Below are 72,089 nucleotides of genomic sequence, written 5' to 3'. Positions count from 1 at the left end.
TATGAAAGCAGGCAGGAATCCCAATTATGGATACACCAGCTACGACAACTTCGGCTGGGCCTTCCTCGCCCTCTTCCGCCTCATGACACAAGACTTCTGGGAAAACTTGTTCCAGCTGGTTTGTGCATTTACATATTTTATTTTTACACTGATATGTGCAACAATTCCTCTAACGTTTCTCTATTATTGCTGTGTCATGCTGCACTAATGGAGTTGTGCAGTTATTCAGTAAGTACTGAACCATTTGTACATTATAAAGGCGATGTGTGAAAATGAATGGATGAAAAGAAGAAGGTCAAAATGGAAACAAATTGTGTATATAAGCAAAAAGAAAAATATATATTATAATTGTTTTTTTGTGAAATTTGTATTTTTTTATTGAAATAAATAAATAATATACAAATAATTATTACAAATATAATTCTTATTTGTTATTGTTAATATTATTTGTATATTTATAGTTTTTTATTTTCTAGACCGAAATATCTAGAGATCATTCGCTGATGTGATGTTTGAATGTTTCAGACTCTGCGGGCAGCAGGGAAGACCTACATGATCTTCTTCGTGGTCATCATCTTCTTAGGCTCTTTTTACCTGATCAACCTGATTTTGGCCGTGGTGGCGATGGCGTACGCCGAGCAGAACGAAGCCACCATAGCTGAAGCCAAAGAGAAAGAGGAGGAGTATGCCTTGATCATGGAGCAGATCAAAAAGCAATCCGAGGCAAGCATGCTTTCTCACTGTGTCCTACTTTTCACGTAATAAATTATTGCATTGTGGATGCTGTAATTATAATTATAGCAAATTTGGAACAAGATAACAGTTTGCATAAAGTAAAAAAGGTGAATATTGTCTGATTTTTAACACATATTTCTATACATTTTGTTTCTCTCTTATTGATATAAATAGAATAACCAAGATTGGCAAAAAAACATCCCAAGCTAAATCGTGTGTTTTTATTTGCAGATATAAAATGCAGCACTTTTATATCAGAAAGTAAAACTATTTTTTAATATCAGTCCCATCTAAGTGTTTGACTTGTCCAACCAGATAAAAAGAGCGAAGAGGAAAGAAAGCATGTCCTCGTTCGCGAGCAGTAAAAAGCTGATGGCAGCATTGGAGAGTGTGAGGAGAATCATGACGAGGTAAAGAATCCATCTGTGATTTTTTTTTACATTAGATCGTATTAAAATCTAAATAAAATTCAGGATTAAATTCAGACCTGTACTGAATTCTGATTGGTCAGAAGGAATTGATTTGTTTAAAATTCCATCCTCAAGAAAACGTGACATTTGTTCCAATTTGTTGTTTGACCACAATATCAAAGGGCAGTGGTGAAATAATGATTACAGTTCTAGGTCACTGATTAGACTTTTGGAGGGTTCAGGCTGCTTCTGAATGCTCCAAACCCCCTAAGATATACACTATATGGTCACCTACATTTCCAGTCACATGTGCTTCTTCTACAAACTGTTCATACAAAGTTGAAGGCACACAATTGTATAGGACATCAATGCATTAGGATGAAATTTTTCCTGCACTTTAACTAGGAGACACAAAATCTGTTCCGGCAGGACAATGCTCCTGTGCACAAAGTCATCTCCATTAAGATATGATTTTCATTAATTTTCTTGAACACCTTTTGGAAGAATGTGAATGCTGACTGCACCCCAGACCTCCTTGTGTTATATCAATAACACCACAAGCACATTTGTAGAACATCCTCCCAGAAGAGTGGAGGTTATTATAACAGAAAATGGGAACTAAATGTAGAATGAGATGTTCAAAAAGCACATAACAATCTGGTGATCAGGTATCCACAAATGTTTGGCTATATAGTGTATGAAGCAAAGAATTTGACTTGAAGTTTAAATGCTGCTCAAGCTTTACTCTGATTTGATTTATTTTCTGCTGTGTCTAAAGTCTGTTGAGATGTCCAAATCAAATGGATCCAAAGGAAGTATGGACTTAACAGAAGTTCCTGGCCAGCAGAACAGGAGAGACAGTGTAGTGAGTGCTGAAAGCCATACATTAGAAGGTGAAGTCTTTTGTTTATACGTGAGTATTGACAAGTGTCCCAACAGATTTGACAGAATTTTGAACAAAAAGATTATAATCTCTTTCTATTTTTTGCAGAATTGGAGGAGTTGGAGAGACCCTGTCCACCTTGCTGGTACAAGTTTGCTGACATTTTTCTAAAGTGGAACTGCTGTGTGCCGTGGATCAAATTAAAAAAAATTTTGTACTTAATTGTGATGGATCCTTTTGTGGACTTGGGCATCACTATCTGCATCGTACTAAACACTGTGTTCATGGCCATGGAACATTATCCAATGACTGAAGATTTTGAGCATGTTCTGTCTGTTGGGAATTTGGTAAGGCACTAGATTTAAACCTCTAATGTACATCTTTTAAATTGCTTTAAAATAAAACCATTAAGTGATGAAAAATGTCTTTCTAGGTATTCACAGGCATCTTCACAGCTGAGATGGTCCTCAAACTCATAGCACTGGACCCCTACTACTACTTCCAGGTTGGCTGGAATATATTTGACAGCATCATCGTGACCATGAGTCTCGTGGAACTCGGCTTAGCTAATGTAGAAGGGCTGTCTGTACTCCGGTCCTTCAGGCTTGTAAGTAATCGTTAATTTGCTTATAAGAAACCAGCTTCAGTATACCAGCTCTGCTAGTATACTGAATATTAAAGTTAAGATGATGGAAGACTTATTGCTTCTCGTGTCCAAACATCTGAGATTGTACACTCATTACACTAGTGCCTTTATTTCATGCAAAATAAAAGCATGGAAACAGGAATGAAGAATTTGACCTACAATCGGCGAACGTTTTAGTTGGACATGGGACATTGGAGCACAGCAAACCAATTGGAGGACTTCACACCTTTGTTTTGGTAAATAGCTGATATCACACTAACTGATTCTTCTCAGAGTTCATAGAATGCAGACTCTGACTCATATGTTTATCTTTCATCTATCGCCAATTGCAGTCCATCAAAGAACGAGCAAACCATTCAAGAACAAAGAAACTGGGAAGAATCATATAGTGTGTTGTTGGCATTTGCTCTTTTATCATGTTTATGCGTGAAGCAATAGGCCCAAGCTACTTTTTGATGGGTAGCTGAGATGACAACAGCTTGCCATACTCAGCCTGTCAGTGTGCTGGAATGTGAACTTGGTGCTTGTGTGTGTGTGTTTGAACCAATGAAGGTATTACAATATAGCTGTGAGGGCCTGAGAGATATTGTAAATAAGAAAAAAGAGACTGGATCAATAAGAGAGACTAACACTCAGGCAGGTTTGGTGATGCAAGAACAGGATCTAAAGTATGTTAGAGAACATGGGTGATAAAGAGGAAGGATCTATAAGAGAGATGATTTGGGTAATAATAAGTAATGCAGGTAGAAGATGGAAGAGGTGATGCAGAGACAGGATCTGCAATATCAGGATCAGGAGGTGCAACATGATCTATACAGTAACTGTATCTATAGGAAAAACAGGTAATGTAGAAGAATGGGTGATGCACAGACAAGAAAGAGAAGAAACACTGTGAGGGGCCTATAATTGGTGAGATGTTAGGACAGAGGCATGACCCATGCATTTGAGAGTTCTACCCTGGGACAGAACGAGTGATGCAGCAGGATCTTTGTGAGAAACCAACACTTACATGGTGAATGATATTTGACCAGGATTTGCACGAGACAGAGAAAAGACAGTTAAGCAGCATATACGCTGAAGGTGAAGTACCCATGCCTTTTCAGACAGACATTGGCATGGTTTTAGAGGTGGAAGCCATACGTAGACTTATAGATACTTTATTTATTCGAGCAGCATACTGGTAGGAGAGAGCAGGATTTCTGGTGGTGAAATATAAGTGACAGGCTGAGCGGCTATTCTGCATTTCCTGCCATGTCCCTATACTTTAACTTGGGGTCTACAGCCTCACATTAATCCTGTACAAGGTTGACTGGATGACCTACTGATTTTTATCTCCTGTTGATAGTTTTAACTAGGTAGGATGAAACCATCTCTCTTAGTGTAAAATCCTTGCAGAAAGTCACTGTTTGGTGTTATAGGCAAAAAAAACCCTTGGAAGTAGAATAATAGAAATAAATAATAAAAAATATTGTCATTAGATGGACAAAGTTTATCAGCTTGATCTATTTGAATGGAGTGAGACAAGACATCTAACTGCTTATTCTCCTCAATCTCAGCAGCTCTGTTACTATGAACACACCACATCCACATGTGTACAGTCTTCTGTAACACACCAAAGCAAGACAATGGCAGATGTAATCAATTTTTACAAACTTACTTTTAAAACACACCAGCCACTGTTAAAAAGTGTATGAATTCAGAAGGATCATTTTTCACCATGGCTTCTGGCATGATTTAAAACCTATGCTAAATGTTTTTGTGCAAGAATGGCACTATGGATCTTAGTATGTAATTGTTACATAAATTCCTGTGTTGCTTTGCCACAGGAATTGTGCACAAATATTCTCTGTTTTTTTATTGCTGCCTACATGGCTCATGGCTTTAGTTAACCCTCGCCCAGATATTTGTTGCTAACCTGTTGTGTGATTGTAGCATTCTATGTTGTGTTATACTGTGTGCAGTTGTGTATATGGTGGTATTTATACACACATGCTGAATCTAAATATATATATAGAATATAAAGATGTGTTGCTGCAGTATTTTTATACTTTTATACAATTACCAGGTATTGCATCCAATAAATTTGTGTTGTCTGGATGAAGGCTTTGGCTGCAGGGAACGTGGGGATGGAGTGTTTGATCATAATAGACATAGTGAACACAGTGAAAATCCTTGAGTGGTTCACTTTAAAATTTCTATTGTATTTTTGTAATGTAGGCTATTACATAATCTCCTCCCTCATTATTTATTAGTGGCTGTTTTACTTTTCATCTATTGTCCAAACATTGCAGTGTTGCGAGCATCTCCAGAGGTTCGTTATCAGTGCTTGACGGCTCATTTAATGGTGTGCCATCTGACCACAAACTGGTATTTCTTGGTGGTTCTTCTTAAATCTAACTATTATATAATCATTTTGTGACTAATATTTAATAGATGCGTGTCTTCAAGTTGGCAAAGTCATGGCCTACCCTGAACATGCTGATTAAGATCATTGGAAACTCTGTGGGTGCCCTGGGGAACCTGACCCTCGTCCTGGGTATCATCGTCTTTATCTTTGCTGTGGTGGGCATGCAGCTCTTTGGGAGCAGCTACAAGGACTGCGTTTGTAAAATCGCTGAAGACTGCACACTGCCACGCTGGCACATGAACGACTTCTTCCACGCTTTCCTAATCGTGTTCCGGATCCTGTGTGGTGAGTGGATTGAAACCATGTGGGACTGCATGGAGGTGGCAGGCCAAGGAATGTGCATTCTCGTCTTCATGATGGTCATGGTGATTGGAAACCTGGTGGTAAGTATTGCCTTTGTTAAAAAAAAGTGTGTTGTCTAAATCTATGTTGTCATTGTGGGGCCCCTGAGCCCAATGAGTTTGTGATGATATCCCCAATTTTCTCATTTAAATGCCAAATTACGTTAGTCATACTTCACTATAAACACACTGAATGTGTTGCAAGGTTTCTTCAAGGGTTCTTACAAAGCAAAATACCAACGAAACCTTTATACACACTCTTTAACTAAGAGCTGTACACTAATTCATTATACTGAAAGGTCCAAAACACTGGGCAGGTCTCTCGGAGATAATTGACTTGTAACGTGCCTCTCATACTTGAAACTCTACTGCAAGTCTCCCTAAGTATGCTGGAGTGGATGTTGCTTGACGTGTTTGAGGAGACTAATTTGTCATAGACTTTATATCCTGTAGAGTAGATCATGTGATCCTTTCACTAGAAGTTAATTATACAGAGGGCTTGCTTACTTTGAGTATCAACCAGCCATTTACTATAAATGTAACCAGGCAGATTTCCGTTTCATCTATTCATAGAGCCAAGAGGAAATAGCTCATCTAGTGTGCTAGTAAAAGCGTCTCTTTGAGATCCTTTGTTGGTGGATGTGAGGATGTCCATCTCAGTTAATAAGTACTATTTTCAACAGCAAGAATAGGACAAATTGCAGTGTATTTTTGAAATGCCCCATTTCTGCAACTGTAGGTTAAGCAAATCTAAACTCAAAACTGGGAAGCATCATGGTCATGAGTTAATCCCTTTACAACTAATAACAAATCACTTGCAGTTTTTCTTTCTCTAAAATAATTACGCATTCTTTTCTAAAGACAAAAATGTGCCCCTGAACTGTATTCTACTGAGAATGTTAGCTTTTGGGAAAAAAAGGAACACACAAAATACATTCAGCTTTTGGTTGTTGTAGGTCCTGAATCTTTTCTGGCGTTGCTGCTCAGCTCCTTCAGCGGAGACAATCTGTCATCGTCAGACGAAGATGGTGAAATGAACAACCTGCAGATTGCCATTTCAAGAATCACCAGGGGCATTGACTGGGTCAAAGCCTTCGTTATTACACACGTTCAGCATTTGTTGGGCCTGAAACCGAAGGAAGAGGAGGTAAAAGGTAACGATTTAGTCTTGAACCACGTGGACACGGGTGAGTCGGGGGATGAGACCAAGGACGAGCTGAAACAGTTTGATGGAGCTCTGCGAATGGCTGTTGTTCCTATTGCAAAGGGAGAGTCAGATGTTGAAAGCCCTTATGATGATGACAGCGCTTCTGAGAATGAAGAGGAGATTGATGAAAAAAAGAAAGTAAGTTTGTCCTCCTAGTTCACAATTTAACACATAATACAGTGTATATACTGCATATGTATGCGCATACAGGGAGGCAATAACTTTAAAACCACTGATAGGGGAACTAAATAATCGTTTTACATTATCGCTTGTTAAGGCGTGAGATATATCAGGCAGTAAGTAAACAGTTGGAGAAAAAATGGGTGAGTTTTAGGATGTGAGTGACAAATGCCAGATTGTGATGTCTAAATGACAAAAATGTAATGCTGGCACTGTTGGAGTCAGAATCTGTAGTTCCGTTGTTGGTTCCCATTCCACATTTTGTTGCCATTTGCTGTTACAATAACCTTCACTCTTCTGATAAGATGTTCCACTAGATTTTGGTGTTCTTATTGAGATTTTCGCTCATTCAGCCACAAGGGTGTTAGTAAAGTCAGGTACTGATGTGGTTGACGTGAGGAGGCCTGGGATGCAGTCAGCATTCACATTCATCCGGAAGGTGTTCAGTAGGTTTGAGGTCAGAGCTCAATAGCAGGCCATTGTGTCTCATTGTGATGTTGGACCAGGTTTGGGTCTCCTAGTTCAAGCGATAATTTTACACCACTGGATCTAAAGACGTCAAATACAATCGTGTGCCTTTGTGTTAACAGTTTGAAGAAGATATTTAGCTGCGTGTCCCAATACTTTGTATAGACAAAAAACAGGCACACCATCAGACCAATCATAATAAAGATCTTCAGCTTTGTGGTATAATGGTGAACAAGAAACATGGATTTGCATCCTTTTACATCTGGTAACCCCATTTAATTAACCTCATAGAATCTGTGGATATTATGGCCAGAACATGGCTCGGCCGAGAGAAACATAGACTCTCTGAGTGGTTTTATGGGTGTAGTGGAGGTCAAGTGTCACAGTGACGGAGCGTGGGAAACAGCACTAGCGCAGCATGATTAGTTAACCTCTTCGACAACCACCTGACCTCTAGGGTTCCTCTTTCACTCATTCCTCCTGCCTAGAATTCTCACTTTGCGTAACATAGCCGTGCATCCAGAAATCTGTTTGTTCATGCATTTTAGTAGTTTAGGAATAGTAAACCTGAGCAGTGCCACTTGAGGTCAGATATTTTGTTAAACATTTGTTTCAATGAGGCGCATAAGCACTGACTCATTAGACAACTGTTTGTTGGTATGACTGCAAACTGGGTTGAATTACGCGGCTCACATAACGTACTCTCGCGTGTCTAAATGCTTGGCATAACCCGGGCGACCATGTTTCTCCACAGGGAAGGGGATACATGGCTGAAGTGGAGGTTGTGGTGCTAAGCAATCGGCGCTACTTCATTAGAGTTTAACCAGGCCAAAGCCTAAACCAAAGAAGCGCAAGTGATATTTATTGATTTTATTATGCTTTAATTCTGCTTTAGAATAAACTCCAACGTAGAAAATTGTCACGTGGAATTCTACGAAAAAATAGACAGCTGGACATATGCTAATGGATAAACAGCATGGTGCAGTGCTTTATTAGACAGATCTGTTTACTCTTTAAGATTCAGTTACATGTGGCTACGTCAGTGAAAGAGGAATACCATCCAAATCAGAGGGATAGATTTATGCAGCACACTTATCATTCACAGTGTCTTCTTCATGCTGCTAAATATAACTCCTTTTGAACTGTGCCTTTAAAGCCAGATATATTCTCGTACAAGATGTCCTGAGCTCTAGAGGTAAGAAACCTAGACAGGAATAGTACAGGAAAAAAACAGTGACAGCTCAGATGTCTCCTTCGTTTGTTTAGCACATGGCATGTTATATCTTAATAATTGAGGTCGGAAGTACATAAGAGTTTTTAATAGAGTTTGCATCCAGACCCTTCGTCGTATTTTTGCACCACCGACAAAGCCCACTGAAGACATTCTGATGAGTTCTGATCTTTGAATTTCACGCCTCTTTTGGACAGCTGAAAGATGCAGACGACTCGTCCAGCTGCAGCACTGTGGACAAACCTCCAGATGTGAAAGAGGAGGAGTCAGAGGAGGAACTGGATTCTATCACTCCAGCGGACTGCTTTACAGAGAGTGAGACTTATTAAGCACAGTTATCTTTCAAATGGGAAGCAGAATACCCCAGATACTATTAAAAAGGCTGCTGAGTAGCATAGCTAGCCTGCTATCTATAAAAAAAAAATCCAGTTTGGTCTGATCACCAGCTAATTAGAGTATAGACAGAGATATTTAAACTGGTAGGCCATCATGAGTTTTGTCATGAGCTCAAGTGCTCAGGTTACGGTCTTTGCACAGTGCTGCACTTTGGGCTTCTCTGAATTAAATGAATTACCTATACCCAGTGGCGGGCCGTGCATTTGGTATGGACGTATCCGACTTAATCCCCCTCTTAATACCACCACTATCACGTCACAATTATAGAAACCATCAATACAATACAAAAACGCAACATAACAACACGTGGTATTACAGAGAGAGAGAGACATTACACATATGGAGGTGAAAACCATTTTACTAAAGCAAGAAACCCAGTTAAGACTCCAAACCTCTACACTACAACCACAACTGTGCACCTACAACATCTGGAGCAGTTCAGAATCAATATTTGTCTAATTACATGGCAAAAACATAAAAAATGTTAAGCTCCTCAGAGGCTGTAATCCAGTGGTACCGCTCGTATTCACTGGTCTGGAAGTGGAGACAAGCTAGCTAGCTTCGGGGTTGGCCGACCTCCTCACCATGTCTAGCTTTTCTTGAAAATGGATTTTTAAGTATGTCTGAGATCAAATAAATTTCTCTTCCTCCGTCAGCCATTGTGGGCGTAAAAAAGTTTAACTCAGATGTATTAATGTGTGCAGAGCTACACACGTGTTTTACCAGTCAAACTTGGCTGTAACAGTCTCCTCTGACCAACCAATCAGAGGACGGAAAAATGCTGACACTACTCTGTTCCAGCTAGCTGCCCTGTGAGGCGAATATGAAATCTGATTGGTTAAAGAAACTGACCCATTGATAGTATAGTCTAAGGTACATTGGCCAGCAGTACTGATTCTGAAGATTCTGAGCATTAGATTGACATGGCAGCACATAAAGTCTGAAATCTGATTGTAAAAAAAAATCTAATATCCACATACACGTACTGGAAGCAGTGCAGCCGAGAGAAACACTACAAGATGATGATAAACCCAACCTCTCTGTGATGCAGAATTATTAGTTATAATGGTGTTTTCTTTCTACCAGATGGTCAGAATACACTGGATCTTTTTTTAGCATAGTGATACAGCAGTGTTTTCTAAAATATAGCTGCATAATGAAATCTGAAATCCAAATTTTCTAGGTCTAACATTTTAACATCAACATATATTTAAATATAAAATGTATTTATTCATATGCTTTATCTTCTGCCTGCTGCACTAAAGATTGCATTAGACGCTGCCCATGCCTGGATGTGAACATCACCAAGGGCAAAGGAAAAGCATGGTGGAATATCCGTAAGACCTGTTACTCCATTGTGGAGCACAACTATTTTGAGACCTTCATCATCTTCATGATTCTTCTCAGCAGCGGTGCTTTGGTGAGCTGAAGGACTAAAACAATTTTTTTCTTTTTTAAACGTAGTACAGATTAAAAGTTCTCATGTTTTTATGTTTTCTTTTTCTCTGATCAGGCATTTGAGGACATTTACATAGAGCAGCGACGAGTTATTAAAATTATTCTGGAATATGCGGATCAGATATTCACCTACATTTTTGTCATTGAGATGCTCCTGAAATGGGTCGCGTATGGGTTCAAGGTCTATTTCACCAACGCTTGGTGCTGGCTGGACTTCCTTATTGTGGATGTACGTGTTTAGGTTTATCAATAAAATGGAAACCCTAATATAAAAATTATAATAATATAAAAATATACTAACAAAAGATAAATGATGGAACAACTGAATGTGAACTGGAATAAATCAGTGCACCTAGCTGTAGAAAGAACATATGTACGTGGTTCTGCACCTAGAATCTCTGCCACCTAAAATGCATTTCCAGGAGCTCCATCACCAGCTGGTGGTACATCAAATCTAATTTTGATGGAAAGCGTTTTGAGGAGGTTGTAACTTGGTGGTTACAGCTTAAATATATTATTTTTCTTTCTTTCTTTATTTAATCTAATATTTTAACCTAGGAAAACAAACAACAATTGTTACAATACAACAATACAATACAATTCCTTAATCTTTGTTTTAGCTTTAACTGCAAAATGCTCACACAGGTCTCCCTGATCAGCTTGACAGCTAACATTCTGGGTTACTCTGAGCTTGGACCTATCAAATCCCTGAGGACACTGAGGGCTCTGAGGCCGCTTCGTGCTCTATCCAGATTTGAGGGAATGAGGGCAAGTACATGATTTTCTCTTTGAATGATTGTAGACTGTATTTTACTCAGGACAGTTTTCGTGAGATTATTCACTAAAGTTAAAGTTTCAAACTGTTTTGGGATAGGTCCAGTTTAGTGAATACTAATGAAGTACTTGGTCTCAGGGCAGGGTTTGTATTTAAAGGCACTTTATTCTTAGGGGTTTAATGGACTTTTATCAGCTATTTGTATTTAGGTTTAAACGTGGTTTTGTATTCCTCAGGTGGTGGTTAACGCGCTGGTTGGAGCCATCCCCTCTATATTTAACGTCATGCTGGTGTGTCTGATCTTTTGGCTGATCTTCAGCATAATGGGTGTGAACTTGTTTGCTGGAAAATTCTTCTATTGCTATAACACAACCTCTGAGACGTATTTCACAGCCGATGAGGTGAACAACAAAAGCGACTGCATGGATCTTATATATAATAATCATACCGAGGTGCGATGGATGAACACAAAGATCAACTATGATAACGTGGGCATGGGCTACCTCGCCTTGCTGCAAGTGGTTAGTGTTCATACATAACTGAATGAAAAGATGGATGGATGGATGGATGGATGGATGGATGGGGTATGAGTGGTTAGTGAATAGGGGTATGGATGGATAGATAGATAAATGGGGGTATGGATGAAAGGATGGATGGATGGATGGATGGATGGATGAATGGATGGATAGATGGATGGATGGACTGAGTATGGAAGGATGGAGAAATAGTTGGGTGTATGGATGGATAGGCAGATAGATGGAGAATTGGCATGGGATGGATAAATAAATGGATGGATGAGGATATGGGTGGATGGTAATATGGATGGATGGATGGTAATATGGATGGATGGATGGATGGATGGATGGATGGATGGATGGATGGATGGATGGATGGATGGATGAGAGATACTTGTTTTGGTTGTCTATCTCAATATGTTGTTGGTTCACAGGCCACATTTAAAGGGTGGATGGACATTATGTATGCTGCTGTGGATTCTCGATTGGTAAGCTTCATTTATTGTTTTCTGAAAGTTCCAGAACCTGATGAATAATAATTAATTTCTACACATGACAAGATCTGGTAGTGATGTGAAACAACCTAACAGACAGCATATATCATTAATATACATTTTCAGATCTGTGACTGATTTTACCTCTAAGCATTAAAGTCTTCTTTTCACTTTTTCCTTTTTAACTAGGTGGAGGACCAGCCAATTTATGAGACAAACCTCTACATGTACCTGTACTTTGTTATTTTCATCATCTTCGGGTCCTTCTTTACTCTCAATTTATTTATCGGTGTCATCATCGATAACTTCAACCAACAAAAATCAAAGATAAGTATTATTAACACAAGACCACAATTGCTACCTGAATCAGGATCCAAAAATCTACTTATTTATTTAGATTTATTTTTGTTTATTTATTTTATTAGTTTTAGGAGTAAATGCTGAACTAAATAAATTGGCCTGTTAAGTTAAACATGTGGGCATGTATATGAGGAATAAAACACTTGGGGTGTTCTGGTATAGGAAAACAATCAACAGAAAGGTGGTGTGATGTAATTGTGTTACTCGTGTTGTCTCAGTTGATCGTTTCTCAAAAAACACATCTTATAGTGTATTATTGCTCAAGGACCCAAAAACTTGTAGATTTTGCAGGTATAATGAAAGCAGTGTAGATGTTTGCAGTGGCAGAAATAATTATAATAATTATTATTATTATATTGTTGTTGCTGTTGTTGTTATTATTATCTCCAAAATCCCTGAGTAGGCCATGAAAAGATATTACATATGTTTACCATAAAGAATAATTGTCTTGTCCTGTTTCCTTACTTAGGAGGACAAGACCTGTTTATGACTGAGGAGCAGAAGAAATATTATAACGCTATGAAGAAACTCGGTTCTAAAAAACCGCAGAAACCCATCCCACGCCCCCAAGTAGGTTTAGTACATTTATTTGCTAAATAAATAACAATAAACACAACCAATTGGTAAAATACACTACATGAACAAAAGCGTGTGGGCACATGACCATAAGATTGGTATGTGCTTCTGTTTGAACATCCAATTTCACATTTAGTCTCCATTTGCTGTTTCAATTAACATTCAATCATTTAGGTTAGATTTTGGAAAGTGCTAGTGGAGATTTCTGAAGATTCATTCAGTCACAAAGGTGTTAGTAAAGTCAGGTAGTGATTTCTTCATGGAGCTGGCTTTGTGCACATGGGCAGGTTTGGGTCTCCTAGTTTCTAGAGAAGGAAATTTTATGCTAGCACATCCAAAGACATCTTTTACAATTGTATGCCTTTCAATTTTGAAGTAACGTTTGGGGAAGAACCACACAATCAGATATCCCAATACATTTGTCCATATAGTGTATCTGTTGATGACATCACTGACTATATTAATTCGTGAAATCTTTTTTCCAACTTTCTGCAGAACTGTTTTCAAGGCTTTATCTTTGACATCGTCACACAGCAGTTTTTCGACATCCTGATCATGGGTTTGATCTGCCTGAACATGGTCACCATGATGGTGGAGACGGACGACCAGAGTGTTGAGGTTGAAGAAATCCTGTACATCATCAACTTCGTATTTATTGTCCTATTCACTGGCGAGTGCGTGCTCAAGCTCATCGCACTGCGACAGTACTTCTTTCACGTCGGATGGAATATTTTTGATTTCATCGTGGTCATCCTTTCAATCATGGGTAAGTAATGGAGTAATGGAGAACACTTTGCTAAACAGTGAATTGCAGATATCCTAAAAAAAATAGCTGAACATTTAGAAATAAATACACTGAATGTGCATCCATGTTTCAGAGGTCACAGAGACCAACACAAACTGAAAACCTACCTATCTGTTATTAATTACCTTTTTTTTAGGCTTGGTCCTAGCGGACATCATTGAAAAGTACTTTGTGTCGCCTACGCTTTTCCGTGTCATCCGACTTGCCAGAATTGGACGTGTCCTGCGTTTGATTCGAGGTGCTAAAGGCATCCGGACGCTGCTGTTTGCCCTGATGATGTCACTTCCTGCCCTCTTTAACATCGGCCTCCTCCTCTTTTTAATCATGTTCATTTTCTCCATATTTGGCATGTCCAACTTCGCCTATGTGAAAAAAGAGGGCGGCATCGATGACATGTTTAATTTCGAGACCTTTGGGAACAGTATTATATGTCTGTTCATGATCACAACGTCGGCCGGCTGGGACGGGCTTCTGTCCCCGATTCTCGACAACTCACCCCCCGACTGTGACCCAGAGATTGAGCATCCGGGCACGAATGTAAAGGGTAACTGCGGGAATGCCGGAGTGGGCATCGTCTTTTTCTGCACCTACATTGTGATGTCTTTCCTTGTCGTGGTGAACATGTACATTGCCATCATTTTGGAGAACTTCAACGTTGCGACTGAAGAAAGCAGCGAGCCTTTATGCGAGGAGGACTTTGATATGTTCTACGAGACCTGGGAGAAGTTCGATCCAGACGCTTCGCAGTTCATCGAGTACAAGGTGCTGGCTGATTTCTGCGACACCCTGAAAGATCCGCTGAGGATCCCCAAGCCCAACATGATCAAGCTTATCTCCATGGACTTGCCGATGGTACCTGGGGATAAGATTCACTGTCTCGACATCCTGCTGGCTCTAACAGCTGAGGTGCTGGGCGAGTCCGGAGAAATGGACATGCTCAAGTCGAGTATGGAGGAGAAATTCATGGCAAACAACCCGTCTAAGGCCTCATATGAGCCCATAACCAGCACACTTCGACGGAAGCAGGAGGATGTGGCTGCTCAGGTTATCCAGAGAGCCTTCCGCAAATACAAACTCAAGAATCCTCGCAGAAAGTGTGTCAGCTTCAGGCAGAGGATCGAGAAGCCTCCATGTGTGTCTCTGCAGAATGAGGTGCTTTTACATTCGGCCCCTTTCACTATCCCTGACTCGACCTATGTGGAAAACCTGAAGGAGTCCATGGTGTAGCTAGATCTTGCAGAATTTTCTGCTTACCTGTTCGCCAAAGTGACACAGTTTTCACTGAACTGCTTGTTCTCTATCAAAAATGTTCACCTCCCCGATATGAAGAGAATGTCAGTGTGAGCCGCTTTACAGTCCACTATAAAGAACTCAAATCAGTGAAGAAGCAGATGATGTGAATTAAAAAAAAAAAGTCTGTTATGTAGCGATTTTTGTTCTTTCAGCACAATTTCCTAGTCCCAGAAGAAATGAAGTACAAACCGAGTGGGGGACGTTTCGATCATCTGTGAATACTTTTGATACAAGACTGAAGAAATGGTTTGCTTACATGCTGCAAATATAGAAGGTTTTTCCCCTTTTCATCGTTAAGACTTGCGCTGTAGCAGATGGTCATATATCACCAATAACACAAACCTGAGATATGTATCTGATTTACATTATATACATCTTTTTATATGGCTTGCTATAAAATCAGATCAAGTCAAAGCTACTGATATTTTGCAGCTATGACAATATAAACCACTTATTATTACAGTTATCAATTTGTTTCTGCTAGCTCTGTCTCTTAATATTGTTTAACACCAGCCTGTCTCGGAAATATGTGTTTTCTCCCCTATGGGAGTGGGAGGGAACAGGAATAGGAGGGAATGGGAAATGGAGGGGAATGGGAAAAGGACTGAGAATAGGAAGGAATGGGAAAGGGAGGGAACAGGAATGGGAGGGAATGGGAGTGGGAGGGAATAGGAATTAAACTGAGAATGGGAGGGAATAGGAATGCACACAGGAGTGGGAATGCTTTACCTTGGAATTAAAACCCCAAAGTTGTTCAGCAAGTTATAAGAAATCCTTTTTAAAGTAGACTCTAATAAATATACTGTAGGTTAATAATATGTTCAAATATAATGTTATAATATTCAGTATAAATGTTGGATTTGGAGCCTCTTTAAAAAAATAAAAATAAGGGACATAGGTTTTCTTTACATTTATAAACAGTCTTATCCACCATTTTGTGCTGCTTTGAATTTTCATAACTTTACATTTCTGGTCATTCACACGTTTATCAGGCGCAAGTTACAATGATCTCACTTACACAACGGAGTAGGTGAGGGTAGGGGCCTTGCTCAAGGGCCCAGGAGTGGCAGATTGACAGCAGTGGTAGGATTTGATCTCATGAATTCTTAACTGAAAAAGTGAATAAATGTGAAGTTTTATAACTTACTGGATAGTTCATTGCTAGTTTGCATGTTCTTCTTTCCTGGCAAAAACGCCACTGCTTTAATGAAGGCGTTGTTTTTTTTTCTTTACTTTAAAGTAAAGTTGGAGGCAGACTGTGTTCATGTAGTGGATGACGATGCGTTGGGAACAGTATTTGAACGCAGGTTTAGGCATGGCAGCAATTTCATACGCCAACTATATTCATATTTCATAAACCTACAGCATAAAAAAAAACACATTTTGACTTTTTTGACTTGGCTGTGAAAGATAAAACCTTTGCAGCATTAGGCTTAATTAAAAAGGATTTTGGGATTTTGTATAGTTATAGCTTCATTGTTTGAGTTGAGATGGATATGTTTAAGGTCTTAAAAGCTTTTTTACTGTAAAACTTGTACATTTGTATGAATTTGCATGGGTCGGCTTGCATGACTTGTTAGCGACGGTACAGAATCATGCCTCTGATAAATATGGTGTAATTTGGTTTATCCATTGAAGGGTTATACTGCTATGATCTAAGAAGCTAGCTTTCCACTGGAATTATATACTGTTGTAAAATTCACTTTATAGACTTTAAGCTTATGTTTTTTTTTTTTTTTTACAGTTGTCACTGTTATTGCCACAGACCAAAACTACATGATCAGATTAGCATTCAGACCACACAAATCCAATCTCTGTGTATGCGCTCGCTATCACATCCTAATGGACGGAGCTTTAAGCACTTGGTGATTCAATGGCGTTATGCCAATAAATATAATATCGTACAGACAGGGATTAACTGTCTAAGATCATGTATAAATATGTGGATGTGTCCTGAGTGGATAAGGAAGGATTTTGGGCCCTTTTCCGTTTTCATTAGATTTGTTTAGACGTTAGTTGTGTTTACTGTCCCATTTTTCAGTTCATGTAAATATAAACATTTCTTCATTAAAACATTCAACAATATTCAATAATAAATTTTTCTTTTTTTATTAACTTGATAATACATTATTTGAAAAATTATTTATTAAATTATATTAACTAATAAAAATGTTTATTCAATAATAATAATAATAATATTCCAAATTATTTTGTTAATTTGATCATTTTCAATAATAAGCATCTTTATTCAATAATGTTCAGTAACACATTTCTTTATTCAATAAATAAACCTTTATTTAATAATATTCACAATAGAAATGCTTTAATAAACTAAAAACTTTAAATAATTTCATTATATTGAATAAAAACCTTTTGTAAACTAGTTATATTTAATAATAAATGATCCACTAAAACCTGTTTCCTGTTTAAACTATTTTTCTTCAATTTAAAGTTTTTAAATGAACATCAATACAAATTATTAGATTAAGATTCATTTGTAAAAAAGTTTTTTTTAGGCTTTTAAAAATGAGGTCAGATTTTTTTTTCCCCTTTTTCTAAATGATTATGATTAACATTTGACAAAAAAAAAAAAATATATATATTTTTTTTAATCATTTGATAATTGTGTTTACAATGAATGCACTTAAATGCTTCTTTACTTAATGTTCTTTCATTCTCGTAAAGGGATGGGAGTGTGTGCTGTCTACAGTTATCAGAAATATCATGTGTGAGATCAATGGGTTTTTCCAAATCTATATAAATGATAATACAGTAAACAGGAAGTTTGTAAATCCTTCAGCTTTATGTTCAGTCAGAATGATTCATTAGTGTAAATAAACAGATGTGTAGCGATAATAAGAAAGTAAAGTAACCTACTTAAAGGTACATAATGTTCATGTATCTGATATAAACACTAACAGACACTTAATAGCAATAACTCGAATCGAACATGAATCATGGTCTTGACATGTTTCTAGCGTGTGTGTATAAAGTTTTTTTTTTTTCTGGCAGCGTTTAAATGCCAGAGAATGGATTTGGACTGAATACAATATCATTGAAGGTCATTATTCTTCTAGAACAGTGCATCTTGGAACGTCTTAATCCCCTTGTACCACTGTAACAGTAACCACAGCACTTTCCAATTTATACCCCCAAATAAAAGTCTGTGAGATGATCTCTTACCAGCCTCTCCTTTTTCTCCTCATTATAAAAATTATAGAATTATTATATCAGTATTAGGTCAGTATCGACAAACAGCACCTCCTGGCCAATCAGTGTAGAGATATTAACACTGCTGCAGTATGAATATAAACTATATTTCTATATGTGGCATGAAAAATGATGTTTTCTACCACTGCTTTTCAGTCCAGTTCTTAATTCTCTGTGTGATCAGTGAAACATCCTGGTGACCATCCACAACCATGAGGCACTTTTGATTTACATGACAGAACTGTACCTCTGTACTCTGTAACATTCTGTATAATTCGTGTATAAAATGTTTTTTTGAGGATAGAAACTAATAAAGTAGAAAACCTTTTCTTTAAATGTGTGACTGTTATTTGATATATATATATATATATATATATATATATATATATATATATATATATATATATATATATATCCCAACACTCTGACAGCAAAAGATAGATAAGCAAAAGATAGATAGATGCCAAGTGCATGTTGAATTCAAAAAGAGCAGACCTTGAAAGATATGCAACATGATACCCAGAAACATAAGCCAAGCAAATCATTTGAACAGCATTACAGATACTAGGATGAGATTTTTGCACTAAGTGAAGTAAGTCTGCAATAATTGGAGTGTGTGTGGGAATGGAAACTGGTGAGTCTAGTTAGAAGTCTGGGGTGGATGGCTGCAATGAGTTCTGGGAAATGGAGTTTGCAGCTGAAGTCGAGTATGACCTCTTCAGATTTGTAATCATTTCTAATAGCCGTACCATCAATCTTTTCTTCCGAGGATCAGATATTATTGGGAGATTTCTGCTCGCTTGGAGGATTACATAATCAAGAAGGTAGGTCAATTTGAGTTCCCCAAATGTGGGAACCACGATTGAACCACGATCATGTGGCATTGTGTTTACGCACTCCTAGGGCCAATGATGGCTCAGAGGTTAAAAGCTTTGGGTAAGTTGTCAGAAGGTCCAGCACCTCCAAGTAGACACTTAAGTGAACAAGGCCACCTGAGGATAAGATTTGTGCTTTTTGAACATTTCATTCCACATTTAGTCCTAATTTGCTCTTATAATGACCTCCACTCTTCTCCTGGGAAGAGGTTCCATGTGATTTTTGGAGATTTGTCTAAGATTCATTCAGCTACAAGTGTAGGTGAGGTGAGAAGGCCTGGGGTGCAGTCAGCGTTCACAATCATCTCAAAGGTGTTCAAAAGGGTTGAGGTTAGAACTCTATAACAGGCCACTTAAGATCTTTCAATCCAACCCATGTAAAATCTTATGAGAGCTTGCTTTGTGCACAGGGGCATTGCCATGAGTGCCTTCAACTTTGTGGTTCTGTGGTACATTTTGGACCCTGAGGTGTGTAGCTGAGTTTGAGGAAAACGTGAAAGTTTAAGATAAGTTTTGTTCTGCAGTATTCTTAAAGGAACAATGACGTTATTGTCCAGAGCGAAAACAGGTTGCTAATTGGATGTCTCTGGGTTTTAGCTGAAGTTCATCCTCTCATCAAGGAGCGCCTCCGAACAAGCTAACAGTTGCCTGGAAGACGCAACATGAGAGGACGCAAGTGTTGTGACGGAAATGACGGCGGTTGGTGTGAAAGCACATTGCATTGCAGTGTCTGATAGTCACCACGGCTTGCTTTGAAATCAGAGTCAGGAGGAAGGCATGAGGAACTCAAGAAAAGGGAGATGAAAAGAGCAGTGCAAGCACTAAGATCCCCTTGAGGTCTGCTCTGAGACCTGCTTCACCTCAGCAGATGACCAGATATTACCATTAGAAGTGTCAACCTAAAACTGATCTTAGATCCAATAGAACCACTGTCTTCCTTTAGACTGGGTCAGGGGTTGTGTAGTTCTTTGAGAAATGGGGTTGAAGGTTACTGGTGAGATTTGAAACATCCCAAGGATGCAGGTTGTCCGGGAGCAGCTTAAAGGCTGTGATGCTGAACTTCCTGGAGCTTATACACGAGGACACTGGAGACGGGATATCAAATAAATAAAAGTCTCCTTGCAGAAAAAACATTTTCCCGATCCAGATTACTTCCTCAAATACATTTCAGAACTGCTGTTTCAGGAAAGGAATTGAGAGTATTGCTGTAGAAAGATCTAAAGATGGTTCATTAAAGTGAAGGAAAGAGATTCAGAAACCCTGATGCTTCTGCTATGATATTAGTGTTTATTGGCTTTTGAAAAAGTAATTAATACATGCAGGTCTTCAAGAGTCTACTCCATCTATAACTTGGCATCAACATGAAAGGGTTTAGTTATTTCGGGGGCATCAGCACCAGCGGAAGTAACGGACGAGGCTGTTAAAACCAGGGTTACATGATAGCGCTTTAAAATTAGCCGCAGCGGTCTCATCCAAGCAGGGTACCATACGTTAACGCAGAATCAGCGACGACAAAGAAGGTACAATTGATAAGCAGTAAAATAGTTCTGTGGATCTGTAAAGACCAGGGCATGTATAGGAAACCTCCTTTTCCCTGCTTTCCACAGCTTTCATTGCTTCTTAGTAAAGAGAGTACGAGTGGCAGGAGTTATGCTGATTACACCCGTGCTGATCAGATCAGTCTTCTATCAAGGGTATCACTTCCCAAGCGAATGCCACAGCCGGTCTTTCCTCCTTCAGACACGCCCTGCATGCCTCTCATGTACACTATATATCCACCATAATGCACACATACACACTGTTTATCAGGTTTTTTACAATGTTAGATGCATTTATAGCTTTAAACAAATCAGAGTCTCTATACCTCCAATCCACATGTGAATCCAGAGCGATAGAGATTTCAAAACGAGTTGAGAGAGAAAGCGAGAGAATAATAATGGCTGAGAGAGAGGTGTAGTAGAGGAAGTTAGAGAAGGTGGTAAGTAATATTAGACCAGCACACACTTCACCTCCTCCTGCACCCACCAGGAAATGAAAATAAATTCCTGAATGTTTATGTGATGATTCAGGAGTCAGATGGATTAAGAGACACTTCCGTGGAAGATCAGAGAACAGCAACATAACGTCACATGGTGGTTTATGAAATAAATGTTTAAATATCTGTTACTCATCATGTTATAAATCAATGTCATAGATGAACATTTTCATTACTTTCATTCCATTCACCAGAGAGAAGAAACAGGGTTGGATTTGAAACATGAGCATGTTCTTGACTGGGTAGAGTTTCTGTGCATGTTCTCACCCTATGAGTTTTCTCCACGTTCTCCAGTTTCCTTCATACTTCCAAAAAGATTGTACTCCTTGGTATGATATAATGTAAACAAAGAATTCATTATCAGATGAGAATAAAAACAGATTTCCAGAACATTAAACCCATATGCAGACTGTGTTACTCGTACTAAACTTTTTTTTTTTTCTTCTGGTAAAAAGTTTGCCTAAAAATCATTTCCTAAAATCAGTAAAATGATCTGCCATATGAGCAAGTTAGAACTACACTAGAATAGTGTTAGAAACTGGATAGAATTATGGGCAACACCTGAGCATCAGATTGGTATGTGCTTTTTAAACATCTCACTCCACATTTATTTACAGTTATAATAACCTCCACTCTTCTGGAAAGATGTTCTACTAGACTTTGTGGAGATTTCCGCTCAGTCAGCTACAGGGTTGTTTAAGTCAGGTACTGATGTAGGTGAAGTGAGGAGGTCTGGGATGCGTTCACATACATCCCAAAGTTGTTCAATAGGGTTGAGGTGAGAACTTTATAGCAGGCCACTCAAAGAACACTAAGTCATTTAAAGCATATCCTCTTGGAGATGGATCTGTGCACAGATGCATTGTCATGCTGAAACGGGTTTGAATCTACTGATCTGTGTAACGGATAAATGTAATTCTTCAACATCTAAAAGACATCCATTACAATTGTGGTAATGGTTTGAGGAAGAACAGAGTGAACAAAAATGTGTACAGTGCATTTAGTGCCCTCGTGTGGCTGAAGGATATAAAGACATTTTGGAATCTTGGTTGCCTGTTGTGCTTTTATGCATAGAGCAAGAATTTTCTTTTAGCTGCATAACATTATAATTTATAGTATGTAGATCTTATGGCTACAATCAGCCAAGGAGTTTATGTTTTCATGGTTCTAAAAGTTTTTGAAATTGTGCACAATGACGTGTATTTAATTGTGTAATAAATACATTTAGGGTGATATTTATACCTGAAATAGAAGCTCTCAGAAATGTCTCCACATGTGTGGACTTCTCAGAGAATATGTTTTACCGATCCAGTGACGGTAGAGAAGCAGAGACGAGTTGGTTCCCCCAGAACATCATTCAATCTAGAACCTGCCAGTTGGTGGTATCTACTTATCACCAACATAGAGTTTAGTGTGAGTTAAACAGCAAGCAGAACATTTATAGAGGAATAAATGATGGAGAAACTCTACAGTGTTCCTTACAGAATTCTCCACAGTGTTCTCCACTACAGTCTCCACAGCATTCCTTAAAATATGCGCCACATTGTTCTTTACAGCGTTCTCCACAGCGTTCCTTACAGTATTTTCTACACAGTATTGTCCACTTCATTCTCCTCAGCGTTCTTCACAGCATTCCTCACAGCGTTCTCCACCACATTCTCCACAGCGTTCTTCACAGCTTTCTCCACAGCTTTCTTCACAGTGTTCTCCACCACATTCTCCACAGCGTTCTTCACAGCTTTCTCCACAGCTTTCTTCACAGTGTTCTCCAAAACATTCTCCACAGCTTTCTCCACAGCTTTCTTCACAGCATTCTCCACAGTGTCCTTCACAGCATTCTTCACAGCATTCTTCACAGTGTTCTCCACCAAATTTTCCACACCGTTCTTCACAGCATTCTTCACAGTGTTCTCCACCAAATTCTCCACCACATTCTCCACAGCGTTCTTCACAGCTTTCTCCACAGCTTTCTTCACAGCGCTCTCCACCACATTCTTCACAGCGTTCTTCACAGCATTCTCCACAGCGTTCTTCACATTGTTCTTCACAGCATTCTTCATTGTTCTCCAACAAATTCTCCACAGCATTCTCCACAGTGTTCTTCACAATGTTCTTCACAGTGTTCTTCACAGTGTTCTCCACAGTATTCTTCACATTGTTCTCCACAGTATTTTACACAGTGTTCAAAGTGCTGCAGTAACACACAACATCATTGAAAAAATAGAATGCTGAACATTCTGTACATTTTATTCACGCTTAACAAAATTAGCCAAAGTTCATGCTGTGAAAAAGAAACCCTCGATGGTGTTCAGGCATTTCTGAGTTAAAGCACATTGTAAATCGGCTGATGTGGCATTTACCTCCTTCTTCTTTTTTCCTCTTCTGATCTTCATACTGTATTACAATTTATTTATCATAATTCCTTCACTTTATTTTCTATAAAATAAAATCTTAAACATCTTTAATTTAACCTTCACCAAACAGGCTACTCGGTGTATCCACAATGATTCTACTCAGTTCTTCTTGCAAAGCCCGAATACAGGGAAAGTGCAGGGATAATCAGCCCAGGTGAGAACTTCAGCTTTAGCAAATTTGCTCCCAGTGACAGCACAGTCCTCCTCCTGCTTGTAATCATTTGGTTCCCCGTCCCACCAGTATCTGAGAACATACAGAGTCAGAATTTACTCCTAATCTGACACACATCAGTGCAGATCGACAATAAAAAGTACATAATAAGCATTTACTTGGTGCTCAGCGGTGTGCGGTCCACCCACATCCACTTTCCTTCTTCTTCAGTGTCGGTCAGACCGATCCAAGCCTCAACACCACGGAAACGTCTACTGAGGTACTCCTGAAATGACCACACTATATTTACAAATGTTTTGGGAGACCTGACTTTTCCATCCATATGTGTTTCTTCTCCAAACTGTTAGCAGTAAGAGGCAAACAAATGTATACAATTTCTTTAGATGCAGTAAAATAAAATGTTCTCTTCACTCACAAAGCACAAAGGCTTTACATGGGTTGGAATGGAAGATCTTGAGTGTTACAAAGCTCTGGTATAGCCATTTTCCCCACGGTCCTTTTTTTCCCCTCCAGATCTTTACAACACATCTAATTTTTTAATTCGATTTCCTTCACATTATTTGCTGCAAAATATTCAACAAATTCAACCCAGGTTCCCCTCACCTAATTTCCACACGCTCACTTTACAACCTAGTAGAACATCCCAGAAGAGTTGAGGTTGTTATAGCTGTGGAATGTAGAATGAGATGCACATACATATGTACTTATTTGTTTAAATAAAGAGTGATGACCTGCTCTTCTTTGCTGCTGATGATCACAAGGTCGGCTCCTTTCGCCTTGCAGTCTTGTCTTGAGTCACTCCAGCTTTTCTTCTGGGATGTGATGAAATACCTCAGACACTGCTGGATGGAATTATCTGCAAAGGGGTGTTTTTTGCAGAGTCAGTGCTTTTAGAGCTGAAATAAGCACGAGACATAATAAGTCACATGTACCATTACGTTTCGTTTGTTCGTTTGTATTTCAACGTTCACCCTGAACAATCTTAATGGTAACACAAAAATGTACCAAAATATACAAAACCTTGTCAAGACCAAAACGAGGAAGAGCACCCTCTGTAAATCAGACACAGATTTGACTTTATACTCGTCACACTTTCAAGTCAAGTCAAGTCAAGTTTACTTCTATAGTGTTTTTCACAAGAGACATTGTCTCAAAGCAGCTTTACAGAAATCAACAGTCAAGGTGACGTAGAACAGTAGAACTGTAGAACTGTAAGAACCTCAGCCTGGCCCACGGATCGTCAACGCTAATGCTGAATTTGATCTGTGCAGGTGTACAAACTTATTATACAATACGATGTTGCTTATGGTCAAGAATCATCCAGTTTTGTCATCTGGAGCAGATTTTTTTAATGCTACATAATGGAATTAGCATCACAGTTCTGTGTGTGTGAGTCTGAAGATGGGACTTTAGTGAAAAACGTCCCTTACGTCTGTTTCCTTGCTTCTTTAGAAGACATGATCTCAATCTAATTTTTTTTAAAAGCATGCTGTTGAGAAGTTACACTACTATTAAGAACTAAATAAACCTGCTTTTTTTTTTGCTACGGTTAGACTAGCATCGATTCCAATAACTAGCATAATTGGCTAAGTCAAATTCTTGCTAATGGAAAATATTTTTTTTACAGGATATTTTACTGTTTATTACTGTGATGAACTCATTAACATGATTCAAGTTTCAGGCCAAAATATAATTGCTTTTTTTTTTTTTTTCACCTGAAAACATGAGCATTGACTCCATTTCAGCAATGTTTTTTTTTACTTTTAATTGGGTGTGTTTTATTTTCGGCTCGACTCTTCTCACGAGGTGAGATTTGACGCATTATTAACACGCGCATGAACTAAGTATCATTTCTCAATATGATTGTACACCCCTTAATGCTTAGTTTCTATTTTCTAAAAAGTTTTTTTGTATTTTTTTCTTCTCCAGTCTTAGAAGTCAGAAGTGAATCTCTCCTTTCCACAGTTTCACTTCCTCATTAGACAAAGTGTTTTATATTAAGTTAGCATTATCACATTCTCTTCCTCATCTTAATTCTTATTATAAAAAAAACCTTTGCATGCAACTACCCCATGCAGATGTTTATGTGGTCAACGACATCAAAAAATAAGCAAAAAATAAGAAAAGTTCTTCTCATGTATACCTCGTTTCTTTCTGAGATCAGTATCCTTTTTATTTTTTATTATTTAATTTTCTATTGAAGAAACCTGACAAGTCACATATAATATATAAAACATACAACACGTGTGTTCTCAGTGTGTCATTTATTTTTTGGCAAAACATTTTGGTTCTCTCTTAAATCGTGAGCAAATGGTCACTAACACAGCAAGAGCCTTACCCCATAGTTTCATACAAAGGAGGATTAGGAGCCTGCAAACCTCCATAAATACATACATACAGAGAATAAAATATAACAACTATTTAAAAATTACATTACAGGTTTCTTTGTAAGTGTGGTTCCTCTAAAGGTTTCTTAACCCTGGTGAAATTGTCTGCATTAATAAAATGTATTGGGAGTGAATTGAGTTTCAAAGTTAATCCTGCTCCAACTACTCAATAAAATTTCAGAAAGGCATCAGGAACCATAAGAACAGTTTAGAATGAGATGAGAATCATATGTTGTTATCTACTGTCAACTCTACATAGCAACCCTATAATCAAGTGTGTTTCTTATTTAAATTGTGTACGATTTATTTTTATAGTAAGTGAAGGAAGTGGTTGTAATTAGTCACTTCGTGATGTGAGGTGAGATCTTCAAATGTGTTGCTTTTGAGGTTAAAAACATGCAGACTATATAACGAGAAAGAAGGTCCAAAAGGAGAAGTTTGGTTCCTTATGATTGCTCTGTATTTAATGATTTCCAGGGTGTTATTGTTCACATCCCGCCTGGCTTTGAAGAACAATTTCTGAAGGAACAAAAGAAAATAATACACTGCTATAAAAATCCTGCAGATTTGAGGTAATGTCGATGAAGACGTGTAACAGTTGGAGAACTACTTACTCAGACTGTCTCTCTCAGATTCAAGCTGGTCTCTCTTGGATTGAAGCTGGACTTTCTCGGATTGAAGCTGGAATTTCTCGGATTGAAGCTGGACTTTCTCGGATTGAAGCTGGTCTCTCTCGGATTGAAGCTGGATTTTCTCTGTAGTCATGTTGTCATACCTGATCAGCATCTGGTCTCGTTCTCCTGCCATGGTGTTGAGTTTCATAAACATCACAATGATGCAGATGAGCAGGAGGCCACAAAGGAGAGAGACACACACTGCGAACAATGTGGGGCATCTGCTTCCTGCAGGTTTGTCTACTACACACACAAATTAAATTGAATTTAAATTAATTTTCATTACATATATATATATATATATATATATATATATATATATATATATATATATATATATATATATATATATATATATATTATGTTATCGATTATTGATTATTGGCCTTTTATTGTGGCCAGCCTAAAGCACACCTGAGCAATAATCACACTGTCTTAACAGCATCTTGATCTGCCACACCTGTGAGGTGAATGGATTATCTGGGCAAAGGAAAAGTGCTCACCAACACAGATTTAGACAGACGTCAACAATATGAGACGGCACTGTGCAGCCGCAGAAGAACTCGCGGTAGTGGCGGAAAAATCAAGCCTTACAGATGCTACAGGTGTAGGACACTTTTCAGAGCTGTGTGTCAGAGTGAAATGACTGCTGCTTTACAATTTCATTTTGACACTGGTTAGCTTTTTGTAAATACAAACTACACCCCGTACGTTTTTTGTGATTTTGTGAGCGATCTTTGTGTTTGTAATGTTGGAGAATATAATAAAGGTTTGTTTTGAGAATCGACAGTGGTTTGTATTGTATACTGGTAAATCTCTGCTGTTAGTTGGTGCACATGTGTCTTTTGTTGTTAACAAACATGTATGTACATTTTTATATCATGCCTTCATCAAACAAATCGCGGCAACGATGTTGTGTAAATAAACCTCCAAAAACACGTGCATGCACATTCTCATTTAATAACGCACATCATGTACATAAAGAAATTTCAAGCACGTTAATATATTGCCGCCATATTGGTTTTCGTTTATCTCGATCATCGGTTATCTCGATGCTTTTTGGCGTCCCCTTGGCCCTCGACATAACCAGGTTCCACTGTATCAATATTATTGATATATACTAAACAAATAATATTTTATATATATATATATATATATATATATATATATATATATATATATATATATATATATATATATATATAAATGCATTAAAACACATTAACGCAAATTCATTTTAATGGCACATATTTTATTAACGCGTGGTTAATGCAGCACTCATTTCTGTTTGACGATTAAAAATATATATAAAAATTAATAAATATAAAAGAGGCGAAATTAAAACCTTCAACACAACACAATTATTCACAACGTCCTTTCTTTACTCAGTGCCCCAAGTCTCAAATCAAGCACACATCCGGCAATTAAAACCGTCTGTGTGGAAACAGAAAAAGTTTCATTTGGTGTACTGATTATTTACGTAATTTAAAACAGCGTAATTACTTTAAAACGTTAATAAGAGAATTTGTGCAAAAGAAAGAGAGGAAATTGGGAACCAGTGGTGTGAAACCATGTTGTTTTTTTCCATGTGGTTAATAAACACGAACAACTTCTTTTAATAGCATTTATGATCTTTAAAACATGTCTAGTCTTCATGCTTTATGTTGAGTTTAGTTTCAGTAAAATAAACATACATTTGCAGAAAGCATCCAGATTTGTGGATTAAACTGCGCAAATAATTGATTAACATTTTAATATATATTTCATGTATATGTTTGACTTTCTGACTAACATATGAAGAATTGTAAAATATAAGAAATGTTCACAGATACTATATGCCCAAAGGTTCATGTCCTGGTATCATCATCCTCATAACCACACTGGTGTTGGTGTGTTCGAGTGTGTGTTCTTTACCTGATTGTTTGGATTCCTGGTCATTTAGGATGCAGGAGTCCCTCTGTTTCTCCCAGTTTGCGTATACACATTCTCCGGGATGATTATCTTCTGTATTCTCATAGATATCTGACCTCCTGTCCATCCTGCTCTCCACGGTAACCTCTTTGTTACATGCACGTGTTTATTCCCACTACATACCAGGTCTAATCTAAAGTGGATTCAAATTAGACGGTGTACATAATATTCTCCAGCGCCCTAATGAGGTGTGTGTGTCATGCGTCAACAATAAATTTCAATTCAGATGAAGGAAGTACAAGTTTTGCTTTGGGGGGTGGGGCCTGTTCCTTAAACTTTCTTAGTGAAGATGAGAGTGTGTAGGCTGGACAATAGAGAACAAGGTTCTGATGTGAAATTCACAGGTTAAGAGTGTGTGTATATTGAGAAGGTTCCTGTGAAACCAAAGCCACAGCTAATATTAAAGGCTAAATTTAGATTTTAGAGAAGAAATGACTTCCTGTATTTGTAAAGCTTTTTTTTTAAGTGCCATTATCAGAAAATACACTAAACAGAAGATTTGCATGTGGTTTTTGAACATCTTATTCCACATTTAGTCCCCAGGGGTGTTAGTAAAATCAGGTACTGATGTAGTTGAGGTGAGGAGCCTGGAGTGCAGTCAGTGTTCACATTCATCACAACGGTGTTCAATAGGGATGAGGTTAGAGCTCTATAGCAGAAGATCTTTGTGCACGGGGGCAGTGTCATGCTGGAACAGGTTTGGGTCTCCTGGTTCAGGTAAAGTGAAAATCTCATGCTACTGCTTCCAAAGGTGTTTTATACAATTGTGTGCCTCCAACTTTATGGTAAAGGTTTTGGGGAAGAAACACATTGGTGTGGAAAAGTCAGGTGTCCCAGTACTTTTGGCAGTATAGTGTACATCTTAATTTAGTAAACACTGTGTCAGGATTTGGATCAATCCCATGGAAAGTGACCAGAAAGCTGACAAAAATAACTTCACTGTAAATGTCATACATTTTAGGTACATATAAAGATCATGAATAATACAAAATTAATACTACTTTTAACAAATATACTGTATTATTTATTTAATTTTTGAAAATATTTGTTCTTATTTGTGAGCCTTGCTATATGCTATATTGCTATATGATTGTCAGGGACATGCAGATGCATTCCGAGCTGTCAATCAAACAAAGACATTGGTTTAGTTTTAATTAAACCCAACAATCAATTAAATCGTTTTGCATGATGTTATAAATTGCTAATTGCTATTTATAATGTGTATGTGAACGACATCAACATCTTCCAGAAGATTAGCATGGTCACTGATCTACTCCCTGTGTTAGTTTAGTGTTAGGAATGGACAGGTATGTACAGGTTAACAACATTATACACTCTCGAAAATTTCTAGATTAAAAGAAGTGGATAAAAAAAAATGCTGTAACTTGCAAATTGAATGCCTACAAAAAAAGTGTCTATAGTGGAGAAAAATCTAAAATGTTACGCCCCAATCCCCATTTCCACGCACTTTGTGTTAAATAAAAGTCCCTGTAAACTGAACACACACACTGAGTGTGTTTTCTGAACCAAGAACTTCCTCCTGAAGTGACACTTGAGCTCCATGTCCTCAAAGCTAGTAATGCTGATACAAGTGCATGCTGTGGATCAAATATTTCGCAACAAGAAATAGAGCGAAAGAGAGAACGAGAGAAATCTTCTTCTTCTTTCGGTTGCTCCCATTAGGGGTCACCACAGTGGATCATCTGTCTCCATATCAATCTGTCCTCTACATCTGTCTCTATCAAACCAAAGAGAGAGAAAGAGAGATAAATGTTTGTGCCAAAATCTGAAAAGATAAAACCACAACAAAAACACAGCTGAAATCATCTGCATCTCTCTTTCCTTCATCACAAACATTTACACCACACACTGAAACTGCAACACCACCAGTGCTGTAGCTAACCACACACACACACACATCTCACACACTCTTCACCCTCCTGCCATTTGGCGAAATATACCAAATATACCAAAGCAATCAGTAATTACTGTATATCGTACTAAAGGTATATGGTTGACCTGACAATTAAAGCCACTTCACTCAATCAAAAAATAAAACGAGTTATTTTGAGAGGTAAATCTCTTTAAACCAAAAGATTTGTAAAGCCTGTACAGTCAGTCATGAGAATATTTACTGTCAAATTTGATCTGTTTAACAATAAAAAGCAAGGCAAGTGCGTATATATTCAAAACAACCACCAGGGGGCGCTAGTGTCACTTGGAGTTAGTGAGCATGACGTCACACAATTTATGTAAAACACCTTAATCGCGTGCAAACATTTAATTTTTTTTTTTTTTTTTTTTTAATGTTACAAAATAAATAAATAAAACCCCAAAGGCACATGACAAGTCCTGAGATTAGAAATTTAATCCACATAAAAATCAGAAGATCAAACATCTGGATTTATTTTTTTCCATACAGGTACATGCATAGTAACGATTTATTATTCTCCTAATGTAAAGGCAAAAAAAAGAAAAGGAAATTAATTTCCGGTCTAAAATGTAAATCCTGTATCCATTAACTTCAGCAAAGACTAGGAAAGTTTCAACAGTCAGTTCCTGGGATTCGGATGTACAGTGCAACACTGCTGATGATCCGGTTTTTTGTATTGCATTAGGATCAGAGTAAAAAAAAAGAGAGAGAGAGAACAAAGACCTAGCAAACACGTACACAAGTACAATTTTTTATAAGAATAAGTGAAATATAATCATAATAAAAAAACGCAGAAATGGACACACCGAAGTGTAAATAATTGTAAAAACATCAAACACTAATGATTATTATAAATAGCATTTTTTTTTATACTTTTATTTTTTCTTTCAAAAAATTACATTCCCTTAAAACAGGTGTAAATGAGTAGTCTTGCTGAGAGTTTTTGTGCTGCTGTGCAAAATGATTGGTTGTGATGTTTGAGTGTTAAATCAGAACATGAATGTTTCCTATGTTTAATCTGTATAAATCCGGGATTAAACTGAGCCCAATCCGCAGTCCGAACACGTGTCACCCGTCACCCTGAGTGACGATCCCGATCCCATCTGTGAATTCTTTAACAGTCTGAACAGACCAGCGTGTGAGATCAAACTCAAAAGCAGTCAATTCATCCCAAAGGTGTTTAACCATGTTGAGGTCAGAGCTCCATAACAGGAGATCTTCCACACACTTCCAGCCCATGTAAAGCAGAACGTCATGGAGCTGGCTTTGTGCACGGGGGGTTGTCATGCTGGAGCAGGTTTGGGTCTCTGGTTAATGAAGTGTAGGGGAAAAATGTACTGCTACAGCATCTACCTCCATCTTTGTAGGAACATTTTGGGGTCTGTTACAGCTCCCTTCTTTAGAGGTGAGAAATGTTATACTTTAACTCGAGTGAAATGTAAAAGGGGGAGTTTTTATTTTATTTAAGGAATATTTAATCAGGGGATCAGTACTTTTGCTAATGTATGGGAACTTCATCCATATTTCGTCCTCCTGGTGTATATATATATATATATATATATATATATATATATATATATATATATATATATATATATATATACACACACACACACACTTTTGAAGACCAATGAACTTCTTTCTGATATTCTAACAGCAAAAAACAAATCATACAGTGTAAAACTGGGTTTAATTCAGTGCTTCAAATATTTTTTAAATAAATAAATAAATACATACATCACAAAGAGCCAAAAATACCACACACAGCAAATATATATGCACTAGTAAACCACTGGAAGATAAAATCTCCTGATTTGATTGTCCTCTTGCTGTTGTATCACCGGCTGAGATGCACCACCGAGCTCCTCACTTCACGTGCTCAGTCGTGTGTGACGAGCAGTAAAACTTTTTGTGTGTTATGAAGTTCGACAGGTTGTTGAAGCGGATGTCGCAGGGACGGCAGTATTTGCTGTTAAGCCCTGCCGGGATCGAGCCGTGCATACTCCTGTTCGAGCTCAAGATCTCCTCCGTTTTGGATGCAGGTGAAGAAGAGCAGCTCTCTTTTGGATTTATGGAGATCTCTCGATCCGGGGAACCAGCTGTGAAGTGGAAGCTTGGGGTCAAAGTACCGTGAGATTCGTTTCCTGGCTCAGCGTCTTCCTGGAGATTGGAGTGTAATTTTGGGGCGTCCATATTTTCAGAGGCAACATGGCTGCCGTCTGGCATGGGTTGCTCTTTTCCGCTTTCTGTGCCTTCGTTTGGGCTTTGCTGCCTCTCGTTTTGTGGAGCGAAAATCCCTGTGGCGTAGTCAGCAGGTTTAATCTCATAGTACGGCCAGATCTGTTCGTCTGCTCTGATTTTCTTTGCACCACCTGGATAGTTATCGGAATTCATCATGCCGTGTTTGTCAGAAACGCACAGTTGGTTTTCATCAGTGTTGGCGCCAGCATTTCTGGAACATTCTTCCTTTATGTTTGGTGCTTTGTCCAAGACTGCACCTGGGCAGAAGTTCTGTTTGTGGCTCAGGTAGTCCTCGACTTTGTTGAAGCTGATTTTACACAGCGCGCATTCATGATAGTCCATGAGTCCTGAAACTTTACTGAACTGCGTAGCGCATTTTTTACTCAGATCTATCGGAGCGTCGACTTCCTCCTGAGCAATTGCGTTACACTTTGACACGAAAGCTGATTTCGTAACCGTCAAGGATGGTTCAGGATGCTTTGGCACCAAACCCTGGATCATAATACTGTAGCGGTGATGAAGCTGGTCCTTCAGACTCTCTACTGTATCCTGGGACATGCTGAGAGGATACGAATGAGACACGGCCGGATCTGGACTTGGCATCTTTCTTCTCTTTCGGGTCCGAAGCGGTCTCTGAAGGTATTTGTTGTTTGCGGCTCGTTTCGCGGGCGGGTCATGTCGCGAGTCGCAGTAGTACTGCTTGTGCACCACATAGTTCTCATGTCGAGCGAACGTGATCTTACATGCCTCGCACGTCGTCTGGTTGTGGTCCGGGTTGTTCTCAGACATTTTTGGACTCTTCGAACCTAACGCGACGGCGTTCTGACTTTCCTCCTTGTCACGTGGCGTCGACGCTTTTCTCAAGCTTGCTGGAAATTCCTCAGGTGATTTCTTTTCTCGTGCACTGTAGGGCTCAACTAGAGAAGTGCTGAACTGATTCGGATTATGGCCATTAACTTCAAACTGGTGGCTGGCGTTCAGCATTCCAGCTAATCCGCTTCCAGTTTTAGGGCTCAGTGAGGCTTTTTCCAGGATGCTGTAATCGTGAGACTTGCTGGTGTGCTGCCAGCGGCCATTACAGTAATGCTTCTTGTGAACTAAATAATTATCAAGGTTGCTGAATGCTATGTTGCATTCAAAGCACGTTGCTCCTTTTGGAACCAGAGCGTCGTACATGGCTGGGGGGAAGCTGGTGCCTCCATGACGGAGCCTGCGATGGACCAGCTCGGACATTTTAGCCAGTATTTCAGAAGCCTGTGGGACTGCTGTTATATCCTGGGAGAATGGCACGTGGGGCAGGAAGGGTGGTACAGGAAACGCTGGGGTCACATGATTCTGGATTGGAGAAGAAGCCAAACGAGGGCTGGAAGGCTCCGATTTTACTCTACTGAATGAAAAACCAGCTTTAATTCCAGACCCTACATCAGCCTTGTTCGCTCCTGGTGCCTGTTCGCTCTTCTCCTGCTGAGTGTTTTCCTTTCCCGGACTTTCCAAAACACCTCCGTGATCCATCGGACTAGCAACACAGAGGGAGTTTGAGTTCTCGTTTTGATCTTCTCGATTAGATTTGTTCTCCTGACCAGTGTGTCTGTGCAGCTCCTGGTGTTTGGAGAGATCTCGAGGTGTTTGGAAAGTGAAGTGGCACTGACCGCATCGAAGTCCTGTTGGAGACAGGTGAGTGAGGATGTGCGGCTGCAGGACCACCAGAGTGTCAGCTGTGTAGTCGCAAATCGTGCATTTCAAACTGCTTCCAGGAGATGTCTTCAGAGCTGGACAGAAAAGAAAGGACACATTATAAATATGCTACAACACACTGTATAGACAAAAGTACTGGGACAGCAATGTCTCTGGATGCAATAGCATTATATTTTCCCTTTACTTGAACTGGGAGACCCAGTTGCACAAAGCCAGTTCATGGGTTGGAGTGGAAGATCTCCTGCTATAGAGCTCTGACCTTCAAATCTACTGAACACCTTTGGAATAGATGTGAACGCTGACTGCACCCCAGATCTCCTCATCTCATTTACATCAGTACTTTACTAACACTCTTTTAGCTGAATGAATCCCCACAAAATCTTTTGGAACATCTTCCCAGAAGAGTGGAGGTTATTTTAATGTGGAACTAAATGTGGAACGGGATGGTTAAAATGCACATACCAATCTTATGCTCAGGTGTCCACAAACTCTCAGTTCTAGTGTTTTAGTGCACTAAATTTCTCTCTCTCCTGATGAGCTGCGGTTATTAAAACCTAATCAACGCATTCTGACCAATCAGAACCGAGAATTCAACAATGACAGTGGTTCAGCACACTCAAACCCTCTAATGAATCCTACCACAAACCCTTCATTAACAGGACACAAAAACCAATCTCTATAAAGTGTATCTGAGCTATTAATGTAAGCTTATTGATGTAAGTAAACATCTCCTCACCTGAATGTGTGGCCAGGTGCATTTTTAGAGCCTGTGGGCCCATAAAACTTGTGCTGCATTGTGGGTAAGTGCTGGTACGGGACGGCTGAAGGCTCGTGTTGGTCAGTTTTACTGAGGCCAGCTCAGGTTCCTTTGGCCGTCCGCTGCAATAGTACATGAGGTGAGCTTGGAGGTTCCTCTCGCTCTTGAACCAGATCCCACACGTCTTACAGGAGAATATGTCTTCTACAGTACGAAGAGAGACAAATGGAAATACATCAGTCAGATCTAATATATTAAATAAAAACATGAGTAAACCTTGATCTCTGCTGATTTGGGAAAAGAAGATATTATGAGTTTATACATTTGAACAAATATCAGGAGTTAAACACTGGGTTTCGTGTTTCATTGTGTTGATTTGTCCCTGAGAAAACCATACTCACTGTTGATGACGGCGTTCTGGAGAATGGATGACATGGCGGCTTGCTGAGGAAGAAGCTGGATGGACGCAAGAGTTGAGGAAATGTCCACCGCGCACACAGCAAGTTCTTCTCCCGCGGTAACGCTTCTCGTGGTCGAGCACCAGACATGTCCTCCTACGCAAATATAATTACATGTATGAACACAATGACGCAGCACATACAACACAGCACTGAAACTGTGAGCTGATCCTTACCCACAATTCAATGTTTATTTTTTTTTTTTGGTCAAATTTAGATCTTTTTTCCCTTATAGATTAAAAATCCTCCTCTGGCCAGAGTGTTTATTGTTATAAATATTTTTTTAAGTCAATTCTGATGAATATAAAAATAAAAGAAGAAACCCCTCATGCACATTGTGACCATTAAAATAAACACATTTTGAAATGAAAGCAGGTGAAAAAGTACATTGGACGGACAAAACTTGGTGGAGACCTGAGCATGAGATTGGTGACACTAGACACTGTGTCTCCATTTGCTTGTTATAATAACCTCCATCATCCCAATGGTGTTCAATGGGTTTGGATCTTTTTGGCAGGAGATCTTACACACTCTTCCAACCTCTGTGAAGTAGATCTTCACGGAGCTGGCTTGTGCACAGGGGCATTGTCATGCTGGAAAAGTTTTGGATCTCATAGTTGTGAAGGGAAATTTCATGATACTACATCCAGAGATATCATATACATTATGTGTCTCCAACAGTTTGGAGAAGAGCCACATATAAGTGAAAAAGTCAAGCCAAATACTGTAGTTTTCTTGATATATAAAAAAATTCTTGCTTTTTAACTTGAACATCACACAGGACCCTGCATAAGTCCACAGCTGAGCCTGTCCTTGTGGAAGACTGAGGTAAATTCTGAGGTAAATTTTTAGTTTGATGAGTTTAATTTGCGAGTTGTTGGTAAATATCAGCCGTAACGCCACAGTAAAAGGCCCTGCATGTGATGTGTAGACACACACTGTGCAGCGAACGCTCCAAGCTCGTAGCCTACAAGCTCGTCTTTGAAGCCACAAGAAAAACAAAACAAGCAAAGGGACGATACGGGTATGTGTTTTTTTCTTCATCCTTCCTTAAAGTAAAAAGGGAAGCGGACATCTCGGATAGAAGAAGCAGCGTCGATCTAATTGAGGCGGTGCGGATGAAACGTTCCACGAGAGTCGTTAAGAACAAACTCATTAGCGTGGAGGAAAAAAGGGAAGAAGAGCGCTTTGTGGACGAGATAACATTTATCTCAGAGAAAATGACGGGCTTTCTGTCTGCCTTCATCTTCTATTAAGGGGATTAAAGTTTTAGAATATGACTATTTACAAAAGTCTGGAGGGAGAGATAACGAGCCGAGGCATGATACGCCGCCTCTAAATGCTCGAATTAGGACACGCGCTAATTAGGAGGTTGGACAATGAGAACGAAGCTTGCGTGCTTTTGCTGTTTAAAAGACACGTTTGTGCTCATGACAAAGTGTCAAACAAGTACAAAATAAAAGTCTGACCTGGACTGGGTTTGTGTTGTGGTTCGGTTAAAATGGTCAGAATTGGAAGTGTTTAGAAACCTGACTTGAACATCTGCTTCATTCTTCTCTGTCTGTTATCTAGAATACACACTGTAATAGAAACCGACCCACCAAAACACAAGCATGGAGTAAACCTGGAGTAATTCTGCCTTCAGGTCCAGCTTTAAAGTTCATACATGTGCTGTAAATTCATAGGTCATGAAACACAAAGTATTGGGACACCTGATTTCCAGCCAATTGTACTAGGAGACCCAAACCTGGTAGAGCATGAAAATGCTATAAGGCTCCGACCTCAACCCTATTGAACACCTTCAGGATGAATGTGAATGCTGACGCCCTCCTCACCTCATCTACATCAGTACCTGACTTTACTAACACCCGTGGCTGAATGAATGACACACAAATTTCCACAAAATCTAGTGGAACATCTTCACAGAAGAGTGGTGGTTACTATAACAGCATGGGGACTCGATGTGGAATGGGATGTTTAAAAAGCACATACCAAACTTATGGTCAGGTTCCACAAACTTCTGGCCATATAGTGTAAATTAATATATATCATAATATCCACATTTACATGTACACATCTCAGATCACAAACATTCCCACACTGAATCAAAGACCTGCACCATCTGCCCATCACATCTGTGTCCTACTGATGACATCAAACACTCTCTCTCTCCTCTGATTTATTTTCGTCTCAAATTGGTATTTTCTTCCTCCGATTTCATCATTATTGCACTCTTTTTTCCACTCTTCCTCCCTCCTCTTTCCATCATCATTTATTTTTCTCTCTCCCTCCTTCTCTTCAAGCCCCTATTCTGTTTCTGGATTTTTGTTGCATCTCTCTCTGTCCCTGTATCTTTTTTTCTTTCTTTTTCTCCCTCCCAATCTATCGCTCTCATCCTTTGTAAGCTGTTTGACCGCTCCGGCGATGACCTTTGACCTTGATTGCCATTCAGAGATAAGCTTTTTGATTGATATGTCAGCACATCAGAGGCTCGACTCTCTTTGAAAGGATTGAACAAGTGAGCGTGCACACACACACACACACACACACACACACACACACACACACACACACACACACACACACAGACAGCCAAGTCGAACACCCTCCCCCCTCTCCCCCCTCTCAGCTCATCTTAATGAAATGATTCCCGGGCTGTTTATTAAACGATGGAATTTGGCGTTTTGCACGCGTGAGGAATGTTATCAGGCCAAAAACAATCGCGCCTGTGGTTTCACCCACATTAGCCACAGCTTTTTAAAAATCCAGAAGTTTCTTATCGAGCATGACACCTGCATCTCCGAATGGCACTTCCCTCATTCATTGGCATGTATTCGGGTGAACAGACTCCAAGGTGCTTTGTGGAGATTAACAGAGAGAGAGAGAGAGAGAGAGAGAGAGAGAGAGAGAGAGAGAGAGAGAGAATGAAAATGAGGGCTTATTTTATAATTTAGTAAGTCTGGACTGCATCCAGAAGTTTTTTTGTATCTTGTTGTTGTAATTAGAAAGCCTTTTAAACGATAACAGCTGCTGTAGAATATGAATATGGAAAAAGCGTGCCAGTTTTTTTTCTTAAGATAGACAGACTCGCCTCCTCCTCCTCCTCCTCCATCCTCCCTCCTTCCATCAGTCACATATCCCCTGCGTTGTCTTGTGTTCATTACACCCAGGCTGCTCTCTTCAGATTTGGTTACAGCTCTGCAAATGTTGTGTTTATTTACGTACGTTTAGAAAGTGCTGCTGGAATCAGTAAGACTGGAAAAAAAGGCGTGTACTCTCTGGTTCATGTCAAAGATGCAACCTGCCTGAGTGAAGTTCACGCTTCTAAGGTATTGGAAAAGTAGCCAAGCTGACACTCTTGGGCCCTTGAGCAAGGCCCTTAACACTCTGTGGTCCAGGGGCACTGTATCACAGCTGACACTGCGCTCTGAACCCCAGCTTTACACACAACTTTACTAAAAGAATAATCAATAACAATCTCTGTCAGTACTCTCAAAGAAAGAGAGAGAGAGAGAGAGAGAGAGAGAGAGAGAGAGAGAGAGAGAGAGAGCATGAGAGAGAGCGTGAAAGAGAGAGGAGAGAGCGAGAGTGAAAGAGAGAGCGAGAGTGTGAGAGAGAGAGAGAGAGAGAGAGAAAGAGCGAGAGAACGAGAGAGAGAGAGAATTACATGCATCCGTGCCGCTTGTCTATTAACAATAAAGCTTTTGGTGTTTACTCAGGGTGCCATTAGAATGTTTTCTTCTTCAAAATAACTGAACTCACATCTTCCAACCAATCAGAATTCAGTATTATGTAAACCCAGCTATAAAAAAAAAACAGTATACAGCTCATCTAAGTTTTAAAGACCTGGATCTGTGAATGTTCTTCTGTGTTGTGGAAAAAGGGTGACCTGACATTTTCCTGAAATGTCCAATTTAGAATAAAGAAAATGAAATAAAAGGCAATAGCTGACAATGTGTTGTACATTTGTGTGTGTGTGTGTGTGTGTGTGTGTGTGTGTGTGTGTGTGTGTGTGTGTGTGTGTGTGCGTGTGTGTGTGTGTGTATGTGTATGGACATAATCTTTCTGTAAATAATCGCACAGCCTCAGTGAAGGATTTCACTCCGTGACCGAGGCTCTATGCTAATCACGTTATTATCTGGACGAGCACGTCGTCTCTCGTCCTGCACATCTATGGCCATTTCATTATTTTCATACAGTAAGGTTTTAAGTCATTACTCTGTCAGTAACATAAAGCCAAAACAATTTCATTCCCTTTTTTTAAAAATCTCTGCATACACAGAATCGCTGCTCAGGATGTTCTCATTTTTCCAGGTAATGGGATAGTAGAAGAGAGTGAGGAAGGAGGAATGGAGTGATGCCCCCAGGAGCGGGCGTTTCTGCAGGGACAGGATTATACGTTAGCTTCCAGCACTGTTCTCGACTGGTTTCAGGAAAGAAAGAAAAAAAAAACTCAATTAAAACTTCTCCACTAAATTTGTCTATCAAACAGAAGTTCCTTTGGTGTGAGGAAAATATTTCAGTCGTATTAAATATTATTTGGGGAAAAGAAAAGGTTAGCATGCTAATGTCTGTATGTGTAATATTTTTTCCCCCAATTGTGAACCACTTTGGTGTGTTGCTTTATCAATCGGTCCGAGTTGTGTTGGGAGTTGAGACTAAATTCTAATATAATCCCTTCTTTCAATCTTCTTCTCTTTTATCTTTCATTACACCTCCAGACCGCCGTCAGCTCTCGCTGTCTCTCAGACAGACAGCAAAGTGTATGAGCTGAGCAGAGTAGACTGATAGAGCCAACGATGATAAATCCAAGCCTGGATGATGAGGTCTATACTATCTAATGACCGGAATGAAGTGAAGCTCCAGCCCTTTAAGCCTTGCCACCTCCTTCATCCCTTCATCTTCCACGATCAAACCCAGGATTTACGACACCAAGAAGCATCCGGAAGCTACGTACAGTAATCTCACACTTTCCCTCCTCCCTGCACCTGACACTTCCAGCGTGACAGTCACTCGAGATAAGAAACGTCTTCACCTGGATTGAGAGCAGGGAAAAAAACATAACTGCTTTATTCCCTCTGCTTTTTTTCACCGCTCGTGCACTTTCTAGTAGCCTTTCCTTTAATGTCCTGCTAGCTAATGTGCTACGTTAATGAACTCGGTCAGCTGAGTGACACAAATTTTCTAGAAAGTTATTATGCTTCTATGAATAACACAATAAACCACATATGGCATTTTTCTCTGCTTTCAGTTTCTGCGTACGAGGCATTGTGGGTAATACCACCATCAGGGCTCAGCATTTAATATAATTGCAGTACAATAATGAGACTTTTGTGGAATTGTGGTTCTACTGTCACACTGAAGTTTTTGGAAGGAGTCTCCAGTGTCAGATCTTTAGATGTAAGCGTTGTATCGCTGAGTTTTCCAGCGTGGATGTTTTGAACCGAGATCCTCAACTGCTCAAAGCTTTCTTTCTCTCTTCCATTGATTCGTTAACGACTCCCCATTCAACTCCCTTCAGTTCATTGTGATGTCTTTTAATTAAAACTCGTGACTCCTCGCAGGCACGCTGCTGTTCCACTACGCTGATAATGGAGTATGACATTGCTGGAGATGTTTGGCTATTATCCTCCCCCTGCTGTCGCTCTGTTCTCCGATTAAAAGTGATAACAGCTCTTAAATCTCTTATTTCCTCTGGTCCTTTTGCGCTACGCTGGAGATGTTCCCGCCTCAAACTTACACATGTTCCATGAAGAGATTAATCCATTAAGCCAGTGGAGATGAATGAGAGAGTCAGGGAGTTTAGGGGAAATATCACTTTTACAGTCGAGGCTAATAGAGATATCTTCATGCTCAATGAAAACGTAAGTACAGCAGCAGGAGTCTGATAATACAGCGGCGGTTTACATTTATTCCTTGAAAGCATTTGTGGGTGAAAAAAAGAAATGTTTGGGCTAGCGAGAAGGCCACACCTTCACTGTCACTCAGACAAAGAGGCCACACCTCCTTCACCATCACGCAAACAAAGAGGCCACACCTCCTTCACTGTCACTCAGACAAAGAGGCCACACCTCCTTCACTGTCACTCAGACAAAGAGGCCACACCTCCTTCACTGTCACTCAGACACAGAGGCCACACCTTTTTCACTGTCACTCACACACAGAGGCCACACCTTCTTCACTGTCACTCTGACACAGATGCCACACCTCCTTCACTGTCAGACACAGAGGCCACACCTCCTTCACTGTCACTCAGACACAGAGGCCACACCTACTTCACTGTCACTCAGACACAGTGGCCACACCTCCTTCACTGTCGCTCAGACACAGTGGCCACACCTCCTTCACTGTCACTCAGACACAGAGGCCACACCTACTTCACTGTCATCCAGACACAGAGGCCACGCCTACTTCACTGTCATCCAGACACAGAGGCCACGCCTCTTTTGCAGTGACTATCAGTCACAGCAGGGTCTCCTATCTATCAGGATCCAGTCTTACATATGAACAAGACAGGAATTGATGGAAAAACCCCATTATCAGTTCTTATTATTATTTTGGAAAATGGGTTCCATGAGATCTGTAAGGAAACATATCTGATACAGCAGCAGTTTTGTCAGCGGCTGAGAAGAAAATGATTAGTAAATAACCTTTACCTTTACTGTACACCACACAGTTATTCTTCGAGTCCTCTGCGCTGACCCACGTCACAGTCATCAGCCACTGTGGACCTCCAATCAGAACTAATGGCACCTGGAACCAGAGGAGGGAACTGGTATGAGTAACAAGTAAAGACAAACAAAGCCGGTTCTGATTGGTGTATATTACTTTTTCATGACAGCAGTTCTGGCATTTTTATAATTTTAAAGACCTCAAACACACAGTAAAGAAGGGATTAAATATGTATGGAAGCAGCTTCCAGTGTTCGTTCTTTTATACTGTCAGGTGTAACTCTGTATGTTTCCAATATGTTTTTTAAACACGTGAAGTCTTCAGGATGGAGTTGTTACACGTTACAGTTTCTCCGTAACATCACAGGCTGTTTTTTTGAGATGATACACCACAGGAACTATATGACACAGTAGCACAGTTGCTGTCCAAAAATCTAACTCAATTAATTAAATAATTGTAATTCTAAAATTATAGTGTCAAAAGTATTGGACTGACTGCACCCCCAGGCCTCCACACCTCACCTACATCAGTACCTGACGTTACTAACACCACTGTGACTGAATGAGCACAAAATCTCCACAAAACCAACCATTAAAAAAAAGATGGTGGAACATCTTCCCAGAAGAGTGAAGCTTTTCCAACAGAAGGATGGGGATTATGGAAATAGCACACAAATCTTATGGTCAGGTGTCCACAAACATTTAGTCTATAGGCCATATAGTGTGTGTGTGTGTGTGTGTGTGTGTGTGTGTGTGTGTGTGTGTGTCTGAATGACCACACTGTTCCTGAGCTCTCATCTCCTTTCTGTCTGGTCCCTTTGGAGATTTTAGGTGTGTAAAAGCAAAAGATGAAGTGCGAGCTCTGATCTTTAGCCACATTGTAGCCATTATCACCATTATCACTCATAGACGAGCAGGAGAAGAAGTAAAAGAATCCGAGTGTGGATTAATATCCAAGTCTGAAGCTCTGAATGAAGCTTGTGTGTCTGAGTGAACTGAACCTGTGTAACTTTTTCTTTTAAACAACACACAAATTATTACAAACGTCAACCTTACAACCACTGACAATCTAACAGATTCCTTTATAGGCATGTGTGTGTGTGTGTGTGTGTGTGTGTGTGTGTGTGTGTGTGTGTGTGTGTGTGTGTGTGTGAGTGAGTGTGTGTGTGAGTGAGTGAGAGAGTGAGGGAGTGAGAGAGAGAGAGATTACAGAAAACATTAAAAATCTAGAATGAAGCAGAAAAAGTAAGAAATATAAGTGGGTCATTTTGACCTGAACAGAATGTGTATGCGTGTGTCACGCTACTGTAAAGACTCCCTCTCTCTCTCTTTTTCCATCTTTAGCGCTCTTCTTCTCTCTCTCTTTCTCTCTCTCTCGCTGAATCCTCTTTTTTCTTATCAGGTCTGCGCAGGCCTCCATCGGCCTCTCCCCACTCTGACAGGAGCAACAACAAAAGCTCAGCGATACAGAGAGAGGAACCTGCCACGGGCACAGATTACCCGTCACACACACACACACACACACACACACACACACACACACACACACACACACACAGACACACACACACACACACACATTCACTCATCTCTTTCTCTGACAAACTGTGCACTCTGCATGCTCTATTTCCCTCAACTTCTTAACTGGACTCTAAAAAACTGTACTCTCTGTACTCATTTCTCTCTCTCTCCTTCTCTCTATCACTCTCTCAGTTTCTTTCTCCTTCTGTCTCACTCTCTCTCTGTCTCACTTTCCTCTCACCGTCTCTCTCTCACAATGCCTGTCTATTTACCTCTGAGTGTCTTCCGTTCTCCCTCTCTCTGTGTGTATCTATATATTATTGCTTGTCTTTCTTTCTTTCTCTCTCTCTCATGTTTCTCTCGCATCTTTCACTCTCTTTCTCTCTCAAAAAAAGCTTTCATGTTACCACTCTAAGATTATTTTCTCACTTCAGCATTTTGCAAAAAAAAAGAAAAAAGAAAACCACCATAATTTTTATACATTTCCAGTTGAAAGTTAATGTAAAGTCCATGAAACAACTTCTTCCTTCACAGAGCAGAAACCTCAAAACGAGCGGACACTTAAGACTCCATCCATGATCCTTCTGTTTTCTTACATGTGACTATGGAAACAGTAAAGGGGACGAGGACTCTGGCCTAAGAAGTTAGAATTGGACAGAGCTGTGAGATTAAACGATGTTATATACCCTTCTGCCCTACAGTGTGGGAGCTAGTCACCAAAAAGAGTCTTACGGCGTCATTTCCGCCAGAAGATCTGTCTATTTTCCCAGCGTACGGCCCCCATGTGGCACCTGGAGGAAGCGCCTGACGGAAACGAACGCTTCTGTCCGCTCCGACGCTGTCCATCTCCAGCTCTCCTGAGGGGAAAAAATAAAACAAGGCTCAGGAAAGTTTGAAAATTGCAATGATTTACAAAAATAAAAAAGGTAAAGCATTTTAAAGATCAGAAAATAGTTATAATTATATACACTGTTCTTCCCAGAACCTCAAAGTTGGAGGCACCCAATTGTATAGCAAGTCTTTGGACATAAAAACTTTCCCTTCACTCACTGGGAAACCCAAACCCTGTTCCAGTATGACAATGCTCTTTTGCACAAATCCATCTCCATGAAGCTCTACTTGGGTTGGAAGTGTGTAGAAGATCTCCTATCGAGCCCCAACCCTATTGAACACCTTTGTGATGAATGTGAAAGCTGACTGCACTCCAGACCTCCTCACCTTCATCAGTACAGCACTTAACTTTACTCAACACCCTTATGGCTGAATGAAATCTCACAAAACTCAAGAGGAACATCTGGTCAGTAACATGAAATAGAGACCAAGCTTATGGTTAGGTGTCCACAAACTTTTGTTGCATTAAGATTTGTATTGGTAATGAGGAAGCAAAGAGATAAATAGACAGACGTGCATTCGTTTAGCAATACAGTAGAAATATAGAAATTTGAGAATGAGATAGAAAATCACACACACACACACACACACACACACACACCTCATCAGGGACTTTCATAACCTCTTGATATCTGTAAAGCTGCTCTACAAATAAAAGAGTGAATGGAATTGAATTTCCAGTGATTTCAGTCTTGTGTGTTACACATTTACACTCCGCAAACAAAGCAGTTCTTTGAGGTTTGATGTTTTATCTTATACACAGTGTGGTGACGTGTACCTGTGAGAACTGCTGCATGACACCACACCTTCATCCTCTCTTTCTCTCTCCTCGAACATCTTACCACTGTACCTTCTTTTCTTCACATGTTTAATGAAGTCATTATCTTACATATTATACATACCTCATTTCATTCTCTTTAGATTCCAATTCTCCAAACACTACTGACCTGCACATTCTCTCTCTCTCTCTCTCTCTCTCGCTCTCTCGCTCTCTCTCTCTCCTGACCAACCTTGTTTCCTCCACATGCTAAATTAACCGTCTCTTTCTTACTTATTTCTGTTTGTCTATTTCTCCATTTCTCTATTTTTTCTCTATTTCTTCATATTTCTCCAACTCTTTTGCTCACATATTCCTTTCTCTCATTCATTCCTCTCTCTCCGTCACTCCTTCTTACTTTCTCTCTCTCCCTCTCTCCCTTTCTCTCCCAAATATCTGACCACTGTACCTCATTTCCTTCTTACACTAAATGAAGTCTCTATCTTTTACTTATTCCTGTCCTCTTTTTTTTTCTTTTACTCTCTCGCTCTCTCTCTCTCTCTCTCCAACCCCCTGACCACTACTTACCCGCACTTTCTCTCGCTCTCTCTTTCTCTCTCCCTCTCTCTAATCTGTAGTGAAGGACTTAAAGGAACCTTATCTCCAGGCTCTCCTGCTTCATTTCATGCTTGATTTACTTTAATTTGTCTGATAGGGCACGAGGATTTGGGAGACGGCCCATCTTTGGCGGCACTCTGATATTTCTCGGCCTCATTGTGGTGGGGTTTCAGTTCTCTCGCCTCTCCGCCGTGATTTCTTCAAGAGTGAGGAAAGGCAGGATGGAGAGAAGAAAAGGGGTTAGAAGAAACAGAGAGAGGGGGATGGAGGTCTAGTAGAGGGCTGGTTGAGTGCGTTCAGACTCGAGCAGCCGGAGAAGAAAAAGATTGTGGGAGTGTGGAGCGACTGCCTGATAGACTCACAACCACGCCGAGCTCGAATGCACCGTTTGTATGAGGATGTGTGAAATTCCAGTGTGGGAAAAGCTGGAGTGAGATTTTAATCCGTCTCAGTATTCTGTTCAGGAGAGGAAACGGTACTGAGGAATGGTGCTGGGTCCTAGAACTTCTACTCAGAAAGTCAGTACACGTGTTCTCAACCCCTGACTTTAGTGTAAGAGGTCACGTTAACGTGCTTCATCACAACCTCGAGTGTGGATAAAACACTCCATGCTTTTTTATACCTCTGCTTATATTTTCTCATTTAAAGAACGACACGTATATTTATTTTTTATCCGTTTATAGTAACGCTAAATGTTGAAACAATTCTTACTAAAACTACAGACTACATTTTGTGGATATGTGACCATAAGATTATGTGCTTTCTTAAACAGTTTATAATAACCTTCACTCTTCTGGGAAGATGTTCCTCTGGACTTTGTGGAGATTTTGTGCTCATTCAGCCACAAGGATGTTAGTAAAGTCAGGTACTGATGTAGGTGAGGTGAGGAGGTCTGGGTGCCATCACAGTTCACTGTGGACTGGAAGTTCTTCCAGTCCAACCCATGTAATGCATATCTTCATGGAGCTGGGTTTGTGCATTGGGGCAGTGTCATGGTTTGGGTCTCCTGGTTCAATTTAAGGGAACATTTTATAATAGTGAATCTAAAGCAAAAAAACTCCTTCCAAACCTCAACATATTATAAAAAACAACTATTTAATGGGAAGTATGTTTTCAGAAAGCAATCTGGTCCCTGTGTAATTTGTTACTATGGAAACAATAAAAAAAAAAAAAAAAAACTGTCCAAATCCTTTTAGCTCCAAACTTTAAAAAAAAAAAAAAAAAGAAAAAAAAAAGAAAAAAAAAGAAATTCCAGCGTTTCTTTTTTGGCACAGTTTGAATATGAAACTCAAAAACTCCTATAAGCTATGAGGCTGTGTGTGTGTGTGTGTGTGTGTGTGTGTGTGTGTGTGTACGGCTGATAAACAGAATGATGATCCAGCAACATGTCTTTATCCGGCGGCTCTGCTTTAATTAACGCCGACTTGTTTGCTGAGCAGATGATTAATACGCCAGCGAGAGCGCTCTAATTGAATACGGCGAAAACGCGGGCAATCAGCGAGCAACACGCCGCTTTGTTCGCCGTAGATTAGCCTTTTTATCGGTGTCATTATCGATATTATTATTAGCATTTTTATTATTATGAGGTGGTGTTTTAATCCGGCTGACAGGCGCCTCCACTGCAGGCCGGGTTCAATTCATCACCCGCACAAACTCGGAGAGAAATAAACATCCGGTTCATCTGCTTCGTCCTTTCCCAGCATTATTTCATTTCATTTAATTACAATAGTCGAAGCTAAAATTGTTTCGTTTAATGAGAGAAAGCTGAAGGTGAACAAGATGAGCTCTGGGTCACCTTCTCCTTCACACAAAACCACTGCTATCACTCTCTCTCTCTTTCTGTCACCAGGTCTCTCTCATTCCATCTCTGTATAACTGTCTTCATCTCTTTTTTCTTTCTTTCTGTGTCTCTCTTTCTTTTTGTCCATTCGTCCCTCTCTGTCTTGGTCCATTCACGAATCTCATGACTCGACTTTCTGTCTCTGTTCTTCATTGATCCGTCTCTTTTTCTTTCTGTCATTATATGTCTCTTCATTTCTCTTTGTCTATCTGTCTCTCTCGTCCTGATTCTGTGTCTCTCTCTCTCTCTCTCTCTCTCTCTAAATTGCCAGTTCTGCTTCATATTGAACTTTTCCTGTTGATCCCACATAAGAGCAGTGCACTAATGCTGCAGCAGAACCAAATCCCCAATGACCGTGACCACGACACCATGATGTCATCACCATGAAATCAACTCTACCAACACTATTACTTTTTATCACTTCAACCTGAAATAGTGTTAAAACATTCATCTGTAGTACTGAATAAATGATCCAGGGGCAAAACCACATGTACATTATCTAAAACAACAACAACAACAACAACAACAATAATAATAATAATAATAATAATGTTTAATCAGTTACATACTGTACAGCTACAAACTATGCATCTTAGGTTGTTAATCAGAGCTTCACACACACACACACACACACACACACACACACACACACACACTGAATACAAGTGGCATAATTACAGCTCCAGATTCACATTCCACCCCAGAAAAAAATAAAAAAACATCATCAGATAAAAAGTACACTGAGACTGATCATTGTTAATAAAATCTCATCTTACTCAGATAATCATGTTTCACTGGAAGGTAAAGAGAGAGAGAACGAGAGAGAGAGAGAGAGAGAGAGAGAGAGAGAGAGAGAGAGAGAGAGAGAAAGATGAAGCAGATAAGACTGAGATCTCTAATGAAGGCATTCATTTTGGCTCTGGAGATCATCAGTAACACTGTTTTGTGTTTAAGATGCAATATTTAATAGCAGAATAATGTCAGGAAACCTCCTGAAGCCCACACTGATGCTAACGCTGATCATGTGTAATCTTCTCACTTCTCTGGTACAGAAAACTTTATAAAAATACAAAGAAAACGTATCTCCTGAGTGTTTTTCATTATTTATAATGATTTGGTAATGTGTTATTATGAACAATTAGTTCTTTTGTAAGTGCTTTCGATTTTCAACTGATAATATCGATCAATAATTCAATTAATCAATTAATCAATTAACCAGTTTATTAAGCAAAGCATGTACTATTCAACTATTTATTTTTATTTTAGTAAAAAAAATAAGCCCTGTTATGCTGGAAGAAGAACTTACTCGGGCCGTCCCACTCCTCTGACCCGCTCGCGCCGCTCGGGTTTTTCTCCTTCACATGTCCTTCACTGACTTCTGTCTGGGCTTCCTGACTTCCACCCACATCTCCTGTAAAAGAGAGAGGTCAAAGGTTAAATTGTAAGGTTCTATATGTGTTGATTCACAGACACAGAGAGATATAAATAAACTAAATAAAATATTAAACTACAGCAAAATAAAAAAAATTGTGAAAACAAAAACAAACCTTTAATATGCTCTAAAGGATCCCCTAAAAGTTCAATAAGAAAGGTCTAAAGAAACCCCAAGAGAATGTCTAAAGCAGCCCTGAAGGAACCTTAAAGCAGCTCTTAAGGGACCCTAAATCTTTAGGGTCCCTTAAGAGCTGCTTTAAGGTTCCTTCAGGGCTGCTTTTATTAAGGAGGCCCTAAAGCTTTAAACTTTAAATCAGAACTAAAAAAAAAAAAAACATAAAAATGCTCCGACAGGACCCAAAAGCAGCCCTAAAAGTGTGTGTGTGTGTGTGTGTGTGTGTGTGTGTGTGTGTGTGTGTGTGTGAGAGAGAGAAAAGAGAGAGAGAGAGAGAGAGAGAGAGAGAGAGAGAGAGAGAGAGAATGTTGGAGAAAGAAAGAAAGAAAGAAAGAAAGAAAGAAAGAAAGAAAGAAAGAAAGAAAGACACGTCTGTGTCTCACTCACTATGTTAATCTCTGTGACTAAACTTATTGGAAATGTTTAATTGCAGGACAGGAACCAGCTATAGGACCATTCCTTAATTAAACAGTGATTAAGGATTTTCTGCCTCTGGCACTGACACACACACACACACACACACACACACACACACACACACACACACACACACTACCAAACACTATTCAGGTCACCTGTAAATATACTGTGTGCCATAATAAGTAATAGGATGTACAGTACAAATAAATAAAACACTCTTTCAAACAGTCTTTCACTGTTTACTAAAACAATCAATGACATTAATGGGTGATGTAAAGAAAAGAAAAGGCGTTAATGTTATCTTACAAAATATTATTTATGAAATGTCACGTTAATTGTGTAGGATGTATTTGGATGACTTTAGAGGCCTAAACCTGTTTCAGCATGATCCATGAAGATCTGCTTTACATGGGTCTTGGAGTAGAAGATCTTGAGTGGCCTGCTATAGAGCACTGACCTCAAACCTAGTGACCATCTTTGGGATGAATATGAATGCTGACTGCACCCCAGCACTCCTCACCTCACCTACATCAGTAGCTGACTTTACTACTGCTCTTGGGTATACCATCTTATATTCAGGTGAACACAGACCATTGTCCATGTAGTGTATGTAATTACAATAGTGGCTCATGTCTGCTACAGACACTTGTTAGAAAATAAATACTCAAATATGCATTTTTGTTTCAGAGCAGTTCGCATCTTCTTTCTTGTTTACAGCAAAACACAAACAAAAAAACCTGAAACGCGTCCCGAAACAGGAAGTGCATGCTAAAATAAATTACAATCTGTGTGCACAACTCGAATGAGCTCGCCTGCCTGGATTCCTTTCAGAAAGAACAAAAGACGTACAGACGTACGTTTTTCCGCCAATTCCAGAGAGAGGAAAAAAAAAGATTGCTCTTTTGAAAATTCCTCGCTGAGAGGCGAAACAGGTGTAAAATGTGTACGTGCTCCAATTTCCTCACGCCAAACTTTTAAGAGGAAATGCAGAGGCGTTTCAAAGAGCAGATTCATCAACTGTGAGCAAGAAATTAAAAAAAAAAACAGCATAGAGAGTAAGCTGAATTACGAACACTTCTGAGGATCGGGGAAAGTGAAATTGAATTTCAGTTCAAAGAGCTGAAGATTTTCTCCGAGGGCGAAATGACAAAACACTCGGTTAATGTTTACTAGGTACAATAACGCTTTTCGAGATGAGCTAGGGAGGAGCGGAGGCTCATCGGTTCCAGATCCACAAAGTTGCGAGCCCTTCAAACTTATGGAGGCCCAATCCAAAACATCATGCAGCTACAGACCAATTAATTTGTATATTAAACATCTAGAATGGAGAAAATTTTTTTAACAGCATCTCTTGTGACTGGTGTTATTATTTTTTTTATTATGATCTCCTGAGATTTTCCACACACAGCACAGAGTGGCGCAAAAAAACAAAAAACAGCACCTCTAAAGTGGAGGGTCTGCAGAGCTGAACACCTTGATGGTGAAAGAGAAGAAAACGGAGACGAGGAAAAAAATCTCGTCTCAATAATAACTCAGAGAAGAGAAACAGAGAAAACAAAGAAACAACACGTCGGACCAGCCATTTCTGAAAAACCTCAAACCTTAAATATATATATATAGTCTCTCTTTAATAACTAAAACTATTTATTTTAGGGAAACTACAGTGGTGTAAGAAAAATAAAGCACACTGTGGTTGGCTCACAGTTGTGTGATTGAACAGATTTTAATATAACTGCCTCACCTTCGCTAGAAACGTCCTCGTTTTTAACCTGAAAACTTTCAGGTTCCAAATGGAACTGTGTCTCTTGGTCTACACTCGTTTCTACGCCATTCAGGATCTCTTTCTCGTCGTCCTCCGATTCCAACATTTGTCCGTTCTCAAGCCCACCTGCACGAGAAAAAGCAAGAAAAACAGTTATGCCGTTTCCTGTTTTATAAACTACAGTGAGGATGAATTTTACACTCAAATACATTCAGTTATATGAAATTATTAGATTTAATTAATAAATCTTTTTCATTCAAACTTATTTATTCACCCTTGAAAAACAACAACGGTGAACTTGTACGTAGATGCATTCAGGGAAGGGCTTTATGGAGGTCTGAATCTGAATAAATATTACAAGAGATTATCAAAAGTGGATTGCTTGAGTGGCTAATTTGTGGTTGTAGCTGTAAACTAGCAGCTAGTAAAACTTAAAGACTGAGGTTAAAGTGAAATCCATGGATTTTCTGTCAGTATGATTTCGACAGTGTTGTGTATGAGTATGAAATTTGGACTCTGCATGCTTCCCTGTAGACGCTAACACACACACTGCATCAATCACACACCGGGGCTCTTTGGCACAGGATTCGAGCACCTCAGCCTGGATGGCATGACGCCTAGATCTCGCTAACACAGACAAAGATGAGGAGGCATCTGCTGAGGGATGAATCCTAGTTTAGACCTGCCATTTTTTCTTTTTTCACAGCATTTAGTAGATATATATGAATCTTAACTCTTATATGTTCACTCCAGATATATTCTTCTATCTATCATACAGTTTTATCTAGTGTGACATGGCATAATGTTGGTGATGGAAGTGGTTGCTAATTCACATTTGGCTGATATACAAATTGCCAAATTTACAAAATATGTAAATTCCGCACTACAGCATCACCGTGAAGCACATTGCAATCTCATAGCTTCAGTGTTCCTGGTTCGATCCTGGGCATGTGGTAGTCCATGTGTGATGTTTCACCTATTTTACGTGCCCATAAGAGTTCTCCTCTGGGTTCTCCAGGTTTCTTTGTACCTCAAAAAACTTCTTTGTGTGTGCCTTAGCAATGCAAAATTCCCCTTGGTTGTGAACGTGTGCGCGCACGCAAGTTGCCCTGCAATGGACCGAGGTCCTTCCAATGTTTTCCCGGAGCTGCCGGATTTACTCCAACAAACAAAACAAAAAATGCTGAAATTCTGGACTCAATTTCAGACTTGTATTCCGGACTCAATTACGCAAATAGATGTACAAACTGCAGAGACGTTAGAACTTTTGGAGAACTGGTACTTTTGTGGTTACGCTAATATGTTTAAATTCCCATACAGAGAATTAATCAGATTAAAACTTATAAGCACCCAAAATATGTGATTCATTGATTCAGTGATCTCAGAGTTCCCCTAATCCCTGTTTGCATACAAACACACACACACACACACATTGTTTTTCCTGAATGTGTAAATGAGATTAAAGCAGTGATTATACAGCAGCGAGACATGAATAGAACCTGAAACGCTGCAGCATATTAATAAAACTTCTCTCTGCCACTTCCTTACACGAGCCGAAATTTTAACATCAGTAATACGATCACAGAGAAAAATCACATCATGCTAACTAACAGCTATTTACGATTTAAAGATTAGAGTTATTGGTACTTAGAGTCGCTTAATACATTACAGTGTCTAAAAAGATAAATCTGGCTGTGTGGTCCTCCCTACATGGCTAAACCTCCACCTAAACCCTGTTAAAAATGAGATTTAGTCTGTTTATAAAATGTCTCCAATGATTCTAAAATCTCGTTAGAAGAAATTATCAATCGGTCCAGTAAGCAGCAAACTTCCATCACACGGTACATGAAATCAGAGCAGCTTGCTAACTATGTGTTTGTTTGCTTATTGAGCTTTAACGCCATGTTAGCATCAGGGCTATGTACATGGCAGACATGTTATTATCAAATTCATAACATTAAAATTAGTTTATAAGACATTTCTGCTTTACATGAAACAAAAAAAAAGTAAAACACATGCAGGTGAAACATATTTCTGAATTAAATCATTTCCTAGTAGTATCATAAAAGTTACATGTGTTTTAATAGTCAAAGTGACCTGACATGAAAGGTATAAGGTTGGAGCTTCAGCTATTAGCAGAAACCCATGTGCAAGTCTTCAGTGGCCAAGTCAGTTTGGTCATGCTTCGATTTTAACTAAAAAGACACTTTTTTAGTACTAGGGCAATTTACTATTTTTATAAACGTCCCATTCCTTCTGCAATTTGTTTGTGATGTATAAGTGAATAAATGATCTGAGGTCAGAAGGTGGTATTTCACAGTCAGTTATTTCCAGTTCATGTGCTTCCTGGCAGCCGTATCTTCTCGCTCACTTGCCAGTCAAACCAATGTGACTCGGAACCCAGACATTAAAGTTTTTCTTCTTTAAATGGTCTAATTTTGTTAAAATTTTAACAATAATTGGGGTGGTCAGTCTTTACAGCTTTAAGTGCTTGATGGGACTGTGAGTCAGAGGCAATATAAAAGTTCTGTTTTTGACCCTTCTGAATATTTTGCTTACTAGATAAACTGATATAAAACAACATAGCTTAAAGGTTATAAGCTACATTTATCTGATATTTGCAGGAAAGACAAAAGTGTTACAGTTATTAGCTAACTAGACTATAGAGAGAAGACTTTGTGGATCCCTGGACCTAAGATTGGTTTGTGCTTTCTGAACACCCCATTCTTCATTCAGTCCCTGTTTCCTGTTATTATCACCTTCACTCATTTGGGAAGATGTTCCACTAGTTTTCATAGAGATTTGTGCTTAATCAGCATCATCCTCTTAAGTAAAATCAGGAACTCATGTAGGTGAGGAATTCCAGGGTGAACTCAGCGTTCCAATTCATCCCAAAGGTGTTTAATGAGGGTTGAGGTCAGAGCTCTACAGCAGGAGATCTTTCACTCCAACCCATGCAGTTCATGTGGCTGACTTTTGTACTGGGAACAGTCATCCTGGAACAGATTTGGGTCTCCTAGTTCAAGTGAAGGAAAATGTAATGCTACCACATCCAAAGTCATCCTATATAATTGTGTACCTACATTTACTCTCGTTAACCAATTAGAACAATGTAATTAATGATAATTTGGTAAATGTTACCGTTGCTTGCTAACAGCCTAAAATGGCAAAAGCTATTTGCCTCACACGCTAAGCAGCTAAAGCAATGTATCTGTGTGTGTGATTTGATCTCAGTCACAGAGAAGAAGCCCAGATAAAATTAACCCGTGTGAATGATAACGTTAAAGCTAAATTATTTCGCTGTATAGAAACATGCATCATGCGGCAGTTGTAGAGTCGAACAAAAAAAGAAAGTAAAAAAAAGAAAGAAATAGCGACAAAAAAAATCATTTTCTAGTACTGAAAGACACTCTTTCATTTGTCATCATGATGACCCTGACGAGCTTGGCAAAAAGGTGAAAAGGGGTTCGATTCGAAAATCTATGTTCTGTCTAGTACTTTCAAAAGATGCAAAAGACTCTGAACGCAGGGTCTTTTGACCCGTAACCCAGACGCAACGATCGCACTATTGTTTCTGTTTAAAAAGCACTGATAATCAGACAGCATCGAGTTTCCTGGTTCAATGATGGAGTGAGTGATAAATGTCTGCTGATACTGATTAAGGGCTGTCGAATAAACATCCTGTCGTCTTCTTTTCCTCACAACGTCAACAATGTTAACAAAACGAAACACAACTATGTCCCTATGAAGGCTTTTCAACACAAGCTTTATATACACAAGAAATTAATATCATTTGACATTCCAGGCACAAATCCACAGGCACAAATCCACAAATATGGCTTTTGAACAAAAATAAATCCTAAATCAGGCACACTAACTTTAGACATTGGCCAGCAAGCTGGCTAACGTTGATCCCTACGGCTTATCTGTATCTGATGAGCCGTCTTGAGTCAGAAATTAAATATTCTTAAAAATATCAAGTCTACTGTAATACACATTTCAGTGGGACTGTTGTTAGAACTGGAAATTAACATAGCAATTAAATAAACAAATGACCTCCAATACACACGTCCCACTGAGGTTCTACTCAACATCAGCACTCTGGAAAGCACACTGCAGTTTCCAATCACATTCAAACGATTATCCATTGTATAAATATTGGCACGCCTCCAGTATCCACCCATCTTTTTTATGTTAATCCTAGACAGAGTCTGATCCAATGTCTTCTTCTTCTTCTCTGATTAACATCGCTGCTATGACTTGATTTACATTTTCTTTTTCGAAATAAATAAATAAAATAAAAGAAGAAGATGAAGAAAGTGCTTATGAAAGCTTGGAGAGAAACAGTTGGCTCCTCTCGCTCTCGTATTGCATCTTCTTCCTGCTTCGTAGGCCAGCGAGCCACAGCACTTCATAGCTCATTAGTGGTGAACAGATGCTGCTGAGAAAAGCTGGCACGCAATAACCCCCTGCTTTATATTAGACCCATCTCACAGAGACGGAGCGCTGACAGTTGGCAGATGAAGATAATCAAAATGGGCTTTGGGAAATATAAATAAAAAAGTAAGAAAGAAAGGAAGAAAGAAAAATAAAGATGAGCTGACAAACCTTGACGTCTCTGGGAAAAAAAAGGATATCGTAATGAAAGAAACTTATCATATTCTGACAGCCGTATGTCAGCGAAGGAAAGTGACGAAAAAATTCACAAATAGAGAGAGAGAGAGAGAGAGAGAGAGAGAGAGAGAGAGAGAGAGAGAGAGAGAGAGAAAGAGAGAGAGAGAGAGAGAGAGAGAGAGAGAGAGAGAGAGTCAGAAAGTCTGTTCTGATAAATCATGATGTTCAGCAATCTTGAGAAACTCGGATGAAAGCTTTCGTGGTCCTCTTAGAGCAGGTAAACCAATCCTTCACAAAACCTCCTAAAACGTATAAACGTTATCTCCACTCCGAGATCACGACAATTATCTCAATAACACTGTACACCGATCATCACTAACTGATAAAACACACAAGAAGAATATGTCTCTGGATATAAACTCTGGATGCTTCCATTCAGGAGGTAAAACATTTGGAGTGATGAGGTAACAAACAAAACACCAGTTTCCACTTCTCTACTTTTTTTTGCCTTGAGAAGTTTGCAGTCTGTTTCCTCCCCTCAGAAGCAGCTTCATCAAAATGTTCACTTATTGCTGCTCATCTGTTCTGAAAGAAAACTTTACACTATAACTTTTCCAAGTGGGACTTTTCCAGCCATGTGGTTCGTCTCTGAACTGTTACCACACAAATAGAGGCACAGAGAGTATTAGCATTAGCATTAAATCGTCCCTTCATAACAAGGAGTGGAAGATCTCCTGCTATGGAGCTCAAACTCTATAGAACACCTTTGGGATGAATGTGAATGCTGACTGCACCACCAGACCTCCTCACCTTCTCACCTACATCAGTACCTGCCTTTACTAACACCATTATGGGTGGATGAGCACAAATCTCCACAAAATCTAGAGGAACATCTTCCCAGAAGAGTGGAGGGTGTTAACAGAAAATGGAGACTAAATGTATAATAGGATGTTGGAATCTTCTGTTAAAAAAACTGTTGTATGGTTCTACATAAAACCTTTAAGAGTTCTGGAGGGACTCATTAAACAGGAGTAAAACACTTGTGTTTCTCTGACAGGAAGAACATCAACTTAAAGCTTGTGATGAAGTAGAGTTACAGCTACCACCCTGATCATTTATTCTTTTTATCACTGGTGTTTTATTTATTTAATACAACAGCTGTTTAATTCCTGCACACATGGCAACGCCTTACTGTATAAGGTTTCACTGTGGACTCATTTAGGAGTCAGATTATCATTGAGAATTCAGTGGTGAAAAAAATGATACAAAAATTATAATAATTAAACAATTCTCCCATGTCATGTTTGACAATCAGGTGTTTTTATATTAAAATTTTATAGGAAGATTTATTCATAAAAAAATGGGGATTACGATATGTAAAGTAAACGACATCATCATTACATTTATTTCATTAATTTAATTTTATTTATTTTTTCATTCCATTTTGATCTTCTCATGAGGTCATTCAGAATGGAAAAGCTCCTACCGTGTACCTTCAATGCAGTAGCTCCTTATAGTACTATGTACAGTATAAAAGTTTCACTGATAAACGCCTGGTGAGGGTTTTGTGTCAGCAGCTCATCAGCCGAGACGTGAAAAAAAGGCCACGATTCAAATCGACTCGTTCTCTCAGGAAGACGACGCAGCGCTTTTCCCTCATCTTACTCTTTTAATCCACTGTCATAGATTTATCCCACCAAAGGGGGGGGGCAAATTTACTGCCCCGCCGGTCACGAGGCGGGCGATAAGGGGGGGAATAACAGCTGGTTCGGCTCAATGGAGTGAAAAAGAACTGATAACGGATGATAATATGCTCCTACCTCGATATCTGCCTTTCAGATCTAACTCTTATTACAATAAAAACCCCAGTGCTGGGAGGGTTAAGGAGGGTGGAGGCAGGAGTGAAGCAGAAAAGATGACCCTATCACTTCAGAAGAATACGAGATGGAGAAAAGGGAAAGAAAAAAAAACAGATTTTTTTTTGTTGTTTTTATAAAGCAGGGTCAGGAGTAATAACAGAATTTATCACTATATTATCAGAATATCCAGAAGACCTAATAAAGAGAGAAGATTTTCTTTGTCTTATCGTCCGGAGAGGATTATCAGTGCGGCGCAGATTGCAGAGCTGGAATTTTAATGGCAATAATCGTGTGTGTGATGATATCTCCGCTCCCACACACACTTACACACACACACATGCTTTATCAAGTCCATTATCTGTTCTTATCGCTGCAGTCATCAGGGCAAATTAATGGAGCTCTTTCAGCACTCGCTCTCTTTATCTGTGCACCAGAGGGACGGTGTGAGAATGGAATAGGCAAAATATGAAAATACTGGGGCAATTGCTGAGGTTTAGATAAAGGGGCAATATGATGAGAGAGAGATAAAAAATAAAAACCCAAGAACTACATAATGACCTTTTTGTCCTTTATAATAACTGTGATGGAACCTGATGCCTCAAAAGTCTCAACATGCTTCATAAACCAAATCCAAAACCCAGATACAGGTATAATTATCACAAATTAAGTGTCATTTTAATGACATGCAGCAGAATAAGAAACTATACTAATACTATAAATTATACAAATTATTACTCTATATAAGTAGCATTAATTCTGCTTTAGAGCCAATAATAACTTATTTACATGCACAAATTATGTCTCTCTCTCTCTCTCTCTCTCTCTATATATATATATATATATATATATATATATATATATATAAATATTATTTAAAAAATATTAATTAATTAAAATAAATAAATAAAATATTCCACTAAATATCTAACGCTACCTCTTTTTTAAAAAAATTAATATTCTTATAAATATTATATTATTTTTTGATTTGCATAAATATCCATATTTAAGATGTTCTACTGTCTTATTATTAATTATTTGATCTTATAAAAAAAAATAGTCAAATAGATTATGTTAGTGGATCAAGATAATCAGAATGTTTCTTTTATTTTTATTTATATATATTTATTTTATTTATTTTATTCCAGATGTATTATTTTGTAAAGCATCTGCTAATTTTATTGTCAAAACTTTGCATTTGTAGACTTAAAATAGTGTATAAAAGGATTATTCTGGAAGCAAAAAAATAAATATAAAACCTATGACAACAACAACAACAACAATAATAATAATAATAATAATAATAATAATAATAATAATAAAGTTCATCTTCTTTCCTAAGGCTTCACTATGATTATGAAAAGTCCGACACGCACAGTTATAAGACATAAACACATAACTAAGAGAAAAACAGAGCTCTATGTCCATGCATAAAGAGATAATAAATATAAATATTACTATAATAAAAGTAAATAAACCTGAATTAGGAGCCCGGTGGCGTTTGAACTGTCGCGGGTTACTCTGTTTCCTCCGGGACATGTCTGTGTGCTGCTCAATCCAGATAATCTCACTTCTCTTTATAAACAAACCCAAAGCGTCAAACACAAGACGCATAAACGAGCAGAAGTCTTCCAGCAGTGAGCGCTTTCAATCCAGCCGCAGATCCGCTCCACCACCACCCGCACACTGACCGGAGAGAGAAACGCGGTGCGCTTTTTCTGTTGTTGTGGGTTGAGCCTCGTGGGGTGCCGTACAGCGTACAGCCAGGTGCACTATATAAACAGAGTCCTTCCCCCTTTCCCTACACATATATATATTTATATCTTCTTCTTCAGTGGATCATCAGTCTTCATATTCCCCTGTCCTCTCTTTTCATAAACCTCCTCATTGGCCTTCCTCCTTCATGTTCCTCCTCTGAACATGTCCAAACCATCTCAATCTCACCTCCCTCACCTTGTCTCCAAAACATCCTCCATGCACTGTCCGTCTAATAAACTCATTTCTAATCCTGTCCATCCTCATCACTCCCAATAAACATCTCAACATCTTCAGCTCTGCTACCTCCAGCTCCATGCCACTGTCTCTAATCCATACAACATCTCAGGTCTCACCACAGTCCTATAAACTTTCCCTTTCACTCTCACAGATACTCTTCTATCACAAATCACTCCTGCTATCACTCTTCTCCACCCACTCCATCCTGCAGGCACTCTTTTCTTCACTTGTCTAACACACTCTCCATTACTTTGCACTGTTGACCCCAGGTACCTGAACTCCTTCACCTTCTCCACTTCTTCTCCCTGCAACCGCACACCTCCACTGCCCTCCCTCTCATTCACACACATGTACTCTGTCTTACTCCTGCTGATTTTAATTCCCCTTCTCTCCAGCATGTACATCCATCTCTCCAGGCTCTTCTCCACCTGCTCCATAATCTCACCACAAATCACAATATCATCTGCAAACATTATAGTCCACAGAGACTCCGGTCTGACCTCGTCCATCAACCTGTCCATCACCACTGCAAACAGGAAAGGGCTCAGATCCGATCCTTGATGCAGTCCAACCTTCACCTTAAACCCGCCTGTCGTTCCTACTGCACACTTCACTGCTGTTACACTGTCCTCAAACATGTCCTGCACCACCCTCACATACTTCTCTGACACAGCTGATACCTGGATTCCACATCTCCTTTATGCCTAAAAAAACGGTATCAGCACACTCCTTCTCCATTCAAAATTTTGTGGAACAATCTGGTTAAAAACTCCACTGCCATCTCTTCTTAACATCTTCATGCTTCTACCGGTATGTCATCTGGTCCAACTGACTTTCCACTCTTCATCCTTTTAATAGCTGCTCTCACTTCCTCCTTACTAATCCTATCCACTTCCTGCTTCACCATCACCAGTTCATCCAACCCTCTCTCTCTCTCTCATTATCCTTATTCATCATCTTCTCCAAAATACTCCCTCCAACACACTCTCCTCACTAGTCAACACATTTCCATCTCCATCCTTTATTGCTCTAACTTGCAGCACATCCTTCCCAGCTCGGTTCCTCTGCCTGACCAATCGCTACAAATCCTTTTCTCCTTCCTTAATGTCCAACTTCTCCTCCAGCTCATATGCCTTTTCCAGATGTCACACCAAGTACCTTTCTAACTGTCTCCCTCATCACTTCTACAGTAGTTGCCCAATCATCCAGCACCTCTTCATCACCACCGAGCTCCTGTATGACCTCCTCCTTAAACCTCACACTAAAGTCTTCCTCTTTCAGCTTCCACCATCTTATTCTTCTTTCAGTCCTCACTCTCCTCCTCTTCTTCTTTACCTTCAAAACCATCCTACAGACCACCATCCGATGCTGTCTATCTACTCTGTTCCCTGCCAACACCTTACAGTCTCCAATCTCCTTCAGGTTGCATCTCCTACATACAACGAAGTCCACCTGTGTGCACCTTCCTCCACTCTTATATCTTATATCTTACATCCCAAAGGTGTTCAATACAGTTAAGGTGAAAGCTCTATAGCAGGAGATCATAACTTCAGATCATAACTTCATGAAGCTAGCTTTGTGGATTGTCATGCTGGAACAGGTTTGGGTCTCTTAGTTTAAGTGAACAGAAAATTTTATCCAAAAGACGTCCAATACAATTTTGCTCCTCGAAATTTGTGCAGTTTGGAGAAGATATATTACTTCACAACAAAGATTCTGAAATCATACTCCATGTAGTTGATGGTGTGATCGTTTTGCAATGCCTTCTAATTGTGATTGTAGTGAATTAGGGAATGTTCCTGACCTGTTCTTTCATCATAACAAACATTGAATGGAGATCACACTGATATGAGTACGAAAGCTCACTAAGAAAACAAAACTCAAACACTTTTACAATAAAGAATTATTTCTGTCAGTCTGAGCAGGGCGACTGGACCACTGAGGGACAGACTGAATTAAAACAGATGCATTCAGTTATACATCGCTGCCTGTGTGCCGCTTGGCATCTTTCCAACGTCACCTTCACCCGTTCAGGAAAGCCCTGGATAAAATATCTGATACAATTATGCCATGAAATGGGATGTGATGAGTTGCATGTAATAATTTTTTTTTTATTCGTGCATTTTTGCCTCTGGGATGACAGGGGATGTATTTGAAGTTCATTTTTTTAGTTCCTTTGATAAAAAATAAATTGGCAAAATATGATCCCAGACACCTTTCTGCTATTAAAATAACACATGCAAAAAAATTAGCTCCGTAATCATGTGACAATTTTGATGTTTTTTTTGTGCTTTTAATATTCAGAGCTTCATGAGAACTTGCACCAAATCTGTATCGAGGGATCCAATATAAGACGCTTGATTATTGTGAATTTGTGGTTTGTTAAAGGTTCATTTTGGTATTGGTGGGATATGTTATTGTCATAAGAAATGTATCTTTATAAAAACAAAACCTAAACCTACATCTAAAATATACCACCAAGAGCATGCTTGTATTATTATCAGTAGTAGTAAAAGCTGTATTTGTTTGTTTGTATATTTGTATATTTATTTTATTTTATTTTTTACACTTCCACTGTTTGATGCTCGTGCTCTGATTACTCCAGGTTTACCAAACCAGCACTCAATATAAATAATAAAAATAGCCTGCAGAAATAAAACATCAAAAAAAGGTTCCTCAGTTTTTCAGTGAGAAACTATAAATCTGTAAAACACAATCACAAAATTGCTGAATACTGATTTAATCTACTAAGTATCAATGAACAATATGAAGTCACAAATCAATCCAATTATTCAACTTATATAATGAGAACTCTGGAAAAATTCAAATATTTTGATAGATCTTCATGAACTAAAACTCAAAAGATTTACAGTCACATTGAAGATGAAACCTAACCCCAACCCCGTTCATGCTGTCAATAAAGGTGCTTGGACCTCTTAATCAATGCTTGTATATGAAACATGAGTCGTGGTCAAATACAATACTGATAAGATTAATAAATCCAATGACAAAACATGGTGTCTAATCCGCTGTCTGAGCTTTCCTGATGTTCACCTCTGTAATCTGGCCTCATCTGTGTTTACACTGACTGTCCCAAAGGAAGCAGAAGCGTTAAGAGAAACCAGACACCAGACTCTGCCTCTGCTTTACAGGCCACACCTGTATGTAAGGTCTTGGTTGGAAAAAAAAAACAATAAATTTGTCATTACACGGTTTGTTGTGGCGCATCTGCAGACGAGCGGAGTGAATTATGCACCTCTGCATTACAGAGAGGATGGAGTTTTCTGTTTGCTGGATTAATAACTTCATTAAAAGGCTTCAGGCGAAGAGGAAGTGAACAGTGAGGTTTTGCTTCGCTCTCAACGAGCCATGAAATTACTGCACGCCCCCCTAAAAATATAGTAGCTGATGGAAAGGGAAAGAGCAAGTCCCAGGGGTGCAAAAGAAAGTCACACACATGCACACATTCACACTTATTTTTACTCCACACTCAATACCTCTCTCTCTGTGTATGTGGTCTGCCACAGAAGTAAAACAACAGGCCATCAATATCAGTCAGCATGGTCAAGCAAAAATCTTGGAATTTGGATTTCTAAAGAAAAGGATACAAGAGGGAACAAGATAAAATTAAACTCTTATGGAAAAACCGCATGTTTTCTGTAAAAAGAATAAAAAATAAAATAAAATAAAAAAAATTTGCAAGAATCATGAAATCACAAATAATAATTAATGTGCTTTATGTTAATAAAGAATCGTTAAAAATGCATGTAAATGTAAAGTAAATCATTCGTGTGAACATCAATGTATCATGTGAAATCATATATATATATATATATATATATATATATATATATATATATATATATATATATATATATATATATATATATATATATATAAATGGACTGTGAAAAGAATCACATTTGCAATTAACTCATTTATATGTATAAACAAACAAACAAAAATGCTGTAGCAAAAGTAAAAAAAAAACTGAGTGGAAAAAAATCAAAGAAAATAAAAGTGTGTAAAAGAAAAATACCATATAAAAGTAAAAGTCATGTAAAGAACCAGATGTGAAACATGAACAATGTCTACTAGTATAAAATTGCAGGAGTCATGTAGTGTTACATGTGAAAATAAATGTCATCTATAAATAAATTTCATAAGTAAAAAATATTTAATTTGAATTATGTGTAAAAAAAAAATCACAATGTGAAATATAACTTTGTAAAAATTATAATTATATTGAAGTAAATATAAATTAGTTAGGTATAATAAAAAATAAAGTGCATGTTTTTTTTATTAGATTAAAGTCTTATTATAAAGTCTAAAAATCTAAAAAATAAAAATAAGTCTTGCGTAAAGAAAAACATTTGTAAATAAATTAATAGCGTAAAGAATCAAATGTGACACAAGTACCAAATTTTTTCACTGAAAAAAAAGTATTTTGTTTGATTGAAATTCCTGATATGAGGTTGAAATCGATTTTAACCCTAATTAATATTTAACTCAAAGACTGTAAAACATTAATGAAAAATAAAGAAACCCTTCTTGGGAAAGCAGATGTAGAAGCAAAAAACATCAGCCTTTATTAAGACGTCACCTTCGTTTTTAAAAGTGCTCCATTTATCCAGCTATTAATGGGAGTTAATTACACGTGTAAGCGCTAAACCTGAAAAGAATCATTAGCGCACTTCTCGCTAGGTCATACGCAGACGAGGAAGCCTCCTGCGTCTTTTTGACTGAGAGCTTAATTAATTCAGACGCCGCATTAAAATTTGTTATGAATTGTTAACTCGGTGTGTAGCCTCATTAAGGAAAGCCTCGAGGGGTTGGCCTGCTAATCATCGCAGAAACATGGCCGCATCCTCTCTCTCTCTTGGGGAGATCAGGGTTGGGTTGTTAATCGCTGAGGTGTCACACTTTGACCTTAATGCTTACGGAGATACATTTCAATTCAGTTCAGTTCATATTTGTATAGCAATTAACAATGGTCATTATCACTAAGTAGCTTCACAGGATTACAAGTTTACCTCCAAAAAAGTTAGGACATTGTGAAATATGTAAATAAAAACAGAATGCAATGATTAGCAAATCTCATTAATCTATTTTTGAAACAAAAAAAGTCAAATTTTTAAACGATATACGTATATACAGTACGTATTCCATTTTAGGGAATAATTGGGTAAATTTAAATTTGATTGCTGCAACAGGTCTCAAAAAAGTTGGGACAGGGCCATGTTTACCACTGTGTAGCATCACGTCTTCTGTCCTTATACAGCTGTGAACTGAAGATACCAGTTGGTGAAGGTTTGGGAGAGGAATGTTGTCTATACTGTACAGGATTCCTGCTGCTTAACAGGTCTGGGTGTTCTTTGTTGTTTTTTATTTTATGGTGTATAAAATTAAAATAGTGAAAGGTCCAGACTACAAGCAGGCCAGTTCAGCAAACGGACTCTTCTACTATGAAGTCATGCTATTGTAATCGATGCAGTATGCAGTTAGCATTGTCTTGCTCATATATGCATTGCCTTTCCTGAAAAAGATGTTTTCTGGATGGAAGCATTTGTTATTAAATATTTAAATATAACTGTTTAATTTTAATAACGCTGACTTTTTCCAGACTTTTGTTGCCCCATCCTAACTTTTTTTGACGTGTTGCAGCCATCAAATTCAATATTACATTATGTTTTTCCATAAAATGGTAAATTTCCTCAGTTTAAACATCGGATATGTTTTCTATGTTCTGTTATGAGTAAAATATGGGTTTATGAGATTGAATGGAATGAAAGAACTGTTCATAGAAACTGAAGCCCTAAATCACTGTAGCAACCATTTAATAATAATTACAGTTTAAATCAACCATGGCTCTTATGTTCCTCATGAACCTCAAGGCTGTAAATGTGGATCCATCCTCAGCAGCAGCAGCAGGAGCAGCAGCAGGAAGCTGTTTCCAATTGAAGTCACCATCCAGAAGTAGGGTGTCATGATGAATCAGGCAGGTCCAAAGAGAGCACAGTTTTTCTCATTCAGGATGAAATACCACAAAATTGACTAAACAAACATTTCTTCCCATTTCTTCAACATGTCTGCTGTCAAATTAGCAAATTTACAAAGAAACAAACAACCAAACATTTTTTTTTAAAAACACCAGGCGCTTGTTATTGTAATAACATATGCTTTACACTCTTTAATGCAATGCATATAACGAGAATTTCCTAACATATGAAATCTTTTTAAACAAATTAATGTCAAATTGTCAGGCTGAGAAAGAAAACTTTCTCATCTCACTTTCTTCCACATAAAATACAAAATCAGACTCTGACGTAAATAAAGCTTATAAATATGGAGTAACAGAATTCATAAGAATCCAGAGCTCAGCAATCTCATGGCGTAAGCATTCTTCCTGTATGCCCAGAGTTTTCAAAAGCAATGATTCTTGATTAAAGAACAATGTATCCCTTGTGTTATTGTTTTCTCTCTCAGAAGAGGTAATAATAATGAAAAGGTAATGCAGCCTGTCAGCAAGAAACTGAAAACTTAAAATTACACCTGACATTGGAGAATCCTTCCATAAATTTTAAGTGGTGGTGGTGGTGATGGTGGTAGTGATGATGGTGGTAGTGATGTTAGCGGAAGAGAAGATGACAGTAGTGTTATTGATGTTGGCATTTATTGTGGTAGTGATGTAGTGATAGTGGTATTGGTGGCAGTGATGATAGTAGTGGTAGTGATGGTGGTGTTGATGATGGTAGTGGTATTGATTATAGTGTTAGTGATGGTGGTATTGGTGGCAGTTATGATAGTAGTGGTAGTGATGGTGGTGGCATTGGTAGTGGTGGTGTTGATGATGGTAGTGGTATTGATTATAGTGTTAGTGATGGTGGTATTGGTGGCAGTTATGATAGTAGTGGAAGTGGTGGTGTTGATGGTAGTGATATTGATGATAGTGTTAGTGATGGTAGTAATGGTGGCAGTGATGATAGTAGTGGCAGTGATGGTGGTGGCAGTGGTGGTGTTGATGATGGTAGTGGTATTGTTAATAGTGTTAGTGATGGTGGTTTTGGTGGCAGTGATGATAGTAGTGGTAGTGGTGGTGTTGATGATGGTAGTGGTATTGATGATAGTGTTAGTGATGGTGGTAATGGTGGCAGTGATGATAGTAGTGGTAGTTGTAATAGTGGTGGTTGTAGTGATGATCGTAGTGATAGTGCTGATAGTGATAGTGCTGTAGTGATGGTGGTGGTGTCAACAATGCAGTGGTAGTGATAATGGTCCTTAGTGATCTTGATAAGTTAGTGATTAGTGTTAGTGAACTTAGTGATCAAATTGCTAATAAACATTATTGTTTAGTAAAAATGCAACATGCCCTGTTTTTCATCTATAATTCAGATTTTTACATCAGAGCCAGCGGAGTACCCAATTCTGCAATCTAAACACAACAAATTGTACTGTAGATAAAATATGAAAAACATCTACACCCAGTGTGCACACTGTCCACACATCAGCAGATGGATAAATGGGATATACAGCAAAACCTAATGCAGCACCTGCTGACTGCAAGAGAGACAAAATTATAAATTGTGTGATAAACAATAAGGCTTGCTGATGAATCGGAGCTGTTGTGAGGGTCTGAGCTGTTAGGAGCTGGTGGAGACGTTGGTGACATTTTCAGCTCGGGTGAACTTTGTGCACTTCATTATCTTCGTTAGACAGGTGGGCGCCTAATGAATGCCCCTGCTGTTTAATTAGCTCCCTATGGGACAGCTAGCTGGATTATCAAAGGAAAAAGTCCATAATTACCATCCACCATACACACCAACGTCTCACGCTGTCTCAGCCAGGCCTCTCATCTCTCCCATCAAAAGCCTGGAGGTCAGAGGTTAGGTAGGCTTTGGCATGTTGTTAGATAACTGGACTCATTACAGTTGGAACTGTCTTTTAAACTTGAAGATATTTTTGCTCTGATTCATGAATCTCCCTGTCTGTCTGAGTGCTTTGTCTGTAGTGATGGTGATGGTAAGTGATGATTGTGGTGGTAGTAGTGAAGTCAGTAGTAATGGTATTGGTAGTAATGATGCTAGTAGTGATTCTGATGGTGGTGGTATTAATAATTATAGTAGTTATGGTGGTAATGATGGTGTTGGCAATGGTGGTAAGGACTTGTGATAGTAATGGTGGTGGTGGCAGTGGTAGTGATAGTGGTTATGATCATGGTGGTGGTGGTAATGATGGTGGTGATGGTGGTAATAATCATAGTGGTGGTGGTAATGATGGTGGTGATGGTAGTGATGGTGGTGGTTATGATGCTGGTGATGGTGGTAGTGATGGTGGTAAGGATGGTGATGCTAATGGTGTGGTTGCTAATAGTGGTGGTTGTAATGTTGGTGGTGGTGGTGAAATGATGGTGCTAATAAGGTTGGTGGGAGTGATGGTGTGGTGGTGGTGGTAGTGATAGCGGTAATGATGGTGGTGGTGGTAGTGATGGAGGTAGTGATGGGGGTAGAAGTGGAAGTGATGGTGGTAATGATGGTGGTGGTGGTTGTAGTGGTGGTTGTAATGTTGGTGGTGGTGGTGGCAATGATATTTATTTAAAGTGACAGTTAAGCAGCATTGAAGCCACCGTGTAATTGGGCGATGTTTTTGTATCGCTGCAGGCAGTAATTAACTTCCACTTTAATTATATCTGTTCTGTCTCAATTACATGAGCGTGTCAGGACAAGCAAGAAGACAAGCGTAAAGTGACGGCACGTCTGTTGTGGCTCTTTTATTACAGACGTTTTCAGGAAGAGTGGGTCAGGTGCATATGCTGACAAGTTAGAAAATAACACTTTCAGGCGATCATGGAGCTCTCAGCCTCAAAATGTTGTACATAGTAAATATAATCTTTAATACATCTAAGACTTATGTTACTTTAATTGTTAAAAAACGGTACAGAAAAGTCCCATTTTCCTGATTTTGATTTAAACTGTTCAGTGGCATCTCATGAAAAACACTCGTCTCTTCTGAAGGTTTCACCTCAGAAAGGGGGTGGAGATTTGATTAGCGCTTAGTGGAAGAAGCTAATCTGTACACAACTGCTGAGTAAGAGGGATAGCAGGGAGGAAAGAAGAGACAGAATAATGAAACACACACGAGGGGATGAAAAGATGAGAGACGGTTTATGATGGAGATACAGTAGATCAGTTTTGGATTGTGTGTGTGTGTGTGTGTGTGTGTGTGTGTGTGTGTGTGTGTGTGTGTGAGAGAGAGCAAGAGAAGCAAAATCAGTGTAAGACTAAAAGACATACAGTAAAGAGAGATAAAGGATGATAGTTTATGATGGAGGCATTAGAGCGAGAGACCAATTAGATAAAAAAAAATAGAAGAATTTGGGGGGGGGGGTTGTTTAGAAGAATCTTTTAGATTATTCTCACAAGGATTAAAAAAATCCCCCTTCTTTTTGTCTCTATCCCCATCTCTCTATTTTTCTGTCTGTCTGTCTGTCTGTCTGTCTGTCCATCTCTCTTCCCCTGCCTCTCTGTCTGTCTCTTTCTCAATCTCTCAATCTCTCAATCTCTCTCTCTCTCTCCATCTCTTTCTCTCTCACACACACACACACACACACACACACACATTTTGCTGCATCTTTGGAATATTTGATTTAAGTAAACACCCCACTGAATGTAATGACTTCCTCTTTCTTTGTGGTCTTTGTTAATGCTGGTGTGTGTGTGTGTGTGTGTGTGTGTGTGTGTGTGTGTGTGTGTGTGTGTGTGTGTGAGATTCTAAGCTGCTTGCTTAGAGAGGTTAGTAATTAGTGGCAGTAATTACACTGATGTCATTGGTTTAATTGTTTTTTAACGTGTGTGAATGTTACTGGGTTTTTTACTTAAAAGAAAGTGTGTGTGTGTGTGTGTGTGTGTGTGTGTGTGTGTGTGTGTGTGTGTGTGTGTGTGTATTTTATTTAGGCTGATTTCTGAACACTTGCTGGATTAGAAACATAAAAAAACCAAGGTCTGGATTGAATTCTGAAATGGACAGATTTTTTTTTGCTATAATTGCTGTATGAGTTCAAAGCTTTTGTGCAGTAAAATGGTATAAAATGCAGCAGGCTCACTCTGAAGCTACGCGAGAGTAAACGTAACACCGTTTAACCTTTACAATGCTCATATTGATTTATCCCAGGCTTATCAAGCTTTAGATCAGAGCCTGAAGGCAGCTTTAGTGGTGGGAGTTCAACTTAATTGAGCAGCTCTGTGAAGACAAAAGCTTCTTTTTGAATGCTATTTGAATGCTACACATTAGCATTCCACCTCGAACAGCGATTACACTCGAAATGTTAGAACCTTTAAATTTTTGCTATTTTATCTATAATATTTCCTTAGAGGTCATGTTTTTAGAGTCTCTTTGTCCCCTCGTGCTGTAGCTGCTTGTAAACCCGGATTGCTAATGCTTGTGAAATAATTAGCCTATTAGCTGATAGACTCTGACAGACCAATAGCGAAAAAAAAAGGTTTTGATGTCACAAACGTTATGAAACTTTAATCCTTGTGTTTTACATGACATGGCTCCATTTCTTCACATTGTGAGCCTGCTAGCATTAAAAAAACAAACTAGCATATATAATATATACTCAAATCCACCAGCACATACATACACACCCGCACCCACACTCATTGTTTGCCTCTTATCCTCTTATCCCGCTTCTTTTCTGGACTATATTCGCGAAAAACATGCAAGAAAAGTAATGTGATGCTAATTTGCTTTGATAAAACGCTCTGGATGAAATTGGAAGCATACGTTTTAATTAAACCCACTTCCTTTTTTCCCCTTTTTTTTTGCAAATAACAACTGACCACTATAAATCATTTGGAATCACTGAAAAACTATTTTTTCCCTTTTTCTCTGAGAGTGAAAGGCCTTTTCAGGTCCAGATAAAGTGCTAATAAATTACCCGTGTTTCCTGCCTAATGGATGTCAGCCTGCCTCTGCGAGATATCATTGTGTGTCATGAATATTTCGATGGTGTGATTAGATCAAAATAAAAATGCAGTGAATTCCTAAACAGCTCGGCCAAGACGCGGATGATCGGAAATGCCTATTTTTGCCGAAACAGATTGTATTCCTTGCATATGCACAGATAAGAAGTAATTACTCTGCCGCTGGCTCGGAGCTTCTCTGCTCTTTCTGCACATGGGTTTTGAGGATCTTGATGTTGTTGTGGGGGAAAAATGCACATTTTACTGCAAACAAAAACCAAACAGTAAAAGAAAAGAGATCTGCATGATAATAATCAGCTTCTTATATTCATTTGTATCCAGTACCTTAGTTTTTTTTATTTCAGGAATCTCACATCTGAGTCTGTAAACCGTGCTTTCACTGGAAAATATACACCTGCATCTGAAGCTCTGAAATATTTATACGTTCTGTCCTTCCTAAGACAGAGAGACAGATGAATACACTGTATGCCCAAAAGTATTGCCTTTTCCAGGCTTTTCCAGCAATGTGTATTCTCCTCCAAACCTTCACCAGAAATTGTATTGTATAAGAT

The 72,089-nt window shown here is 38.9% G+C and overlaps 3 protein-coding genes across 5 annotated transcripts in view; 1 reads left to right on the top strand and 2 right to left on the bottom strand.

The window, feature by feature from the left end:
- Positions 1–18,726, top strand: part of scn4ab (sodium channel, voltage-gated, type IV, alpha, b) — a 25,041-nt gene extending 6,315 nt beyond the window's left edge. Inside the window, exons 9-25 of the mRNA XM_046843779.1 lie at positions 1–118; positions 526–723; positions 1,924–2,038; positions 2,137–2,375; positions 2,462–2,635; positions 5,108–5,468; positions 6,379–6,767; positions 8,706–8,823; positions 10,170–10,324; positions 10,418–10,591; positions 11,008–11,130; positions 11,374–11,658; positions 12,087–12,140; positions 12,336–12,473; positions 12,972–13,076; positions 13,578–13,848; positions 14,024–18,726. The exon at positions 1–118 is cut by the window's left edge and continues 24 nt beyond it. Of these exons, the coding sequence (XP_046699735.1) occupies positions 1–118; positions 526–723; positions 1,924–2,038; positions 2,137–2,375; positions 2,462–2,635; positions 5,108–5,468; positions 6,379–6,767; positions 8,706–8,823; positions 10,170–10,324; positions 10,418–10,591; positions 11,008–11,130; positions 11,374–11,658; positions 12,087–12,140; positions 12,336–12,473; positions 12,972–13,076; positions 13,578–13,848; positions 14,024–15,114 (4,108 nt within the window). The 3' untranslated portion in view covers positions 15,115–18,726. The remainder of the gene's footprint in view (positions 119–525; positions 724–1,923; positions 2,039–2,136; positions 2,376–2,461; positions 2,636–5,107; positions 5,469–6,378; positions 6,768–8,705; positions 8,824–10,169; positions 10,325–10,417; positions 10,592–11,007; positions 11,131–11,373; positions 11,659–12,086; positions 12,141–12,335; positions 12,474–12,971; positions 13,077–13,577; positions 13,849–14,023) is intronic.
- Positions 18,727–23,512: 4,786 nt separating this feature from the next.
- On the bottom strand, positions 23,513–29,155 carry LOC124382039 (CD209 antigen-like protein C). Of its 3 annotated transcripts, none has more exons than XM_046844123.1 (5): positions 28,862–29,155; positions 26,888–27,073; positions 24,618–24,742; positions 24,045–24,151; positions 23,513–23,958 (listed from the first exon to the last, which is right to left on the bottom strand). In XM_046844123.1, the coding sequence occupies exons 1-5, from the start codon at positions 28,983–28,985 to the stop codon at positions 23,814–23,816; spliced, it is 687 nt and encodes a 228-aa protein (XP_046700079.1). In that variant the 5' UTR covers positions 28,986–29,155; the 3' UTR covers positions 23,513–23,813. The 3 variants fall into 3 exon arrangements, with proteins under 3 accessions (XP_046700079.1, XP_046700077.1, XP_046700076.1); XM_046844121.1 differs by having other exon boundaries at positions 26,888–27,187; positions 28,862–29,154; XM_046844120.1 differs by having other exon boundaries at positions 26,888–27,190; positions 28,862–29,150.
- Positions 29,156–32,522: 3,367 nt separating this feature from the next.
- Positions 32,523–60,284, bottom strand: zfpm2b (zinc finger protein, FOG family member 2b). Its single transcript, XM_046843656.1, has 8 exons — positions 60,040–60,284; positions 52,071–52,217; positions 49,607–49,711; positions 44,927–45,051; positions 42,659–42,755; positions 35,946–36,098; positions 35,524–35,748; positions 32,523–34,861 (listed from the first exon to the last, which is right to left on the bottom strand). The coding sequence occupies exons 1-8, from the start codon at positions 60,173–60,175 to the stop codon at positions 32,718–32,720; spliced, it is 3,132 nt and encodes a 1,043-aa protein (XP_046699612.1). The 5' UTR covers positions 60,176–60,284; the 3' UTR covers positions 32,523–32,717.
- Between the last annotated feature and the right edge of the window lie 11,805 nt (positions 60,285–72,089).

Source organism: Silurus meridionalis, chromosome 29, assembly GCF_014805685.1.
Source record: "Silurus meridionalis isolate SWU-2019-XX chromosome 29, ASM1480568v1, whole genome shotgun sequence".
NCBI lineage: Eukaryota > Metazoa > Chordata > Actinopteri > Siluriformes > Siluridae > Silurus > Silurus meridionalis.
Note: the sequence above shows the minus strand (reverse complement) of the source record. Positions and strands in the feature narration are given on the sequence as shown.

What these genes read in the sequence shown, in the direction of transcription:
- LOC124382039 (XM_046844120.1), bottom strand. Translation starts at nt 28,985, where the DNA reads ATGGACAGGAGGTCAGATATCTATGAGAATACAGAAGATAATCATCCC. An exon ending in CCAGGAATCCAAACAATCAG is followed by an intron (nt 27,191 to 28,861) that starts GTAAAGAACACA and finishes TTGTGTGTGTAG; the next exon opens with TAGACAAACCTGCAGGAAGC. An exon ending in TCAGCAGCAAAGAAGAGCAG is followed by an intron (nt 24,152 to 24,617) that starts GTCATCACTCTT and finishes TGGTCATTTCAG; the next exon opens with GAGTACCTCAGTAGACGTTT.
- zfpm2b (XM_046843656.1), bottom strand. Translation starts at nt 60,175, where the DNA reads ATGCGTCTTGTGTTTGACGCTTTGGGTTTGTTTATAAAGAGAAGTGAG. An exon ending in CTGTGTGGTGTACAGTAAAG is followed by an intron (nt 36,099 to 42,658) that starts GTAAAGGTTATT and finishes ATATTTGCGTAG; the next exon opens with GAGGACATGTCTGGTGCTCG. An exon ending in CCAGAACGCCGTCATCAACA is followed by an intron (nt 35,749 to 35,945) that starts GTGAGTATGGTT and finishes TTCGTACTGTAG; the next exon opens with AAGACATATTCTCCTGTAAG.